This window comes from Bos javanicus, chromosome 23 (genome assembly GCF_032452875.1).
Source record: "Bos javanicus breed banteng chromosome 23, ARS-OSU_banteng_1.0, whole genome shotgun sequence".
NCBI classification, from domain to species: domain Eukaryota; kingdom Metazoa; phylum Chordata; class Mammalia; order Artiodactyla; family Bovidae; genus Bos; species Bos javanicus.
Genome location: NC_083890.1, coordinates 36,299,177 through 36,360,124, shown reverse-complemented (window position 1 = coordinate 36,360,124; position 60,948 = coordinate 36,299,177). Strand labels below are relative to the sequence as shown.

Here is a 60,948-nt window from a genome sequence, read left to right as displayed (position 1 = left end):
AGAAGAGAATGGCCACCCACTCTAGTATTCTTGCCTGGAGAATTCCATGGACAGAGGAACCTGATGGGCTACACGGGATCACGAAGAGTTGGATACAACTGAGTGACTTACACGTCACTTTACATGGTGAATGATATTGACCGATTTTCAGTGTGAAACCAGACTGGTATTCCTGGGATAAATCTCATTTGGTTATAATGCATTATATTTTTAAAATTATATATCACTGGATTTGATTTGCTAATTTTTTTTTTTTTTTGCACCTGTGTTCATGAGGGATGCTGCTCTGTAGTTATTTTTCTTGTGTTTGTAGAATGAACTGGGAAGTACTACCTTCTCTTCACCTACTGGTGGTGGCTCAAATGGTAAAGAATCCTGCTGCCAATGTAGAAGACGGAGGAGATGCAGATTCGATCCCTGGGTCAGGAATATCCCCTGGTAGAGGAAATGGCAACCTATTCCAGTATTCTTGGCTGAAAATGCCATGGACAGAGGAGCCTCGTGGGCTGTATAGTCCATGAAGTTGAGCACTTGATAAGAATAATACCTTCAAATTTCTAGAAGTTGTGTAGAATTTCTTTCTTTCTTCAGGGTTTGATTGAATTGACCAATAAAATGACAGGTGGTTACTAGGCTTATCATCATAATCATTTCATAATGTATGATAATATCAAATATAAAAAATAACTACTGTGTTGTATACCAAACATTAATATAATATTATATGTTAGTTATAAATTAGTAAAGAAAGAATTGACCAATAAAGCCATCTGTGTGCGGAGTCACTCAGTCATGCCTGACTCTTTGTGACCCCATGGACTATAGCCCACCAGGCTCCTCTGTCCATGGGGATTCTCCAGATAAGAATACTGGAGTGGTTTCCATGTCCTTCTCCGGGGGATATTCCCAACCCAGCGATCAAACCCAGGTCTCCCACACTGCAGGCGGATTCTTTACCATCTGAGCCACCAGGGAAGCCCCAAAAGCCATCTGTACATAGAGATTTTTTGGTGGGAAGATTTCAAATTACAAATGCAACTTCTTAACAAATAGTGTTAGATTATCTGTATCCTCTTGAGTAAGCTTTAGTAGTTTATGTCTTTGAAGGAATTCGTCATTTTCATCTAGTTGTCAGATTTATAGGCATAAAGTTTACAACATTCCTTTATTAGCTATTTTAGTTATAAGTTTATTACCTCTCAGCTCCAGATCCACTCTTTACCTGCTCTGTGATCTGTTGTCTAGTTGGTAAATCATTACCGACTCTTTTGCTACCCTGTGAACTGCAGTCCACCAGGCTCCTGTGTCCATGGGATTTTCCAGGCAAGAATACTGGAGTCAGTTGTCGTTTCCTTCTCTAAGGGATCTTCCTGACCCAGAGATCAAACCTGCGTCTCCTGAGATTCTCGACCCCTGAGCCCACCTGGGAAGCCCCTGCTCTGTTATAATGGAGCTTTAAGCATGTCTCCCTTGCAGCGAGCAGGATAATATGCTTTGTCAGTAGAAGGTACTAGAGAGCATTACAGAGGAGGGACTTGTCTTCCTTCTTTCTGGTGGGAGTCAGTGTTCTATGTATATTCTCAAGTTTTTGCAGTTAGGGCTTTTGAGCAAAAAACATTGCACCTGGGTTGAAGGATGACTGAATAGAACCATGAAGAAGATAAAGGCATCTGGAGAGAGACACATAATTGATCTCTGCAGACCCATTTGTTTATATTTGTTTGTGTTACAGGGTGGTAATGTCGAGGGGAGAGGATGGAATCCTTAGAGAGCATTTGCTTATATTCTGGAGCAAAGGTTTCTCTAAAGAGGAGCATGGCAGGTGTGCCAACAGTCCTCTGTAAGCTCTGAGTTTCATAATGTTGGAGTGCCCATCCCGTGGTGCAAAACCCATTTTAATGCCTAGGGTACATGGGCTCTGCCACATCACACCCTATTCTCATTGGCAACAATTCCCACATGTGGCAAGAGAATGTGCGACATTCTCCTGCATCCCCCTGTGGGAGAACTGAGTCGTGAGGAAGGGACACACACTGCTGTGTATGTGAAAGTACTGTTCCCTGAAAGAGCGATTTTATGTAAATGCATATGCATTTATGCATGCACATACACACATATCTACGTCTATACCTGTGACAAGCTTACTCGTTAGTTTATGGATCTCATTGCACATCTTTCCAGTTTCAGGCTTAGTTCCAGCCTTGCTGCTGTGCTGCCACTTCTTCGCCCCAGCTGCATGGCTGTCAGCAGGGCACTGACACATCCCGAGCGCTCAGTCCCTCCGTGAGCTCACCGCCCTGGCCACTGCACTCACTGTGGCCCCGCTGACTCGGACACCACGTGCTCCAGGTGTTGCTCTGTCCTTCTGGTCAACAGACTTCCCATACTCCAGTCCTCTGCACAATATCCCATGGCCCTGACCCATCTGCACCCTGTCGGACTGTTTCTCGCAGTCCTCCTGACACTGACACTGTTACTCCTGGCTGATACCACACCACAGCGAGTGTGCTCCAGTCACCTTGACTCCTTCTGTGCTGTGTGGTTTCACCTGCAGCTGGGAGAGGTTTTTAATTTACCTTTTTTTTTTTTTCCTGCACCTGTGGACCAGTTCAGGTTTAGCCAATGCAGTGAACTTCCCTGTTATGTGGTGGGCTGCAAGACCAACTTTTCTAATAAGGTCTTAATTCAACCTTGAGAAGGGCACCCCTTCCAATTGCATTCCTCTTTGAGTACTCTCCCTCAAGTTTATATTATTCTTTAGAGCTTTGTTTATATCTTTATTATTACTCTTCATTATAGTTCACTATTTTATGGGCTTTCCTGGTGGCTCAGACCGTAAAGAATAGGCCTTCAATGCAGGAGACCTGGGTTCAATCCCTCTGTTGGGAAGATCACCTGGAGAAGGGAACAGCTACCCACTCCAGTATTCTTGCCTGGAGAATTCCACGGACAGAGGAGCCTGGCAGGCTGCAGTCTGTGGGGTCACAAAGAGTCTGACAGGACTGACCAACACATACACACACACATTCCTTTTTACAGTTAATGCAGACTTTACTGACTGAAGACTCTTATGAAATCAGTTGTATCATGCCATGCATTCATACAACATAGAGTGACCTCTTGCACTATAAGGGGGAGAACTCACAAACTCACTAGTTAAGTATTCTTTATATCAAAACTTCTCTGCTCAAATCATCATGTATTTTATGTTGCCTGATAAGATTCTGACTGATACATTACTTAAGAGAACAAATTTGTATTCAGTATACAGTAAACTGCACATATTTAAACTGTACAATTTGCTGTTTGATATGTGTGTATACCTATAATATACTATCAGGATAATCAGCGTATATGTTACCTCTAGATGTTTCTTTATGTAAAATATTATTTTGGTACCTTGGGATCAGTTTATGGGATTCATGGTCACTTTCATGCATAGTTAAATCACTGCTGGTCATCCTGGTTTAGGAATGATTTCTGGAATGATTTCTGCTGACAGTTACTTTCACTAGCATCTGGATAGGAAGGATCAGGGTCAAATGAACATATCCTGAGGTGCTGAGGATGGTCTAGTGGAGAAGTATGGACTAATGGAGCATGTGGCTAATGGAGAAGAAATAAGGTTTACATTAAATAAATATTTAGATTTAGGACTTTGGCTGTTAACTCACATGAACAAGGCTTGAGAGAGTTTTTCCAAGTTATCAACAAAACTTCTGTTTCAGTTTGCTAATAATGCATCAAGAAGCTAAAAATCATTGAAAAACTATCAGTAGTGAAAGAAAATAAATTTTGGCTAACTATGCTCAAGGAGACTGAATTAGTTATTTAGCATCTTTGCAAAAGGGACAAAGAGGTTGAAGCTAAAAATGTAGGCATAACTTATTGTAGAGGTGGGTCTGTTAGGTTATGAATAGAAATGTTTGCTCTCCTTTGGTTTATAATGTTTGTGGTATGTCAGTTTTTCTATGTTGAAATCTGTTGCCATTTATTTTTATCCCAAATAAATATTCAATCTTATATCCATAATTTGGTTTTATCCTTATAGTGGAATCTCCCGAAAATGCTTGGAGTCCCACAACCTGGATTTGCCTATGTCTCCAGCACAGTTTTTCCTTAAACATGTGAAAATATACATAAAACACTGACTCTCACCAGGAAGTAGGAAAAGACAAGTCCCTCCTTTGTAATATCCTCCAGTACCTTCTGTTCACAAAGCTAATGATCGTGCTTGCTGCTAAGGAGAAATATTTAAAGCTCCATTCTCAGAGAGTGGGCAAAGAAGAGTGGATTTGGAATTGACAGCCAATAAATTGCCCAGTGTATGGAGGTTTTTTTATGGTAACAGAGACTCTGTAGGGATTTTGAAAATATTGATGATGATGATGGTGATGACAACAATGGCAGTGATTGATGGAGGTGGTAGTGATAATTAATGGCTATTTCATTTATTCTTACAGACTAAGCTAAACCCCCTAACTACTTTTCCAGATTTTTCCAGCATATCAGTATTTCTTTTTCATTCTCAAATTTGCACCACCTACGGTTTAAACTTCATCTTGGTCTATCCTACTAAAGATTGAGAACACTTGGTCAGCATTTATCACCTATTTCTTTAGGTGGTCAGTGTCTGTTGATAATTTGTCAACCCCAAATCAGAGCACACAGTTTTTTCTAGTTTATATATTTCTAATATGATATAACATGGTGTTTGATGCCTTATACAAGTATCCAGCTAATTTGTATTTATTTTTATACTTAAGTAATTGCTTTTATTGTAAAAAAAAAAAAAGACAATTGAGTGTATATTTTGAGTAAATAAATTTCACATGCAAATAGAAGTATATGAAAATTGTACTGGAAAATCAAGGACAGTTTAGAAATGCTCTTGTGTAACATGCCTTAAGAATGATTCAACGTAGCATAAAGAAAATTATAACTATTTTTTAATTATATTTTATTTACTTCTGTGGCAAACGTGTTGGTTTTCAGATGTATATATTTTGCTTTTATTCTTCATGTGTATCTTCCTAGTTTGAATCGATGGCTTTCCTTCCTTTCTTAGTTTGTCATTTTTTTCACACGTTGCTCAAGACAAAGAGCTCTTTGATAATGGGCGGGACAAAGGGTTAAAGGATGGTTTAGAACTAATTCAAGAAAGAACAATCCGATCCCACTTGGAGAAGGACAGAGACACTGAATCAGATGGGGCCGGGGAGCCTGGGGAGGAAATTGTGAGTACTTGCTCTTGATTGAGTATCATTATCCTCCTGTGGTCTAGGAAGATGATTGTTATAATTAGCAACAAATGTCTTGGGCAACTATAATTTACCTTTCCCTGTAACGACTGATGGTTTACCTTTTTCAGTGCTTTCTTTTGCCTACCCACCATGCCCTTCTCCCTACCCTTCCATAACAATCAAATGCAGAATATTATATATTTGTCTTATAGTGTTGGATCTCAGTGTATATTAACAGTGATAATGTGACTATTAATTGAATGAAAAAGCCATTCAATAACCAGTCACCCCACTTTGGGGCTCTCTTAAAATTTCTACAGGGGGAAACTAGAAACCACAGGATCACATAGTAAGCATGCCGGAGACACCTTACAGATATCTTAGGACTATTTCTTATTAATCCTTTTTCTAAGTGTAGTATTACATTTATTTTATTTTTTTTTGTTTGTTTTTTTATTTTTTTATTTTTTTATTTTTTTTTTTATTCTTCCAATTTTATTTTATTTTTAAACTTTACATAATTGTATTAGTTTGCCAAATATCAAAATGAATCCACCACAGGTATACATGTGTTCCCCATCCCGAACCCTCCTCCCTCCTCCCTCCCCATACCATCCCTCTGGGTCGTCCCAGTGCACCTGTAGTATTACATTTAGAAAGGAATATTATTTACTGTATTGCATAGTGTCTTTTAAGTGAATTTTCATATTCTTTAGATTTTATTTATAGTGTACTTTTTAATCTCATTTGAATTTATTGCAGTAATTCAGTAGAAGTACATGTAACTCAAGTTGAGTTTTAAAAATAGAATGTAAACACAATGCTTTATAAAACATCATAGAATTAATTGTGAAGAGTATTTAACTAGTATATACCTGTACTAGTTATTTGTTACATGATAATCACAATTGTTGACCTGCCTTTAAATGAAAGTAGCTCAAGTCCTCTTTTTAAAGTGTCCCATTATTTTGGAATTTGCACTAAATCTATATAAATAGGTCCCATTGCAGATTTTAAATAACATAGAATATCATATTAAGAATAGCAATTAAGTGAAAAAAAGTCATTGAAATAAATAACTGATAAATCATCTGGCAAAGATGAATATTCCTAAAACTGAGGAGAGTTGAGAATAATATAATGATATGTTTTTATCATTATCATATGTGTAGCTGCTGCTCTGACATTTCTGTCTTTTACTACCACAGTTTTAGAATGAATGGTCAGCATTTCTCATCTGCGAGTCTACTCTGTATCCTTATGACTTGAATTAATTCTGTGTCTTCCCTGAGACTGTTCTAGAATGCCATTGACACGTTCTTTTAACCATATATGCTGGCCTTTGCCCAGTGTTCATTCTCTATAGCATCTCTGTAGATGTTCATGTTGTAGATCACAGTGAGTTTTCCTGAAACAATGTCCTTTGTGGCTTTGATTCTGGGTTGTCTTCTGTCATCTGGGCTGCTCCTTTTTTCACTATTTTTGTCCACTCCCCTAAATGCACTTATTTTGCTCATTGCTAGAACACTTGCTCTTTTCCTCCTCCTTTGGGAAATATTTTCTTAAATCTCATTTCTCTGAGGACAAAACTTTGAAAACTAACATTTTTCTATCTCTGGACTTGTTTTCTTGAATATCCTAGAGTCAAGGAAAGTGAGAATAAGATAAAGTAAGTAATTTTTTTGGTTAAGATCATAAAACTATCTAGTTAGAGACCTAGAACTATGGAATTAATTTGAAAGATGAATCGTCTGTTAGTAAAACCAAAACAAAACTGGAGTTTGATTTTTTAGTTTTTGCTCTCTTTTGAAAGACAGCTTTTTTAATACTTATTTTATTTTTTTTACTCTTTGTTTATTTGTAAAGGTGGTCCTTGTGTTGTTGCATAGCTTTTTGCTAAAGGTTAATAACATATGTACTATATCCAACAGTCTTCAAGTAATTAATTCAGGTCCTAAGCAGAAGTTGCATAGTTTTTGAGACGATGGGAAAATTCAGTTGCTGTTTATACTCAGTTATATTAATGGCACTGGAGCAAGTCCATTATTTTAACACCATTTGCCAATTTTGCTGACAGTGATTACAGTAAAATATGACAGTAAATTTTATTTTTAAAGGGCTTTTAAACTGTATACTTAGAGTGCCTGTATCTCAAATGACATTCAAGGTGTCCTTTCCTTTGTATGTGGTTGATAATTTCACTTTCTCAGGCCTGTATTTGCATAAGGTTCATTCTACTGACTACTGGGATCACAAAGACCAAATTTACTGCTTGTGTTCAAGTTATCCTAGGACTACCCGAAAAAGTCTTCATTTTTTAAAACCAGGTTGTTCTTGTATAAGCTTAGGATTTAACACAAACAAACAGTGAGGAAAATGTAGAAAACTTCTGTGTCAACATCCTAAACTAGAGCACAAATTTTTGTGTACTAGATAAAATGTGATAGAAGGCAATGTACCTGATTTTTTATATACGATTGTGGAATTAGTCTCATCTTAAAATCATACCGAAGAATTGATGCTTTTGAACTGTGGTGTTGGAGAAGACTCTTGAGAGTCCCTTGGACTGCAAGGAGATCCAACCAGTCCATTCTGAAGGAGATCAGCCCTGGAATTTCTTTGGAAGGACTGATGCTAAAGCTGAAACTCCAGTACTTTGGCCACCTCATGTGAAGAGTTGACTCATTGGAAAAGACTCTGATGCTGGGAGGGATTGGGGGCAGGAGGAGAAGGGGACGACAGAGGATGAGATGGCTGGATGGCATCACTGACTCGATGGACGTGAGTCTGAGTGAACTCCGGAAGTTGGTGATGGACAGGGAGGCCTGGCGTGCTGCGATTCATGGGGTTGCAAAGAGTTGGACATGACTGAGCGACTGAACTGAACTGAAAATCATACCTGGCTGTTCTTGTTACCATGAAAAAAAGCAAAGAATATTTTGCTGCCTAAAGCTTGGTTTTACTAATGAAATTATTTCTATGCCACCTCTTATCTGTTAGAAGGCCTAAAGAGACCCCACAGTTGCTTCTTAGAAGTTCAAGCATATTTGGTTAAACAGGTTAATTTTCTCTCCCAATTTAATTCTGTTCATTTGCATTTGCTTTTTATTCTCTACCAATTTCTGTCTTTTCCAAAATGTTTGTATAGTGGTTGTTCAGCACATTTTTAATTTGAAGGACAGTTTCACCCAAATTTTTTTCTCTTGTTACCTCATCTTCTGAATTGAAAATATCTACATATCTGCATATGTCATTCAACATACTTGAAAACTGTATTTGACAGTAAAGAAAATGGTATACCAAGTGTTTGATGGAAGTAAAAAGTAAAATCTTAAAGTGATAGAGCATATGTAACGAGACAAAACCATTATATGTTATTCAATATTTGTTATAAAAACATTGAAATAGAAAATTGATGCTGCTATCAACACTTAAAAATATGGCTATATTGGAAATTTGGGGATTGAAATTTAAGGAATTTGTTTGAATATTTTTATTTAAACTATTCCTGTTAAATTTTTGTGAAATCTTCTATTCATACTCTTCCTATTCAAACTGTGAGTTAAATTGGAGTACTTGAGTTACAAAATATTGTAAGACTTTTAAAAAATCAGCATATTCATATTTTTGTTAAATTCATCCTACTGTGTTCTGGTGACTGCCAAAACATTTAATAAGATTATGACAAATCTATTGAACATTTTGAAATGTATGTAATAGTTGAATAAAATTACTTCTGCATGATATAGTGTAAAATAATGAAGATATTAAAAGTAAATACTTTCACAAATGATTCAAATTCTATAACAAATGATTTAGGAAGTCCCATAACATGAGACTAATTTATATACGTACTAACATTTTTGAATTTAGTTCCAATCACAATTAGACTTTTCACAAATAGTTTTAGATAAAACAACAGTAGCAGCAGCCCCCCTCCTTCTCCCTCAAAACTCTCAACACCTTAAGAGAAATCAATTTAATTTTACTTTTAAACTTCTAAGGATATTTGGGAATGATGCCCACATCACTAATTCTGTTCCAAACTAATAATAGAGAAGTCCATTTTGGAGCTTGTCTGGTAGCTCAGCTGGTAAAGAATCCACCTGCAATGCAGGAGACCCCGGTTTGATTCCTGGGTTGGAAAGATCCCTTGAGAAGTGATGGGCTCCCCATGCCAGTATTCTTGGGCTTCCCTGGTGGTTCAGACAGTGAATAATCTCCCTGCAATGCGGCACACCTGGGTTTGATCCTTGGGTTGGGAAGGTTCCCTGGAGGAGGGCATAGCAACCCACTTCAGTATTCTTGCCTGGAGAATCCCCATGGATAGAGGAGCCTGGTGGGCTGCAGTTCATGGGGTTGCAAACAGTCAGACATGACTGAGCAACTAAGCACATGGCTTATTTATTTTCTCCTCCTCCAAATGTTAGACTAATTATATGGTTAAATATGGTTTAGTCATCTGATTAAAAATGTACACCAGCTTTATTTTCTTTTTTTTTTTTCCCAATAAAATAGGTATTCAATCCCGTATTTTTCCTGAAGACGAAACAGGTTTTGACAAGTCCATTATACTACTGTAGACTTAAAGGAGACTTTAAACACAACAAGAAAATAAAACATAACACTCAGAATATAAAATGATTTAAACTTTAAAAGTTAAAGATAAACAATGATAAGGTTATTAAATGAGTGTTACAGAAATCTCTACACTGCCTTAAGTATTAATCGACTAAAAATCAGCACTAAACTTTTCAACAATTGAGTGAAAAATTGTAACCTGAAAAATTCCATAGTTCACAGATTTCATGCGTTTTAAAAATAGACCTCTTGTTTAAGAGGTACAATTATTTTATATACTAATCCCAGAAAGAAATTTCTTGCAAAGTTTCTCATTAAGAGGATAATGTAAGCAACATCCTGCATGAGATTCCTAGAGATGAGTTCAGAAGTTCTATTTTTTTAAGAATCATATGCTAAATATTGAATATTTATTATAATGTATTTAAGTAATCTAAGTTAATATATAAATATGATAATCAACCATGTAAATACATTAAATATATGTAATATTCTCTTAGAGTATTATACCAAAGCAGAAAGAGAACCTTATTTTCTGTAAGAGTGCATAGTGTGAGTGCCATGAACGCAGTGGCCTTAGGAGACACCTAGCCATGCTGTCTGTTGCCACAGAAGGTCTAGGTACACCACTCCAAAACAAAAGTCAATAACTTGGCAAGTTATCCACGTGTGTGCATACGTGCTCAGTCATTCAGTAGTGTCCCATGCTTTGTGACCCCATGGCCTGCAGCCTGCCAGGCTCCTCTGTCCACGAAATTTTCCAGGCAAGAATACTGGAATGGGTTGCAGTTCCTCCTCCAGTGGATCTTTGTGGCCCAGGGATGGAACCTACATTTCCTGTGGCTCCTGCACTGGCAGGCGGATTATTTATTGCTGAGCCACCTGGGAAGCCCAAGCTATCCATTCAACTGCCTTATAATTTATGATCTTATGTGGTAAGTTCGCTCATTTAGTTCTCCTGGCATGTATTTTGTAAGCAGTGCTCTACAGAGCAGCCTGCTATTCAAGATTATCTACTCTAAGGGTACTTTCCTGATACTTTAAAAAAAAAAAAAAAAAGACCAAGGAGTAGGTGTGATACTGGGAAAGATTGAAGGCAGAAGGAGAAGAGGGTAACAGAGGATGAGATGGTTGGATGGCATCACTGATTCAATGGACATGAACTTGGGCAAACTCCGGGAGATATTGAGGGACAGGGATGCCTGGCATGCTGCAGTCCATGGGCTGCAAAGAGTCAGACACGACTTATCAACTGAACAACAATGACCTTCATTTTCAGGCTCTTTTTGCAACCATCTACTCTTGCATTGTTGCCTGGGTAATCCCATGGACAGAGGGGCCTCGGAGGCTATAGTCCATGGGGTTGCAAAGAGTCGGACACTACTGAGCATACATGCACCACCTTGTGCTGCAGAACTTGGGGAACTTTTGGTTCCTTCATCTGCATATGCAAAATTAACATCCCTAGGAATGTCTTACATCTTCTTGGAGGAAGAGAAAGCCTTTCTGTGCACCCTCCATACTGTTGGGCAGGCACACAACTCTTCTAAAGTGAAAGTGAAAGTTGCTCAGTTGTGTTCGACTCTTTGCGACCCCATAGACTGTACAGTCCATGGAATTCTCCAGGCCAGAATACTGGAGTGGGTAGCCTTTGTCTTCTCCAGCAGATCTTCATGATCCAGGAATCGAACCAGGGTCTCCTGCATTGCAGGTGGATTCTTTACCAACTGAGCTATCAGGGAAGCCCAACTCTTCTAAAAGTCCATCCCAATTTAGGTTTAAGATTCCAAGCTAAGACAAAGCGTGGGACAGTTGTGCTTCAGGTCCATGTTAAGGAATATCACCTTAAGGTCCCCGCTGCACCAATTTTATGAAAAACTCACTTGAACAAAAGTATGTTTGTAAACACACACACATCACTGCAAGAGTATGTGGTCCAGCTGAGAACTGCATTAATTGACTTCTTAATTGCTGTTGTCCCGTCATATAATTGCTTTTATTGAGTTACTTCTTTAGTGTAATGCCCCAGCCTACAGTGAGTAATTTTATAAGGAAACAGTCTTATGAAACATAATGTTACATCTAGTGTAAGAATGTTGGGTTTGTTTCATCACCCAGCACCATCTTTATGAGGACCCATGGGAGAAGAGTTTCTTGGATTTCAAAACTAGAAATGCCTGCCCTGAGCCACATGTGCCCTCCTCATTCATGTTGTTAATAAGGTACTTGACAGGGCCACTTCTGAATCCTGAACTTCCTGGCTCTGTCCCCAAAGGCCTGCCCTGGCACTGGATTCTAGAAAAGCTAGGGTCAACATATGGCCTTCTTCTGGTGAAGATCCGGATCCACAGGAAGCTTATGTATTCGTTTCAGTCCTGGTGTCCACTAATTTCTTCTAGTATTGCTTTCTCTTGGTTTCATTTTTTTATCCTCTTAGTTGAGATTTTATTTTTTCTTAATATATAGATTTTGAAAGCTACCTTAAATTTATGGAAGTGAGGGTGAGAGTTTGCAGAACAGTTAAGGCCTTAACCTTTCATTCTTCTGTGTCCTTTGAGTCCAGCGATTCCTGTGTTCTTTAAGCTGACCCCCTGTGTAGTCAGACTGCACTCCAGATTTGCTCACTGTTCCCTCTATAGGGTTTTTCTCTATTGATAAAATATTATACCACCTTCCCCATGGAGGACATGAAGCATGGTTGGTGTGGCATGTCACTTGTGCTATGTTCTTTAAGCATATAAATTTTCATATAAAGTTTAATGCTTCTTGGAAGTATTGAATTTGGTGAGCTCAATGTTTTTGATGATTCATATTGTCACTCAGTTTCTTGGGTGATTTAATAAAAGATCTGAACTCTTCTCTGAAATGAACACGCTCAATTAAAAAAAAGAAATGTTTACATAATTATCTTGATAGGAGTTGATGGTAAAGCAGAAATTCTGAGAAATGCTAGTAAATATTGTCAGTAAACTCCTTCCTCCATTGTCTGAAAATACTTAAATGGCACAGCAGACATTCAGTATATCCTGTGATTCACTTTACCATTCACATTTTTTGAACAACTAAGAAGAATGTAGGAAAATTGTTTTTGATTATGTTATCATTTATTCACTCATCCACTTAATTCCTGTTATCAGTAACTACTCTGTACCCTACACTGTTCTCAGTATTGAAGATACAGTGAAGAAAATGAAAAATCTCTGCCCTTGTAGAACTTATATTCTGTTAATAGCTAGGGGAGACAGATAATAAACACACTAATAAATTCATAAATAACCAAAAGAGAACCTCAGATGGTTTTGGATACTATGAAAAAAAAGAAGTGGCTAAGTGTGGTGATGACTTTAGTTAGAGGAATCAGGACAGGATAATGACCTTTGATAGGAGACCCGAACATTGAGAGAGAATCAGCCACACAAAGATCAGGGAAAGAATCCTCCAAGCAAAGAGAACAGCTAGTGCAAAGGATCTGAGATGAGAAAAGGGCTGCATGCTCTGGGTCCAGGGAGAAGGCTGGCATGCTTTGAGCTGACTGTGGTAGACCAGGAGGATGAGGGGCCGGCAGGGAGTGGGTCACTTGGGGTTGTTAACTATTCATGTCTAGTTGTCCTTAGTCTCAGTTTCCAGAAGCAAATGGGGAGGATGAAGGCTCCTTCACAGGCTAGTTTGTGAAGATTTTGTGTGTTAATCGCTGGTAAATGCTCAGGAGAATGCCTGGCACTTGGTAAGAACTATATGTGTTGCTTACTATTCTTATGCATATGTGCATGGTACAGTTTTCCTCTAGCTAACAATTTATTGTCCTGATAGACTTTTAAAACAAGTATAGGTCTTAATAATCATATCCAGTCTTGATGTTTTACAGATCATACTTTAGCTCAAAGAGGTCAAATGGCCACGCAAACTCCCACAACTAGTGAGTAAATGTTTAGACGAGAATCTTGGTCTCTTGACTCTCAAGCCAAGAGCTTTCTCTGTTATATTGTGTTGGCCTTTAGTTATCAAACTAACGGGCATAGAATTGTTTTCCTTAGTATTTGCCTTATAGGATTATATTTAGAAATGTATAGTTAAACCTGACTTTCTTTGTATAGAGATCAAGATAGTTACATGAATTTATAAGTCAATGACTTACTGATAATTGAAAGATTTTTGGAAATAATTCAAATTTCAAATGATTCTAACAATTAGCTGCAGATTTAAATATCCCATTTGTAGCTTTAGCATTTACACTTTTTTGAGTAAGATGGATCTAGGAAAATAGTTTCATTTCATTCATTCATCTCAGCAGCTCCTCTGTGTCTGTACCCAATACAAAGTGCCTGCCCTCATGGAATCTGTACTTATAGAAGCAAATAATAAACACGTGAATAAACTAACACATGACTAAAAAGACAATTTCAGAGAAGTCCCCAAGATACTTTAAAATGAAATCAAGTAGTCAGTGATTTGTTATTATGATAGACAAGAGTTTTGTCACTAAAATTGGAAAACCTAATCACACTTTAAACCCATTAAAAACATTTTTTTGAGCACTGCTTACCAGTAAACATATTAATGGTTTACGTAAATTCAAATGCAGTTATGTACATGGTGTTATTGAACAGTGGCATTTAAATTAATATGTAGCATAGTCTTTGTTAACGCATCAATTTATAGGGCTACATTTATTTTACCCAAAACGTATGATTTGGTGGCTTGCAATAATTTTAAATTTTAACTTGTCTCTCTTTACAACTCTGTAAGTTTTCCTAGGCATAGGAGAATTAGTTTCGGGGACATTTTTTTCCCCCTTTGCTTGCCTTTTTATAGGAGATCCCTTACCTGGGAAAGGTTTTGTTCTGAAAGTTCATTTGTAAACCATTTTGAACTCATTTGTCATAGAAGCAGGCTTAACATGGTGGTTAGTTTCAAATGCCAGTTCACAGAAATTTATTCCCCATTTTTGAAGCTGAGTGGCTGTAGTTATGATGCTTCCGTGAGTTCTGACCCAGTTTGGTTTGGAAGTAAACAGGGGAGAGGCGTACTTTTCTCCTTCTCTGAGCTCGGACATTGGACCTAGTCCGTCCCTTAAAGCTGAGAAGCTCTCCTTTTTGCACTTACTCACTTCCTTTCTGTACTCCTGCCTCCTATGGCACCCTTCTCTTTAGGCTCTTGTAAAATTAAAAGGATTTTTTCCCAGTAAGAATACGTGTTCCTTACTCTGTTTTCCATTTCATTTGGAGTCATACAAAATTGATAATCAGGTACACAAAATGAATATTTGATTTTAAGATACCAAGCATATATTTCACACTGTTGAAATGATTTCTTTTAACGTTTGTTCAGATACCTGCTTTTAGGAGCTAAGAACTTATATTCTCAATGTTACCTCCTTTTGCTCCCTAACAGCACTCACCATTCAGTTAGAGCTGCAGTTCACTCATCCTCAGATGTTCACAGAATGTCCTTGTTTCTTGCTTTGAGATGGTGTGTTTGCTGTTTAGTTGCTAGGTTGTGTCCAACCAGCACTTGCAATGCCGTGGACTGTGGCCTGCCAGGCTCCTGTGTCCATGGAATTTCCCAGCAAGAATATCGGAGTGGATTGCCATTTTCTTGGGGATCCTCCTGACCCAGGGGATTGAACTTGCATCTCCTACATTGCGGGTGGATTCTTTACCGCTGAGCCACCGGGGAAGCCATGAGATGGTATATAGGATTTGAAAATTGAAGAGATTTCACTGAAGGCAAGCTTAGTCCTGTAAGGAAAGGCTGAAAAATTATAGCAGTATTATTCAATTAGTTTGGGTCCGCCCTGCTGTTGGCATCTGCTTTGTTTTCTATATTGTCTTTGTGCACTTTGCTGTCAATTTAGAGAAATAGGCTACATGGACTCCTAGCCAAAGCAGAAACCAAGTGGTGAGTGTTTCCTGCTCAACTCTGAAGACAGTGCATAGGTCTGTTGCCCGCCAAAAATAGATGTAGTTTATAGTATGTTCAACTCCATGGCTCATATTTTTTCATTTCCTCTTCCCAGATGAATAAATCGGGAGGAAAGAGAAAAAATTACCCCCATAAAAAGTACATTTCCCCCTCTATGTTCAATTATGGAGGGACATCTATAAACACAGGCATAGAGCCCAGAGGAAAGGAGATATTTTCGAAATGTTGTCTGAGAGTCACTTTAGCTTCCAAATAAAAATTGTTTGAAAATACATTTAGGACATCTAAGCAGAAATATTGACATATGGTATGTGATATTTGGCTGAGTTCGTGGATGATATATGGGCCTGCCTGAAGGAGCTTTGCTGGTAATTGTATAACCTAGGAAGAGACTGATCGTCAGAAACACAGACATTCGAGGATCTGTGGAAACTTAATGGTCATGTAGGAGAATTTATTTGGTGATTGAAGGAGTGTAACTTATACAGAATAGAAATAAAATTAATGAGGCTTTTTAGAAATAGCTGAAGTATTCAGTTTCTGTTTTTGCAAATTCCAAAAAGATTCTATTTGCTAGGTCTTCAGGAACCACAGCAGAAATGTGCCCTTTGTCAATATCTACTGTTGAAAACAGCCTTTCAGGCTGTTTAGGGTATGGCACTTATTTGTCCATTGCAGTTTTGCCTCTTAAAGCACAAGTCATATATGCTTGTAGCGTATTTAAAGTTATACAACCAATAGATTTATGAGAGACAGCAAGGATTGCAACAGTTCATGCTCAAACCTGTATGTACTTGAGAAGTAAAGTGTCAAAGAGATAGTACTGTTTATTGGAATGTACATTTAGTTAAACTTAGGAAACTTGGTTTCTACTTTTGCCATGGAGTTTTATGAGTTTAGATAAGTGACATAACCACTCTTGGATTTATTTATATATCTCTAAAATATTACATATATATATATATATATCTAAAATAGAAAGATATATATATATATATATATATATATATATATCTAAAATACTAAAAAGCAGAGACATTACTTTGCCAACAAAGGTCTGTCTACTCAAAGCTTTGGTTTTTCCAGTGGTCATGTATGGATGTCAGAGTTGAACTATAAAGAAAGCTGAGCACTGAAGAATTGATACTTTCGAACTGTGGTGTTGGAGAAGACTCTAGAGAGTCCCTTGGACTGCAAGGAGATCCAACCAGTCCATCCTAAAGGAAATCAGTCCTGGATATTCATTGGAAGGACTGATGCTAAAGCTGAAACTCCAATATTTTGGCCACCTAATGTGAAGAACTGACTCATTTGAAAAGACCCTGATGCTGGGAATGATTGAAGGTGGGAAGAGAAGGGGATGACAGAGGATGAGATGGTTGGATGGCATCACTGACTCAATGGACATGAGTTTGAGTAAGCTCTAGAAGTTGGTGATGGACAGGGATGCCTGGCGTGCTGCAGTCCATGGGGTCGCAAAGAGTCAGATATGACTGAACAACTGAACTGAACTAAAAATGTGAGGAGAGTCTAGTTGATTTCCAAGGTTTCTCCCTTTTCTATCAAATGAATCCCACTGGGATTAAAAAACCTGGAATAAAAAAACCCATTTTCCATGCCAAGAGTAATGGCTGAAATATCTATGACATTATATAAAAAGCATCTAAATCAATTATGTGTTTCTTTTTTTTCAGTTTTATGGAAATATAATTAGCAAATATAATTGCAAGATATTTAAAATGTACATGATGATTTAAATAGCTATACATTATGAAAGGATTCCTCCTATCAAGTTAGTTAAGACATTTATCACCTCACTTATTTACTACTTAAAAATCTTTTTTGGTGAGAACATTTGTTTTACACTCTTGACAAATGTCAATAATACATTACAAACCATCATCACTATGTTAAAAATTAGATCCTCAGACCTTATTCATCTTAGAGGTTAAAGTTTATTCTCTTTTACTAAATTCTTTCTTTTGTAAATGATTTTTTTGCATTTATTTTTATGCGATCTGAGACATATTCTTATATTTATGGTTTTGAATTCAGGAAAAAAGATGTCCTCCTCCTGTTGTAAACACTTTAGCGATAGGTCCTTGAGGAACCATCTTTATCTAGCAGCTCCATAACCACCTGTATCATTGTTCAAAAACAAGATGATTTACACAGGTAAGGGAAATAAAGAGAGCTTAATGAACTTAAGCAGTTATTGGAAGTTGTACTAGAGTAAAGGATGACTGAAAAGGAATAGCAAACCCTGTTGGAGACATGCAAGAACAGGGAGTGATGAACACATTGAGGTCCACAGGACAAAGGAAGAAAGAGGACATTGCAGTCTCTAGAGAGACTTGTATATAGCTGCAGCTGAAGGTGAGGGCCTCTGACCGGGGCTCTGGTCTTCAGTGAAGAAACTGGGCCACTTCCCAGCAGAAGAGAAGTCAGAGGAAAGAATCAAATCCACTAATCTCTTTCTCCACTGACTCCAGTCTCTTGGTAGTGTTTTCCATTGGCCAAACTCCAGTAGAAGTCAGAGGCCAAGGGAGCCAGAGGGATGCAGTCTGGTCTGGTCAATCTCCAAAGGTTCATAACATGAAAGAAAATGATCAAGAGTGGTTCTAGAGCCTCAAAAAAAGAATACCAGATAACCCGTCATTTCTACGTGATAGAAATGTTCTCTTTATCCTGTAAATGTAGTTATACTTGATTTTGATAGACCTTTAGAATGACCCTTGTCATGATTAACTTTAATGGGAAAGGTCAATTTCTGATTTGGCTTTCCTTGGGTATTTGTCACTATATCGCTGTTGTGATAATATTATTACTGGGACCCCAACTGACTGTATCGCTGATTTACTTACACCCTTTGAAGAGATAGGTATGTGACCAGACTTAGGAAGGAAGGGACTAGAAACGTATCACGATGTGTTTTTATATATTGTTGGATTCGGTTCAGGTCATATGCACATTCTGTTCTGAACGAGTATGCTTTCTGTTTCAACAAACTGTAAGTCTTGTATCTCTTCATTATTTCTCTTTACAAATGGATGTATATAATGATACTTATACTATATTTTACTTATTCTTATAGGCCATTGCTCTGCTTTTGTTAGGACCTGAGATTTAAACCCTTGAAAAAAAGAAATCTGTTGTAGAGTTTGAAGTATGTTGCAGTATCTGAATTGATGGAATAATAAAATGACTAATGATGATTACTTATTTGAACTTACAAAATTTTATATATGCATATGAAGAGAGATATTCACATATAATTTTATTCTCAGCCCCTTGTGGTATTCTGAGAGCTTTGGTTTAAATTATATGTAAAAGAAATTATTTTATTATGACAGTTAAACAACTGTGGTGATTATAATTATGTGTGGGCATACTGAATCCATTAGTCCAGGGGCCGTAAAATCGCATGTCCTCATCCCTTTGAGAAGAGAATAATAGCATTTCTATGACTCTTTATCTCACTCATTTAATTTATACTTTGTGTATATTTTTAAAATATCACAATATATTAGAATAGCAATGCATATATAATATTTTTGCATTATACAATTTGAATCACTGACAATGTGTTGAAAAATGAAAGTAATTTGGAAATTAATTCTTTTGAAAACAGAAAATTATCAAAATTTGCTGCATAAAATGTTACTTAATTTGGGAGTAGTGTAGTTTGGAAAGTAGTTTGTTAGTTGCTCAGTCATGTCTGTCTCTTTGCTATCTCATGGACTGTAGCCCCCCAGGCTCCTCTGTCCATGGAATTCTTCAGGCAAAAATACTGGAGTGGGTAGCCATTCCCTTCTCCAGGGGATCTTCCCAACCCAGGGATCAAACCTGGGTCTCCTGCATTGCAGGCAGACTCTGTATCATGTGAGCCACCAGTGAAGCCCAATTTACCCCCAAATTATTTATGAAATCATTTCAACTGAAGAGAGGGAAAAATGTTCAAAATAATCATGTTTGCATGAGTTTGCATAAAGCCTTAGAGATGGAAATATTTTTGAAGTTGGGCAGAAGAGCAAGAGATCGGATTATATAGGGTAAACCTTGAATCTGGAACGTAAGAGAGCAAGTTTGCTGCCCTCAATGGGTTCCTCCTCGTTTTTTAAAATCGCCTCCCTTTCTTACCTTTACTCCCTATATCACCTCCTCTGCTTTACTATTTCTTTTCCCATAGTACAGATACAGATCACCTGTTAACATACTATACAGTATACTGGATCCATGGTTTTTGTGGGTTATCTGTCTTCCTCAGCTGGAATATAAGTTCCATGAGGACCAATGTCTGCCTGCCATAAGCGTGCCTGAGTCAAGTGGGAATTAAGAAAACATTTGTTACATGACCAATGGCAGAGTACTTTGGGCTTCCCTGGTGACTCAAGACGGTAAAGAATCCACCTGCAATGTGGGAGACCTGGGTTCGATCCCTGGGTTGGGAAGTTCCCCTGGAGGAGGGCATGGCAACTACTCCAGTATTCTTGCCTGGAGAATCCCCAGGAACAGAGAAACCTGAAGAGCTACAGTCCATGGGGTTGCAAAGAGTTGGACATGACTGAGCAGCTAAGTACAACATAGCACAGCAGAGTACTTTAATGACTGAACAACAGTAGCAGTTTCAGAATTTAGTGGTTTTTATGAGCTATTGTGACTAAACTGTTCTGCAGTTAATGCTGCAAGGTTAAGGCACTTTTCTGTTTTCTTTATCAGCATAAACATAAAGTACATTTGGAGATAAGGTTTTAGTCACAGTATGCTAGCTAGAATGTAATTTTGGAAAAAAAAAAAAATGTTAGTTGAGTTGCTTTCTTTATCCCAAAATAAGTATATTCCTTTAAGAAAAGTTTCTGTATATAGGTGTGTGTACATTTGTTTATACATATGTGTATATAAACCACTACATGTTTTAGATATAAAACATAGTGCTTGTATGATCATCATACATCTATAACATATATAATGTTATATGGGTTTCAGGTGTACAGTGTAACTATTTGATATGTGTATATATTGCAGAATGATCACCACAGTAAGTCTGGTTAATATCTGTCACACTATAGTAACAAGATTTTTTCTTGTGATGAGAATTTTAAGATCTCTTAGCAACGTTCAAAAATGCAATAAGTATATTCATTTTTCAATTTAGTGCAGTTAACTGTGGGACAAGTCATTCTGAGTCTTAGCATCAAAGAATCATGTTTGAATAGTTGAATTGAATAAGATTTCTCAATTCTAATTCATAGAGAGCTTTCTTGAAAAATCCACCCCTGATTAGGCCCACCTGGCTCCCATCACACTTGGTATGGTGTGCAGGCAGAGATCTGTCTTTAAAGCATATGTTTCTTTTCCACTGTTCTGTGCATTTCTTCCTCAACATCTTTCATTGCCTCATCTGTCTTCCTTTTGTTTATTATCAAAATAGGTTATAATTATGCAGAAGACATCTAAGTAGCTAGAGTTTCATCTGCTGCCTACTGGGCATTTTGGAAAGAGGCTCGGAAGGAGTTCTTCCAATATTAGAGTTTTACTTTCAGGAGATTAGAAAGATTTTCAGTTTCAATAGTCCATCAATATGAATATTATCTTAGGACTGAACACTTTAAATTATTTGATTAGTGATTAGCTGACCTGCTGAGAGTAAAACAATGAAGGGATAGTAAACAAGGGTGGATTCAGGTGAAAGGAATGAGAAATTCTTGGAGGAAGTAGACACATATTTAAGGAGGGCATTACTTAACGTTTTGTTTAGGATTTGGGTCAGGCTGGCTCTGTAGAGGAATGGGTTGTTTTCATTTTATTTCCATTCATCCTGTATGCTTTACAATGTATGTCTTATTTAAGTGTTGAAAGGGACCAGTGACTTACTGCTTGTTATCACTGGGTAGTCGTGCTTTGGTTCTGGTACCTGATAGAGTCTAGCAGAGACTTGAGTGTACTTATTTCTGTGATTTGCTACAGTGACTTAACATTTTTTGATGATTTCTGGTACAAAGTGAATGAAATACAGGAAAATAAAGTTCAGATGCTTTTGGACAAAGCCTTAGTTTATCTCCTCCCTTGTCTCTGACTTTCCAGCCATTTATTTACTCATCTAGTCACATGTTCTTGGATGCCTTTTGACTCTTAATGTCTGCCTCATTCTGTCTGTGTGGTTAAGGCCTATTTCTTTTCCTGTGTCTTTCCTATCCTTTGCTTCTTTCAGCTTGGCAGAGCCCTCTTTGATTTTCCTTTAGTGTCATAATATTCCCAGCTGTTTCTGGGCTGCTGCTTTTTCTCTACCAGTCTCAACACCCACAACCTGTCAGTACTGGTTAATGTTTTCTTTTTGTCAATTCTGAACATACTGCTCTCTTGCACTAAAATGTCCTGGTTTCCTGCTGCCTTGCAAAATAATCACAAACTCTCCAATTTGGCATAAATGATCCTCCCTAATGCATAAACAATCCTTATGGGATTCTCTCCAGTGTAACCCTACAATAATGTATGTAGCACATCATGGCAGCATAATCATGAGAGATGTATGTGAGTTAAAAAAATGAATGTTTCTTGTATTTTTGTCAGAATTGATTATCACTGATACCTTATAATGCTATATGTATACTAATATCTCAGCTCCTTTGCTCCCTAATGTAGTAGATATGTAGTAGATGGACAGGTTTCTCTGTCCATCAGCAACTCCTGGAGCTTCCTCAAACTCATGTCCATCGAGTCGGTGATGCCATCCAACCATCCCATCCTCTGTCATCCCCTTCTCCTCCTGCTTGCAATCTTTCCCAGCATCAGGGTCTTTTCCAATGACTCAGTTCTTCGCATCAGGTGGCCAAAGTATTGGAGTTTCAGCTTCAGCATCAGTCCTTCCAATGAATATTCAGGACTGATTTCCTTTAGGATGGACTGGTTTGATTTCCTTGCTGTCCAGGGGACTCTCAAGAGTCTCCTCCAACACTACAGTTCAAAAGCATCGGTTCTTTGGTACTCAGCTTTCTTTATGGTCCAACTCTCACATCCATACATGACTACTGGAAAAACCATAGCTTTGACTAGACAGACCTTTGCTGGCAAAGTAATGTCTCTGCTTTTTAATATGCTGTGTAGGTTGGTCATAATTTTTCCTCCAAGGAGCAAGTGTCTTTTAATTTCATGGCTGCAGTCACCATCTGCAGTGATTTTGGAGCCCCCCCCAAAATAAAGTCTGCCACTTTTTCCATATCATGATCTTCGTTTTTTGAATGTTGAGTTTTAAGCTAGCTTTTTCACTCTCCTCTTTCACTTTCATCAGGAGGCTCTTTAGTTCCTCTTCACTTTCTGCCATAAGGGTGGTGTCATCTGCATATCTGAGGTTATTGATATTTCTCCCGACAGTCTTGATTCCAGCTTGTGATTCTTCCAGTCCAGCATTTTGTATGATGTACTCTGCATATAAGTTAAATAAGCAAGGTGACAATACAAAACCTTGATATACTCCTTTCCCAATTTGGAAAAAGTCCTTTGTTTGGTTTTAACTGTTGCTTCTTGACCTGTATAAGATTTCTCAGGAGGCAGATAAGATGGTCTGGTATTCCCATATCTTTAAGAATTTCCCACAGTTTGTTGTGGTCCACACAGTCAAAGGCTTTTAGCAGAGTCAGTGAAGCATAATTGATGGGTTTTTTTTTTTGGAATTTTCTTGCTTTTTCCATGATCCAGTGGATGTTGGCAATTTGATATCTGGGTTTCTCTGCCCTTTCTAAATCCAGCTTGAGCATCTGGAAGTTCTTGCTTCACGTACTGTTGAAGCCTGGCTTGGAGAATTTGGAGCATTACTTTGCTAGCGTGTGAGCTGAGTGCAATTGTGTGGTAGCTTGAGCATTCTTTGGCACCGCCTTTCTTTGGGATTGGAATAAAAACTGACCTTTTCCAGTCCTGTGGTCTGCCATATCATATAGTAATTTTTGTGTTTATGTCGTTCTTTCTTTTGCACAACGTGAGAGCCATCTTCTGGAAAATAGAGATTTTTTAAAAAGCTCAGTTAAGTCCTTGTTGTCTCCATGACACGTGATTTACTAATCTAATTGGTCACTGAACTTTAGGGTTTTTCATTTGTTTGTTTCTGTTCAATAACCACTGCTACTGTTCTTGCTATAGCAGGACAGTTTCTTCAAGTGCAATCTTGCTTTAAATCTGTAAAAGAGGGAAAAATCGATGCACTCTGGATAGCAGGGGAATGATTGTTAAATCCACCCCCAATATCCTCTTTTCAGCTACTCCTTGCTGTCTCTAAAAACACCTATGACTGTGCTCAGTATTGTCTGAGATCTCTAGTATTTCGTTTATATGTCATGGTCAAGCAGGGAGACACCTTTCAATATCACCACCTGTGTTGTTGATCCAGAGTCTTAAATTTATACTTGGAATAAGCTTTATAAGAGACAAATACATGAAGACGTGTGGGCTATTGGTGAGTGTATGTTTCCTACAATTGCTTTGTTCCCCTTTATTGCCAAATTTATCCTCTAATAAATACCACCTTCTTTGCTAGAAATACCTAGACATCGAAGGAAAGAAAGTTAAGAGGGTCACACAGTGAAATTAGATATTTTCAGCAATAAATGATTTGGAAAAAAAGTGCATACAGGTCTTTGCCATGATCTTCTGCCAGAAAGATGGCATTTTGCATGCATGCAGGAGCAAAAGGAGAGATTAATAGATTTTTTTGAGGCAGAGTATTCTGTCATGTTCTGAAAGGTTTGGGTCATCACAGCTAGAGGCAGGAGCAGGACTCAGACAAAGATAACCCTGGCTTTGAGGGAAGAGATTGGTTTTGCTGAACAGTGTTCCTGTATATGTGTGAAGGTTGTGTATTTATGACAGCAGAAAATTTCCCTAGATTCTGTGCTGAAGAGGTAACAGATTTTGTTCATCCCTAGAACTATGTCAACTCAATTAGTACCAACAAAAGAATACTCCTAATACAAAGGACAGTTTCAGAAAAAGAGGAGAAAAGAGAAAATGGAGGTAAAACAAGAATTTGAGATGATATTTGCTCTTAGGGTATAAAAGTTAAATCATATATATATGCTGCTGCTGCTAAGTCACTTCAGTCGTGTCCGACTCTGTGCGACCCCATAGATGGCAGCCCATCAGGCTCCTCCGTCCCTAGGATTCTCCAGGCAAGAGTCCTGGAGTGGGTTGCCATTTCCTTCTCCAGTGCCTGCACGCATGCATGCTAAGTCGCTTCACTTGTATTCGACTCTGTGCAACCATTCCTAGGATTCTTCAGGCAAGAATACTGGAGTGGGTTGCCATTTCCTTCTCCAATATATATATGGGACTTTCCTGGTGGCTCAGACAGTAAAGCGTCTGTCTACAATGCGAGAGACCTGGGTTCCATCCCTGGGTCGGGAAGATCCGCTGGAGAAGGAAATGGCAATCCACTCCAGTACTATTGCCTGGAAAATCCCATGGACAGAGGAGCCTGGTAGGCTACAGTCCATGGGGTCGCAAAGAGTCGGACATGACTGAACGACTTCACTTTCCTTTCCTTTACCATATACAGTATTCTAGTATTAATAGCATTTCAACCTTCAAAACCCAATTCTTTTATTCATTTTCCCTCTTCTCCTTTTCCTTCCTGTCTTTCTCTTTCCTTCCTCTTCATTCCCCTTTCCCTTCTACCTTTTTATTTCCCATTGTCTTGTTTACTAGAAATTCCTGCTAAAGCCATAAAGATACTGCAGAACCAGCCCAGCAACACTACGGACTTCTCAGGAGAGCTAGCCAAGAGATTGGCCTCATCACAGTTTGTCTGGAGGCAGTTGAATAAGGTGAGCAACCCTGATTTAGTCATGTCTTTGTAGCCTCTATTGAGACTTAGTATGTTTGGAGGGTTTTGTAATTCAGGGACCTATAGGGGATGTTTGTAAGGCCAAATAATTATCTACAAAGATAGTTACTATAAAAGAAGGAAAGAATGGTATCTCACTCCTCAGTTAAATGTATCTTTATGGATCCAACTTTCTGGTCTACTCTATGTCTATGTGAGCACAGAATTGTTCAGAGACCTCAGGAAGCGGGTCAGATACACACCAGTATTTCTACCATTCAGTTGTTTGGAGTGTTAATGATACATGGGTTTCCTGCGGGTCAGCTAGTGGGTAGCTGACTTCAGGCTAATTAATTTTCTCCAGAAGGTGCTTGCAGAGCGGGGGAAACAGGCTGTGGTGACTACTGCAGGTGGGGAGCTGTGGGGGCCAGAACATTTCCCCTGATTTAAAAAGAACATATGAAGTCGGATATCTCCAACTTGTGAATGTCCAGGAAAATCACAAGGGTGCCCCACAAGTGAGACAGTTGTCAGTCAGGGGGAATTCCAGGTCAGTCCTTCTTGACACCAAAGGGCTCCGACAGCACCGTGTAAGTCAGTGATGTCAGAACTTCCCCATCTTGTCACCCCCTACCCTCTTCCAACCTGGCCCGAGGAATGAAGATCCAGAGAGGGAGAGAGAAGGAACCTTGCAGAAATGGACACATCTGTACTTCCTGGTAGGTCCCCTGGGCCTCAGCAGGGGAGAGGGAGACATTGAATAGGCTGAATATGAGATGGAGCTGACACTTGACTGACCTGAACTTGTGAAACCCAGAGTGATAGAATGTATGGAATGGCTGCAAGGTGATGCAAGAAATGAGGATCAGTGGAGTGTGGGTGACGACAGCCACTGGAGGAGGATGAGCCGGTTCACGTTTGTATCTGCTATGGTCTCAACATTTATGTCCCTCAGAAACTTCATATGATGTAATTCTGATTCCCATGGTTATGGCATCCATAGGTGGTGCCTTTGTGAGGTGATGGAGTTGTAAGGATGAAGCCTCTTCAATGAGATGAGTGCTTGTATATATAAGAGATGCACAGAGCTCCCGAGCCCTCCCCCGTGTGAGGATACAGTACAAAGTGTGTGACCAGAAAGGACCCTGCATGACCCTGCTGTGGAAATCAATTTCCATTGTTTTTAAGCCTCTGATATTTTGTTATAGCAACTCAGAAGAACTAATACAGCATCCTAACAATCTTTAGACAGTTCAGTAAAGCTCGTGCTATTTATACAAAGGTGCAAAGCACTTATATTTTCTGGTGTAACACTGTGATAGTTGGCTCACAGTTTGTGGCTGGCTTTCATAAAGAATCCTGAGAATTCAGTCTTCTTGGTAGCATGACCAGAATGATGAACAATTATCTAATTTTTGATTCTAATAACTTGACCCAGAATAACTGTCTGTGATTCTTAAGTAATCTCTTAATGGTCTTCTTTGTAATGCCAGCTTCTGCTATTTGTGACTAATTTTAATAAGAGCTTCATTCTCTCAATTGTAGGAGTGAATTTTCTTTTGATTTTCTATTAAATGACGATAAGAAATGTTGACAAATTGCCTTCTTAGATTTTGACATCTCTAGAGAGTCTGTGTTTATTTTTTTAAGAGGAGACCCATTTCACAAAGCATGCATTAAAAAGCTGTAAAGCTCAAAGAAGCTTGCTATGGGATAGATCATTACAGCCATCTCAGAGCTGGATGGGATGGATGTGGATTTAGCACTTGTCATGGAGGAGTCGGCACGCCAGGAGTTTGGTGTAAATGTCAATTTTTCGTGAATTCCTGTGCAGGCAGTGGAACAGGTTAAAAAATGCAGAATGATGCCTATCTTCATTGCTCGATGGCAGGGATGGGAGTCCTCACCAGACAGTGTTAGCTCAGGCCATCTTCCTCTTGACTGTAAGAATAACCTGAATACCCAAAAGATAATGACTTCTTATGTGTTTTATTAGTATTTGCTTATCTTTGTTCCTTCTAATTATCAAAATAAGATTTGGGGAAGACACAACGAATATAAAACTCTCTAGATATGGATTTTGGAGCCAGCCTATAAGAAACCTATTAGGAATCTAAAAAGCAGAAACATAACTCAAGTTTAGTTTTAACTTTCTCTTTTCTTCCTTCCCACTCTCATCCTTTGATTTGAGGAGAGCAGAGAAAGAAGACAAGTGGAACTTCAATAGCAGATGTCCTGGGATACTTTGAAGAAAATGCTGATCTTAGAAATTCTGTTCTCCAGTTCTCTTACTCTTGAAAATATTTTAACCACCAGTGCCCAGGAAGAGGCAAGCTTTCAGTGGCATTGTGTGCAATGCAGGGAAGGCTGCACATGTCAAAAACTGCAGTGAAATTCTGATTCATTTACAGTAGAATCTATCACTATGAATGACTAGGCTCCTGCTTTATGTAATAGCAGTCTAGAATATAGAAGTCATGAACTTTTTCTTACAAAATGAGATATTTCAAAACTCCTTCTGCATTACAGAGGTCTTTCATTCATGAGCAAAGCAAGAAAGTCCTCTGCAGGATGCTCACCTGGCTGAACACCCTCTCTATGAATGTTTGAAGTTCTTTTACTTTTTTTCACATTCTCTCTGGCTCTTGATAGGATAGCATCCGAGACTTCTTTCATACTCCGCAGGTTCATGACTAGATGATACACAGATTCATTCCAGGAGTACAGTAACATGAGTAGCCACCTAATAAGGCCTTTGTTCTAAGCAACCATAAGAAACAGTCTCATTAAAATAATCATAATTCAGTGGTTTTGGTAACATGTTATGTTTGCTCAGAGCAGTTGACCTAAAGAACTCTTGGTTATTCCTATGTGTATGCAGAGATTTTTGAAGGTAGTAAAAGTTGTAGAAGTATAAAACATAACCTCTTAGTTCACACTTTGCTGAATTAGTGGAAACAGTGTCAGACTTTATTTTTGGGGGGCTCCAAAATCACTGCAGATGGTGACTGCAGCCATGAAATTAAAAGACGCTTACTACTTGGAAGAAAAGTTATGACCAACCCAGATAGCATATTCAAAAGCAGAGACATTACTTTGCCAACAAAGGTCCATCTAGTCAAGGCTATGGTTTTTCCAGTGGTCATGTGTGGGTGTGAGAGTTGGACTGTGAAGAAAGCTGAGAGCCGAAGAATTGATGCCTTTGAACTGTGGTGTTGGAGAAGACTGTTGGGAGTCCCTTGGACTGCAAGGAGATCCAACCAGTCCATTCTGAAGGAGATCAGCCCTGGGATTTCTTTGGAAGGAATGATGCTAAAGCTGAAACTCCAGTACTCTGGCCACCTCATGTGAAGGGTTGACTCATTGGAAAAGACTCTGATGCTGGGAGGGATTGGGGGCAGGAGGAGAAGGGGACGACAGAGGATGAGATGGCTAGATGGCATCACCGACTCAATGAACCTGAGTTTGAGTGAACTCCGGGAGTTGGTGATGGATAGGGAGGCCTGGCGTGCTGCGATTCATGGGGTCGCAAAGAGTCAGACACGACTGAGCGACTGAACTGAACTGAACTGAGGTTATTTTAGTAACTAATTCTTCTGATGCATTCTAATTTATAACATGAAGAATTTTCTTTTTTCCTCTGAAATTCTGTGACCACTCAGTGAGTTCTTTTATGTTGTCTATTTGCATGAGAGAATCTAAGTATTTTATGGCAAGTGAGTATGTGCTGCAGTGCCTGACCCAGGAAAGAGGGATTCCACCTGAGCCCACATCATTGTCACCCAGCGATTCATTCGTATTAATGAATCAGATGAGTCCTTCGTATTGATTTTTGATTGGTAATTTGTTTTATGATATTACAACAAAGAGACAAGGAAGAAGATACGACATTCTTAAACAGGCTTCTCTCCTCAGCTGATCCCACACCAGCACCCTGCTGACATCAGAAGAGTCTGTTTTGTTGACACGTGTCTGGGCAGAAAATGGCACAGCGTTGTCTTTAGTAACAGCATCAGTGGGATTCACAGTGGAGGGCCCCCCCTAGTTCACTACTCCTAGCAGAATTGAGCCTGAAAATCCCGGGGGCTGAAGATCTCTAGTTAATATTCTTGATTTCTTTACAGACGTGAATTGTTTTACTGGTAAAGAACAGAGAACTGAATAGGATTAAATATAGTAATGCACATGAAGTGCTGAGTAAAATGTAAGGCCATGTAGTAACTCTCAATAAACTTTAAATTTAAGCTTATTGAAAAATCCCTCCTCCTCTTTCTCTTTGACCTTTTTCCTTTACTTGATCACCCTCATTATTAATGAGCTTAACAGAGGAAAAGAATGCTGGTATCATTAAGAAAGTTGTAGAGAGAGAAGATAGTATTTTAAGGGGGGATGCATGTGAAAATATTTTAAATAATGTTAAGACAGAGGATAATGCAGGAAATCAGAAAGGAGAGATTATAACAGTGAAAATTTGGAGCTGCCATAAATGACTGAGGCTTGATGTGTAAACTGTGTTGTCCTCTGAACAGAGGCAATTGTTGCCGCCTTGAGAAGCAAAGCAATGTTTTATAGGCCATTGTGGGGGAGACTTACAAGTTAAGAATAAAAGGTGACAGAGGAGTCGTTGAAAATGATGAATGAAGAAGGTGTCAGAAAAGTAGAAGCAGAATCAGGAGAGCCTTGAAAGGCAGACGCGGTGGCTCGGGTGGTGCAGTATAGGACTCCCACGTAGGACTCACTAGTAACAGGGAGTACTCAAAACTGGGTGTGTTTCTTACATATTCACGAATTTTGCGATCTTATATTTTACACATGGAAGTTCCATTCATTTCATGTTTTGATACAGTGTAATAGCTGCAATCCTGTGTCTAATGCATGGGTTGAACTAAAGTTGTCTGCATGGACAATTTATGGATCTGTTATTTATTTTGCTACTACAGATCTTTAGTCATCCCTTGATTTCACTCATGCTTCAACAACTGCATAATATAATTTCTGTTCAATTGCTGACGGTTCTTCAACCTTTCTCTGCATGTACGATTACCATTACCTCTAATAATCTGATTCTTGGTAACACCAGTTAGTGTCTCATGTGATCCAGTGAAAAACCCAGGAGTAAAGACTCACGTGCCTGTGATGGACTTGTTCTTTTTCTTCAGGAGCATGGAGGGAAGTGGTGTGGCAGCTGTTGGTGGTGTTAATATAGTACTATCTGCCCTGGGCATACTGTTCATCCTGAAAGTGATCAGGATTAGTTAGGGTTGTTGGGCATTCATTATATGAACCAGAACGTTAACATGTTTGATAGATGTGTAATTTTTTTAATGGGGGGGGGGTCACAAAATTTGAAAGTCATTCTTTTCCTACTTTTTCTCTGCATTGTCTCTATAAAAAATGATTTTACATCTGACTTTTCTAAGTTCAACCTCTCTGTTTTATTATTATCTTTTTTTTAATTTAGTATTTGAACCAACTATAGTACATAAGTATCAATATTTGGTGCTTCCCAGGTGATGGTAGTGGTAAAGAACATTACTGCCAATGCAGGAGATATAAGAAGACTCAGGTTTGATCCCTAGGTGAGGAGCATCCCCTGCAAGAGGGTACAGCAGCCTACTCCAGTATTGTTGCCTGTCTGTGGACAGAGGAGCCTGTTGGGCTACAGTCAGTAGGGTTGCAAAGACTTGGACACAACTGAAGTGACTTAGAATGCATGCATGAACCTGTATTTAACCATTTAATCTCCTGTTTACTGTGGGTTAGAGCCAATATATTGCCTTATAAGGAGTTATACGTTATGACTCTGACTTATCTCTGATCCGCACACCAAAAAGCTTAGTGTTCTTCCCAGGTGCAAAATACAATATTGTTTATGGTGACAAAATGGTACGGCAGAAAAACATGGCATAAATTTGTAGGAAACACTAAGCATGGACTGAGAATAAGAGTAGAAAAATCTAGCTAACACATTGACAGAGAAAAACTAATAGCGAAAGTTATGAACATTTAAAAAGATTACTTGGAAGAGTTGGAAAAAACATGGACAGTCAAAAATGAAGGATGAGACAAAAACTAGTGAGTAAAGCAGCCATGAAATTAAAAGACGCTTACTCCTTGGAAGGAAAGTTATGACCAACCTAGATAGCATATTCAAAAGCAGAGACATTACTTTGCCAGCAAAGGTCCATCTAGTCAAGGCTATGGTTTTTCCACTGGTCATGTATGGATGTGAGAGTTGGACTATAAAGAAGGCTGAGCGCTGAAGAATTGATGCTTTTGAACTGTGGTGCTGGAGAAGACTGTTGGGAGTCCCTTGGACTGCAAGGAGATCCAACCAGTCCATCCTAAAGGAGATCAGTCCTGGGTATTCATTGGAAGGACTGATGCTGAAGCTGAAACTCCAGTACTTTGGCCACCTGATGTGAAGAGCTGACTCATTTGAAAAGACCCTGATGCTGGGAAAGATTGAGGGCAGGAGGAAAAGGGAAGAACAGATGATGAGATGGTTGGATGGAATCACCAACTCAATGGATATGAGTTTGAGTGAACTCTGGGAGTTGGTGATGGACAGGGAGGCCTGGCGTGCTGTGATTTATGGGGTCACAAAGAGTCAGACACGACGGAGTGAACTGAACTGAAAAAGAACTATATGAATTTAATAGAAACCTTTAGCACCGTTTTTTTATTAATTGTCTGCTCTACTGTGTGCTCCTTGATTGACCTTAAAGAATTAACGTATAACTTTCAAATACCTTCATCAGGAAGAGAATAATTGTTTACAGTTGTAGACCCCCCTTCTATTGTAGCTCTAAACCTATTCCCTGCAAATCTTAATTTCTGTTGTTTATTCCACTGAGTCTATTGTATTCTTTTATGGCATTCCTAGCTGACAAATATAAAATCATTTATTCTGGAAATTTAAAAAAGAAAATGAAAAAAAGGCAGTTGAAAAAGTTATTGCACTCCTTTGGAGTCTGAGATTTCACAAAACTGATTCTTTCTTCGATTTCCACATCTTATGAGCTGGCGGCTTCTTTGACCTAGAGAGTATGTTATTTGAAGTTTGGCTGATGCAGCCTTCTTGTTTAAAGGATAGTATAGTCCAGTCACTTATGTGAAGCTTCATTCTGGGAGTCTGGCAGGCTACAGTCCATGGGGTCACAAGAGTTGGACACAACTTAGCAACTAAACCACCACCACCACCACAGTACTTACAAACTCATTGAACATTTTCGAGGAGAGGTTATAGATGTAGTGGGACAGGTTGGTGGCACGGGTAAATAAGTCTTTAAGGGAGTTCAGGCAGAGGTCATCAACGTGAGGACAGAGGGATGTGCAGAAGTTGCCTTGGCACAAGAGCAGATTTGACATGACCAGCAGCAGGAGCAGGCGGGACCCTGCTTAAAACATGAGCCATTCTGAGATGATCTAGTCACTTGCGGTTATCAAATCCATCTTGTAGAGGGAAGCCTTCTCTTTCCCTGTTGCTCTGAGCAGGAGTTGGTGCTGTAGTAGCTGGGGTGGGGAAGAAGCAGCGCCTTCTGTGTAAATTTAGATGGATGATGATATTTGCACAGATAGATAGTTGGAGAATAGGTTACTCCCTGCATTTTCATATTGCTCCCAGAAGTGCTTCTGTGCTGTGCAAACATTTGGAACTTAATTTTGAGCCAGAATGTTTAGACCATTTTTTTAAGACAATTTAATGTTGGGACTCTGCAGACTCTGAGCAGCGAGGCCCTCTAGAAGTTTGTAATTTTTTCACTCTGCATTGACTAATGCTTGCATTTTAGACACTGAAATGACAAGAAAAGTCTAGTTGATCTGTGTGGTTTACTGTCACGCTGGTAAGAGTAAACACACGACTGACTGATCGCTGCTATTGAGTACAAAGAGAATACTAAGAGAAAAAGGATTCTGTACCTTGGATCTGCTAACTTACCTTAATAACCCCATGCATGTCTTTGATATTTTCCCAAAAGCTTTAAAACATTTTAAAATTTGTGTTTCACAGTAACCCTGTGAGATAGCCTTAATCTTCACTATTATCATCAAATTATATTAAGATATGATGATTTAGAGAAGGGCAAGTGATTTTCCCCAGGTCCCATTATTAGCAGATGCAGGCGACTGAGCATCAATACAGTCATCTGTCCACCTCCTGATGTCACATCACACATGCCTGTGGCCCTCGGTCTGCATGTGTGTAACCAGGACCACATCAGGAGCTGTGATGACTCTGCTTAAAGAGAAAAATATTTTGTCTTTGACTGCAAAACAGCAGTGACCCTAGAGCATTGGTTTTATCCACTCGTTCTGCTCTGTCTATAAAACACTCACTGTTACAGTCTTTGACAATTATTAGTGTGGGGGCCTGGTTCTCCTGGCTAGCCTTTCTTCTAGGCACCTTGGCAGCTCTTCTACTTTTATGCATCTTTAATCTTCTTGTTAAGTTTGTTTCTTTGAGAAAATAGCAAATAAATCTCCAGATGGTAATACAAGAATATTACCTGGTCAGCACCCAAGACAACGTCATCAGCTCTGCGAACATGGCCTGCCCTTTCCTGACTTTGACTTTTTAGGGACAAAATTTACCCGTTTGGTTGGGAGTACATCCTGACAACCCATGGGGCTTAGTTTTTGAACCATCTCCAAACATCTCCTCTTTGACAGTAGAACTAGACCTTCAGGCTTCCATGATGTATTGTAATATTTCAGAAACTATACGTGGCCCTACCTTTGACCAACAGAAGCATAAATCATAGACTCTTGCAAGCATGATTTTAATATTACTTTTCCTGTCTGTCCTTTGTAAGGAAGCAGAATTTAAGAATGAAGTATGCAAGAATTTAGTTTGGACAAGAGAACTGATAAAATAGAGATTTTACCCTCCTGAGTGAGATCTGAACATGATTCTTTTTCCAGTTTACTAGAAGAGTGGTAATTTAATTAAGGATAAGACATCAGCATTTACTAGATTTTCTCTGCTCTTAGTTCAGAGAGGCATGGTATCTAAGAATAAAATGGTTATTTAAAATTAGGTGATGAAAATAAGTGGTTCTCAAAAAGAAGACATATAAGTTGGAGAAATTTGGGACTATCTGTCTCATCAACTAAAGAGCTTATTGTGACAGGCAAGGAGAATAATAGCTTGTATAACATAGATGTATTTATGTGCATATATTTCTGTGCATACATGTGTTATGCATAAATATATGCTTAATTCCTACATGGAGATTTGGACCTTATCAAAATTAGATTTTATAAGAGGTAGTAAATATAGCAGAATACCCTACTTCCTAATGTAATCAATTATTTATTGGTAGATGACTATATGATTTTTTTTTCTATTGAAAGGTTATTTCTTTTCTGACACCATACACAAAAATAAACTCAAAATGGATTAAAGATCTCAACATAAGACCAGAAACTATAAAACTCCTAGAGGAGAACATAGGCAAAACACTCTCCGACATACATCACAGCAGGATCCTCTATGACCCACCTCCCAGAATATTGGAAATAAAAGCAAAAATAAACAAATGGGACCTAATTAAACTTAAAAGCTTCTGCACAACAAAGGAAACTATTAGCAAGGTGAAAAGGCAGCCTTCAGAATGGGAGAAAATAATAGCAAATGAAGCAACTGACAACTAATCTCAAAAATATACAAGCAACTCCTACAGCTCAACTCCAGAAAAATAAATGACCCAATCAAAAAATGGGCCAAAGAACTAAATAGACATTTCTCCAAAGAAGACATACAGATGGCTAACAAACACATGAAAAGATGCTCAACATCACTCATTATCAGAGAAATGCAAATCAAAACCACTATGAGGTACCATTTCACTCCAGTCAGAATGGCTGTGATCCATAAGTCTACAAGCAATAAATGCTGGAGAGGGTGTGGAGAAAAGGGAACTCTCTTACACTGTTGGTGGGAATGCAAACTAGTACAGCCACTATGGAGAACAGTGTGGAGATTCCTTAAAAAACTGGAAATAGAACTGCCTTATGATCCAGCAATCCCACTGCTGGGCATACACACTGAGGAAACCAGAATGGAAAGAGACACGTGTACCCCAATGTTCATCGCAGCACTGTTTATAATAGCCAGGACATGGAAGCAACCTAGATGCCCATCAGCAGATGAATGGATAAGAAAGCTGTGGTACATATACACAGTGGAGTATTACTCAGCCATTAAAAAGAATACCAAGTCTCTTTATGATTTATTTTCAGACCTATTTGTGCTTTGATCTTTCTGATGCTCATTAGTGTATTTGCTTCCATGTCTATCTCTCTGAGTAGTTTTCAGCATCTACATAAACCCTACCCTATTCTCTTACTGTCTGGATTTTGGCTTTTAGCATCGTCATATTTTTATGAACTTCATTTTCCTTCTGGTGTGGTTTCTGGTACACAGTTTAAGCTGGTTGGCTCACATCTGGCTTGTGTGTGTTGTCTCAAAAAAATTAGAGAACTCTGCTTTCTTTCTAGGCAATACTGCCCCTTGTTTTGATACCATTGCTAATTTTCTGTAATTTCAGTTCCTGCCTCATAAGCTTGTCTTTCTCAATCTACTGTAACTGGAGTACTGTATGTCTCTATGTTGGTATTACTATTCTAAATAAACATCAACCTAGTATAGCAGAGAATTAAAGGGAATAAAATTACAGTACTACTAGGAATAATACATTCCCCTGAATTATAATCCAGTGATGCTCCCAGTTTCAAATGACTTCTATCCATGTGTTATTGAGGTCCCCTAAGTCATTTTTCCTTACTAGATGTTTCAGTTTTGACATAGAATGTAGAAAACAATGGAGTGGAAAATTCTGAAAATCCCCTTGTATTTTAGATTCCTCAAGATTCAGTACGTAATGATTAGTTTTTTATAGTCAGTAGGGCTCTTCTTAGCACATATAGCTCAGTGTAGGGTGATTGTTATTGAGTGAAGGATGTGTACTGTGAACTGCGATCACTAAACAGGTGATTGGAAATAAAGAAAGCAATTCCAGGAAGACACAGGCATTTGTTCTGGAAGGAAAATCTTACAGTGTCTGTCATCTGCAGTGTACACTTCAGATTTTTCAAAATACTTACTCTTCCTTTGCTCATTTAATAATTTGGGTTATTTAATTTTTTATTCCTACTGAGTTGCATGAGTCTCTTATATATACATGGATATGAAGCCCTTACCAAATATGTGATTTGAACATTTTTTTTTTCATTCCATAGTTTGCCATTTCATTTTATTGATGGCTCCTTTTACTATGCAGAAGCTTTTGAGTTTGATGTGGTCCCACTAGTTTATTTTTGCAGCTCTCACCTTTGCTTTTGATGATTGAGTTGTATGAGCTGCTTGTATATTTTGGAAAGCAATCCTTTATCAGTTGTTTTACTTGATATTATCTTCCAGTTTTACCAAATGCACAGACTGGCTGAATGGATACAAAGACAAGACCCATATATATGCTGTCTACAAGAGACCCACTTCAGTCCTAGAGACACATACAGACTGAAAGTGAGAGGATGGAAAAAGATATTCCATGCAAAAGGAAATCAAAAGAAAGCCGGATTGGCAATTCTCGTATCAGAAAAAATAGACCTTAAAATCAAAAATATTATAAGAGATAAAGAAGGACACTACCAAATGATCAAGGGACCAGTCCAAGAAAAAGACATAGCAATTGTAAATATTTATGTACCCAACATAAGAGCACCTCAATACATAAGGTAAACGCTGACATAAAAGGGGAAATTGACAGTAACACAATAGTAGTAGGACAAGTTACCACCCCACCTACACCAATGAACAGATCATCAAAACAGAGAATTAATAAGGAAACATAAGCCTAAAAGGAAATATTAGAGCAAATGGACCTAATTGATATCTCAGCACATTGCATCCAAATGCAGAAGAGTACACTTTCTTCTCAAGTGCCCATGGAACATTTTCCTCATCTTGGGTCACAAATCAAACCTCAGTAAATTTAAGAAAATTGAAATCATATCAAGCATTTTCTCTGACCACAACTCTTTGAGACTAGATATCAATTAAAGGAAAAAAAAAAAAAACTTTAAAGTACACCAACACAAGGAGATTAAACAACACATTTCTAAATAATATACAGGTTACTGAAGAAATAAGGGAAATAAAAAAATTCCTAGAAACAAAGAACCTTGAAAACATGATGATCTAAAACCTATAGGATGCAACAAAAGCAGTTCTAAGAGGCAAGTTTATAGCAATACAAATCCTACTTCAAGAAACAAGAAACACATTGAATAGACAACCTAAATTTACATATGTTTATCTTTTTAAAAGTTTCTCTTATCAATGTCTTAAAGGTTTTGTATAAAATCTTTCAACACGTTGCTTAAGTTTATTTCTAAGTGTTTTATCTTTTTTTGATAGTAATAGTAAATGGGATTGTTCTCTTTATTCCATTTTCTGATAGTTCATTGTTGATATATAGGTAGGCACTGAGTTTCATATATTGGAATATAGTAAACAAAATGTATGCTACATCTTTAAAGAATAGACATTTTTCCACTAATAAGACATTTAGATGATCAAGAGGTATATGACAAGATGCTCAACATCACTAATAATCAAGGAAATGCAGAACAAAAGCAGAAGAGATATCAACTCATACCTGTTTGAACGGCTAGTACCAAAAATGTATGAAATGACAAATGTTATTGAGGATGTGGAGAAAAAGGAGTGTTTATGACTGTTGGTAGGGATGTATACCGGAGCAACTCCCATGGAAAAATACTGTGGAGGTTCCTCAAGAAATTTGAAAGAGAACTGTTATGTGATCCGTTATCCCACTTCTGGATATATAGTCAAAGGAAATGAAATCATTGTCTCAAAGAGAGATCTGTATTCCCATGTTCATTGCAGCATTATTCACAGTAGCCTTGGTATAGGCACAACCTGAATATCTTTCAACAGGTGAATGGATTAAAACAATGTGATGTGACATATATAGGTAAATATTATTTAGCCCTTAGAGAAAGAAAGAAATCCTTCCATTTGTGGCAACATGGATGAAACTGGAGGGCATTACGCTAAGTGAACTAAGTCAGAGAAAGACAAATACCATATGATCTCAATTATAAGGAATCTAAAGAAAAGAAAAAAAGGAACTCAGAGTAGAAAAATGATTGCCAAAGCCTGGAGGGTGGGGGAAATAAGGAGAGATTTTTAAAGGTTACACATTTTTGTGTATAAAAAATTAGTAAAGTCTGAGGATCTAATGTGTGAGCCTCGTGATCTAATCATGAGATCAGTCATGAGTTTGAGCAAGCTTTGGGAGTTGGTGATGGACAGGAAGCCTGTCTTGCTGCAGTCTGTGGGGTCACGAAGAGTTGGACATGACTGAGCAACTGAACTGAGGATCTAATGTATAGCACGGTTAGTGTAACTAATAAGATTGTGTTGTGTATTTGAAATTGTCTAAGAGAGAGGACATCATTGAATGGCACCACTGCACTTGATGGGCATGAGTTTGAGTAACTTCTGGGAATCACTGATGGACGGGGGGCCTGGCGTTCTGCAGTCCATGGCGTCGCAAAGAGTCGGACATGACTGAGCCACTGAACTGAACTGAAGAGCGAGGAACTTAGCTGTGTTCTCCTCAAAATGCAAAAGTTAAACGTGTGGTGATGGCGGTGTTACTTAACAGAAGGGAAACTCGTTTCTAATCCATGCACAAATGGGGGTGGACAAGATGAGGAGGGGTAGGTGGAAGTGGGGTACACCTCTCTCCACTGATGCATCAAGAACGTCTAAACGCAGCAGTTCTCACAGAAGACCAGGTGAATCCTGCAGGACTCCCTGACTACTGAGAAGGAACATCCGGATTCATACAGAACTCAGTAGGACAAAGGAAAGAAGGGACAAGGGAGAAGGGGAAAGAAGGAGGAGAGCAAGTGGGACCAGCCTGCACCTGGGGATGAGGGAGCTGAAGCGCAGGGGAGAGATCCCCGCGTCCATGCCCATCCACTGGGACGGGGGAGGCATTTGAAGCAGTTGGGGAGTGAACTCACTACTCTGTGACAGTCTGAACGGAGTGAGAACCACATAGACGAGCCATGCTGCAGCCTCTCATACCTCGGACAGGGTTGTAAGTCCACTGGTGTCCACGGAAGCTGGGAGCTGGAGCCATGCGGATTGTGGAATGATCCCAGGGTGAGGACTCCTGTTGACCATGGGGAGTCAGCCGGATGGGATGGGGTGGAGGAAATCTGCTGCATGGAATGCTTCTTAAGGAAAGCCATGAGGCCATAAAAGTAGGGTTCCACTGCCTGTGAAGTAGAGCTATCTTTCTCCATGCTGGTACCTGTAGGTTGAGCAATAGAGAAAGACTTCAGTGAGGGTGGTCCTTGAATGCCTGATGCACTAAGCAATGGAGAATTTTGAATGCCTATATACCCTACCCTACCCTATTCTCTGGCCAAATTTTGGTTTTTAGCATCATAATGTTTTTATGAACTTTAATTTCTTCAGGTAGAGTTTCTGGTATACAAATTAAGCTAATTCCTCACATCTGACTTGTTCTTGGTGTTTCAAGAAACTTTGAGAACCTTACTTTGTCTCAAGGCAATACTACCCTTTATTTTAATACCATTGTTGACTTCCCATACTTTCATTTCTTGCCTAATATAATCTATGTCTTTCTCTATTCACGATAACTTTAGTAGTATTTGTCCTTATGTTGGTATTAATATTTATAATAAATTACTAACCTGATGCAGCAGAGAATCAAAAGGAATACAGTTACAATAGTAATAATAAATTACCTGCAAATTATAATCCATTAATGCTCCCATTTAAAAATGATTTTCTATGTGTATATTATTGAGGTCTCTTAACTCATTTTTTTTACTAGATGGTTCAATTTTGAAATGAAATATAGAAAATAATGAAATGGTAAACTCTGAAAATTACCTTCCTTTTTATATGCCTAAATAGTAAGTATGCAAATATTAGTTTTTTTCCCCTAGTGGGACTATTCTTAGCACATATCATAGCTCACTGTGCAGTGATTGCTATGAGTTGAAGAATGTACACTGTGAACTGTAATTGTCAAACAAGTGAGTGGAGATGAAGAACGTAATGCCGGGAAGGCACAGGCTGTTGTTGTTCTGGAAGGAGAACCTTGCTGTGTCTTTCATCTCCAGTCTAATCTTCAGATTTATTGAAACTCTTACTTTTCTTATACTCCATTAAAAATTTGGATTATTTGTGTTTTTTTGCCCTTGAGTTGTATGAGTATCATGTGTTTTTGAATGTTAAGCCCTTACCAGATACGTGATTTGGAGATATTTTCTCCCAATCCATAGGTTGCCATTCGATTTTGCCGATGTTCCTTTGTTTGCAGTTGGATGTGGTCCCACTTGTTTATTTTTGCAGTTGTTGCCTTTGCTTTTGGTGTGAAACCCAAAAACTCATTGCAAAGACCGATGTCAAGGAAGATTACCTCGATGTTTTCTTCTGGGAGTTTAACCGCTTAAAGTCTTATGTTCCATTTTTAGTTGACTTTTGTGTATGGTAAAAGACAGAAGTACAGTTTCATTTTTTCACAGGACTCTCCAGTTTTCCCAGTGCCATTTTGAAAAGCTTGTCCTCTCCCCACTGGATCTTCTTGGCTCCGTTTTCATAAGCTAACCGACAATATACGGGTGTGCGTTTCTTTCCGGCTTCTCTGTTCTGCTCTGTTGATCTATGTGTCTGTTTTTGTGCCAGAAGCAAGTCATTCTGTTTTGATTACTACAGCTTTCTAATATATTTGAAATCAGCAATCATAGTCTCGAACTTTGTTCTTCTTTCTCAAGATCACCTTGACTCTTTGGTATTTTGTGATTTAATAAAGCAGAATAGACCAAGAAGAGATGGAAAAAGTACACAGGAGAACTATAAAAAAAATCTTAATGACCCAGATAATCACAATGGTGTAGTTTCTCACTCTGAGCCAGACATTCTAGAATGTGAAGTCAAGTGGGCCTTAGGAAGCCCTGCTTCCAATAAAGCTAGTGGAGGTGATGGAATGCCAGCAGAGCTATTTAAAATCCTAAAAGATGATGCTATTAAAGTACTCCACTCAATATGTCTGACAATTTGGAAAAGCCAGCAGTGGCCAGAGGACAGGAAGAGGCCAATCCTCATCCCAATTCCCAAGAAGGGCAGTACTAAAGAATGTTCAAGCCACTGAACAGTTGCACTCATCTCCCATCCTAGTAAGGTTATGCTCAAAATCCTCCATGCTAGGCTTCAGCATGATGTGAACCCAGAGCTTCCAGATGTTCAAGCTATGTTTAGAAAAGCACAGAAACCAGAGATCAAATTGCCAACATTTGCTGGAACATAGAAAAAGCAAGTGAATTCCAGAAAAACATCTGCTTCATTGATCTCACCAAACTGTGTGGATCACAACAAAGTGGAAAATTCTTAAGAAGCTGGGCATGCTAGACCACCCTTACCTGTCTTCTGAGAAACCTGTACACAGTTCAAAGAACAACAGTTAGAAGCAGACAAGGAACAATAAACTGGTTCAAAATTAGTGAAGAAGTCTGTCAAGGCTGAATATTATCACCCTGCTGATTTAACTTATATGCAGAGCATGTCATGCAAAATGCTGGACTGGATGAGTCCTAAAAGCTGAAATCAACATTGCTGGGAGAAATATCAACAACCTCAGATATGTGAATGATGCCACTCTAATGGCAGAAAGCAAAGAGGAACTAAAGAGCCTCTTGATGAGGGTGGAAGAGGAGAGTGAAAAAGCCGGCTTAAAACTCAATATCAAAAAAGCTAAGATCTGGAGAAGGAAATGGCAACCCACTCCAGTATTCTTGCCTGGAGAATCCCATGGACAGAGGAGCCTGGCAGGCTACAGTCCATGGGGTCGCAAGAGTAACAACTTAGTGACTAAACCACCAAGGGTTGTTTGTCAATAAATGATTAATCACACAATGGAATATAATTAAAAAAAAAAAAAAGCTAAGATCATGGCATCTGGTCCCATCTCTTACATGGCAAATAGAAGGGGAAAAGGTGGAAGCAGTGACAGATTTCCTCTTCCTGGGCTCTAAAATCACTGTGGATGGTGACTGCAGCCATGAAATTAAAGACGATTGCTTCTTGGCAGGAAAGCTCTGACAAACCTAGACAGTGTGTTAAAAGCAAAGACATCACGTTGCTGACAGAGGTCTGTATAGTCAAGGCTAGGCTCTTTCCAGTAGTCATGTACACATGCAAGAGCTGGACAGACAATAAAGAAGGCAGAGTGCTGAAGAAGTGATGTTTTTGAACTGTGGTGCTGTAGAAGAATCTTGAGAGTCCCTGGACACCAAGGAGATCAAAACCAGTCAACCTTAAATACTCTTCAGAAGGACTGATGCTGAAGCTGAAGCTCCAATACTTTGGCCACCTAATGTGAATAGCTGAGTCACTGGAAAAGACTCTGATGCTGGGAAAGATTGAAGACAGAAGAAGAAGGCTGACAGAGGATGAGACGTTTGGATGCCATCACCAATTCAATGGGCATGAACTTGGGCAAATTCTAGGAGATGGTAAGGGACAGGGAAAGCTGGAATGCTGCAGTCATGGGATCACAAAGAGTCAGACACGACTTGTCAACTGAACAAAGCAACAGTTTTATACAAGTTGTAGAATTTTTTTTCTGTTTTGTGAAAAACACCTTGGAATTTTGAAAGAGACTGCAGTGAATATGTAGATAGCTTTGGGTAGTATGGATGTATTAACAATATTAATTCTTCTAGTCAGTAAATATAAAATATGTTTCCTTTTGTGTCTTTCAAAAATTTCTTTCATGTTTGTCTTGAATGTTTTCACACATAGATATTTCAACACTTTGCTTAAACTTATTTCTAAGTATTTTATTTTTTTGATGCAGTTGTAAATGGGATTGTTTCTATTTCTATAATTTGTTGTTGGTGTATGGATAGGTAACTGAGTTTTATATATTCAAATACAGTGTACAAAATGCATGCTATTTTTTATAGAATAGACAACTTTTCCCCCAATAAGACATATAGAATGCCCGGGAAGTGTATGACAAGATGCTCAACATCACTATCAGGGAAGTGCAAATCAAAAGTACAACAAATATCACCTCGTTCCTGTTGAAATGGCTTTTACCAAAAAGTAAGAAGTAAATGTTGTTGAGGATGTGTAGAAAATGGAGGTATTAATGGATTATTGGTAGGCATGTATATTGGTGCAACTCCCATGGAATACCTTCTGGAAGTTTCTCATGAAATTTAAGAAAGAACTGTTATGTGACCATTAATTCCCACTTCTGGATATATATTCACTTCTGAATATGTGTTCAAAGGAAATGAAATAATTATCTCCAAGGAAATCTGTACTCTCATGTTCATTGCATCAATATTCACAGTAGCCTAGAAACAGCCTGTTATAGGAACAACCTAAGTATCTGTCAGCAGGTGAAGAGATTAAAACAATATGATATGACATATACATGTGAATTTTATTTAGCCATTACAAACAGAAAGAAATTCTTCCATTTGTGGCAGCATGGATGAAACTAGAGGGCCTTATGCTAAGTGAAATAAGTTAAAGAAAGATACTGTATGATCTCAATTGTAAGGAATCTAAAAAAAAATGTGGTACTCAGAAACAGATAGGAAAGTGATTGCCAAGGCCTGGAGGATGGGGAAAATAGGGAGAGGTTTATAAAAGGTTATACATTATAACATATGAAAATGTTAAGGTCTAAGGATCTAATGTGCAGCATGATGACTATAACTGATAAAACTGTGTTGTATAATTGATGCTAAGAGAGTGGCACTTACCTGTGTTCTCTTCAAAAAATAAAAGGTAAACATGTCAGATGATAGCTATGTTACTTAACTTAATGACAAGTGACAAGTGAAGTTGCTCAGTCGTGTCCAACTCTTTGCGACCCCATGGACTGTAGCCCACCACGCTTCTCCATCCATGGGATTTTCCAGGCAAGAGTATTGGAATGGGTTGTCATTTCCTTCTCCAACTTAAGTTAATAGAAAGGGAAAATCTTTTCTAATACATACGTAAATGAGGGTCAGCACTATGGCAGAGGGGTAGGTGGAAATGGCAAGTATACTGGAGTGGGTTGCCATGTCCTCCTCCAGAGGAGCTTCCCGACTCAGGGATTGAACCATCTCCTGTGTCTCCTGCATTGCAGGCAGAGTCTTTACCTGCTGAGCCATCAGGGAAGTCCTAACAAAACTACCATATGACCTAGAAGTTCTACTATTGGGCATCAGATCAGATCAGATCAGATCAGTCGCTCAGTCGTGTCCAACTCTTTGCAACCCCATGAATCACAGCACACGAGGCCTCCCTGTCCATCACCAACTCCCGGAGTTCACTCAGACTCACGTCCATCGAGTCAGTGATGCCATCCAGCCATCTCATCCTCTGTCATCCCCTTCTCCTCCTGCCCCCAATCCCTCCCATCATCAGAGTCTTTTCCAATGAGTCAACTCTTTGCATGAGGTGGCCAAAGTACTGGATTTTCAGCTTTAGCATCATTCCTTCCAAAGAAATCCCAGGGCTGATCTCCTTCAGAATGAACTGGTTGGATCTCCTTGCAGTCCAAGGGACTCTCAAGAGTCTTCTCCAACACCACAGTTCAAAAGCATCAATTCTTCGGTGCTCAGTCTTCTTCACAGTCCAACTCTCACATCCATACATGACGACAGGAAAAACCATAGCCTTGACTAGACGAACCTTTGTTGGCAAAGTAATGTCTCTGCTTTTGAATATGCTATCTAGGTTGGTCATAACTTTCCTTCCAAGGAGTAAGCGTCTTTTAATTTCATGGCTGCAGTCACCATCTGCAGTGATTTTGGAGCCCCCAAAAATAAAGTCTGACACTGTTTCCACTGTTTCCCCATCTATTTCCCATGAAGTAATGGGACTGGATGCCATGATCTTCATTTTCTGAATGTTGAGCTTTAAGCCAACTTTTTCACTCTCCTCTTTCACTTTCATCAAGAGGCTTTTTAGTTCCTCTTCACTTTCTGCCATAAGGGTGGTGTCATCTGCATATCTGAGGTTATTGATATTTCTCCCGGCAATCTTGATTCCAGCTTGTGTTTCTTCCAGTCCAGCGTTTCTCATGATGTACTCTGCATATAAGTTAAATAAACAGGGTGACGACATACAGCCTTGATGTACTCCTTTTCCTATTTGGAACCAGTCTGTTGTTCCATGTCCAGTTCTAACTGTTGTTTCCTAACCTGCATACAGATTTCTCAAGAGGCAGATCAGATGGTCTGGTATTCCCATCTCTTTCAGAATTTTCCACAGTTTATTGTGATCCACATAGTCAAAGGCTTTGGCATAGTCAATAAAGCAGAAATAGATGTTTTTCTGGAACTCTCTTTTTTGATGATCCAGCAGATGTTGGCAATTTGATCTCTGGTTCCTCTGCCTTTTCTAAAACCAGCTTGAACATCTTGAAGTTCAGTATTCACATATTGTTGAAGCCTTATACCCTGAGAAAACCATAATTCAAAAAGACTTGTGTACCCCAAAGATCATTGCAACAGTGTTTACAATAGTCAGGACATGGAAGCAATCTAGATGTGCATTGAGAGAGGAATGGATAAAGAAGTTGTACATCTATACAAGGGAATTCTAATTAACGTTAAAAGGAGCGAATTTGGGTCACTTGAGCTGAGGTGGATGAACCTACAGCCTGTTATACAGAGTGAAGTAAGTCAGAAAGAGAAAACCAAATATTGTATATTAATGCGTGCATATGGAATCTAGAAAAATGGCACTGGTTAACCTATTTTCAGGGCAGGAAGAGAGACACAGACAGAGAACATGTTTGTGGACACAACAGGGGAAGGAGGGGGCAAGTTGAATTGAGAGAGTAGCGTTGACACGTAGTACATTACCATATGTAAAACGTTAATAGATGCCAGTGGGAAGTGGCTGTGACACAGGAAGCTTACCCAGAGCTCTGTGACAACCTGGAGAAGTGGGATGGGGTGCAGGTGGGAGGACTCAAGAGGGAGGGGATACATGTATACTTATGGCTGATTCACATCGTTGTGCAGCAGAAACCAACACATTGCAAAGAAATTATACTCCAATTAAAAGTAAATTAAAATAATATATACATATGTAAAATTATCATGTTATATACTTTAAATATCTTACAGTTTTATTTGCCAATTATGTCTCAAAAAATACTCTGCTTGCTAGTCACTATTCATGACATTTGATTTATATATGTTGGTGTCTACATAGGAAAAAGAAAAACTTTGCAGTATTTACTGAGAAAGGCAAAATGGAGACGTTTTTTGATTGCTTAAATACCACTTGAGCAAAAAGATTAATAATTAAGTAGTTATCAGTGGAAGAATAGCCCCTCAGCCTCTGGCCTCACTTTTATTAAGTGAGGACCCTGCTTCTCCTTTTTCTAGTGCTTTGGTGGGTTCCTTATCTTTGAGGGCAAATTTAACAAGTCAGCTTCCATACAAATGTTATAACTGGGTGCTTAGTCCCCAGAGGTGACAAAGTCCCTTATCACTTGAACCTGCTTGTGTGAAATAAAGCCTCCCCCGTATCATTTGTGTTTTGAAGGAGATCCAAGAGGCTGAGGGTAGCACTGAGGGGGAGGTTCTGTTTCCCAAGCTGGATCCTCTTGTCAGGACTAGATCGGTGGTGTATGAAATTTTTCAGCAGTGGCTGTCTTATGCTTGCATACATATGCCCATCGCACACACACACACACACACACACACTCCCCACATAATAAAAGACTGGTGTGCAAAGGAAACTCAGGTTCCCATTTTCCAGTGACTGAAGATAAAAAATTTAGACTGATCTTGTTGCCCTAATTCTCTTCTTTTCAGAGTAAAATGTGAATGAAAAAAGTGAAAATCCCACACAAAACCTTTAAATCAGAAGAGAATTTTAACTTTCCTCCTTCATTTTCTTAAAATAAAAATATTCAACAAATATAAATACATAGACATCAATATGTTCATACAGATATACATAAAGGGTAGCTGAAGAATCTTCTAACAAGGATGTCATTAACGTTGGTGTGGAAGGTCTGTGACAGTGTTATGATGACCAGTCACTGAGAGGTTTGACATTTTTCATGGGGCTGAAGTGTATTTTTCCTTCTGGATACTTCAGATCATAAAGCCTTTGTGGGGCTACATGAAAAAACCAAGAAACTTGTTCTTGTTTAAATATCACCACCTCTGATTTTTGAATCTCTGTGGTTGTCTTATAAACAGAAATCTCATCTGAAATGGCTGCTGTTAAAATGTCCATGTGTTGTATACTGCATGTTTTATTTGAAAAGATATTTTTATTATTTGTTACCGTAATAGCTGGAATTTTCAACTACTTTCCCATTCTGTAGAAGTTTTACATTTTAAAATGTGGGTGTTTGTATTAAAGTTATAGGGACTTTGCATAAGAGTTTTTAAAAATTAATGCTTTGATCAAATTTTGTAACTGGAAAATAGGATTGGGGTGACCTGATTTCTCTCATTTCTTTTGCTTGGTTACAGAGTGTGAACCACATCAGACAGTGACCATTCTGCTCCTTATACAATTCCTGGGAAGTCAGTCCACAGTCTCCTTTAATGATTCATCCACCCCAGGACTCAACAACCCAGATTGTTGAAATTTCTTATTGTATATATCTTGAAGCTTGAAAACATTCCATGTTTTTTTCTTTTTTTTCCATTTTACGTGGAATTTGAAACCTCTTTAGTCTAATAATTCCTAATACACTTTAATGTGATTATTAAATGATATTAAACATAATTTTTTAAAGGTAAGCCATCTTAAGCATTTAGCATTTCTCGTGTCTTCCTTTCCACTCTCTCTTTTGTATATTTCAGCATATGAATAAATAATCATGATTGAAATTGTTTCAAAGCTTCTTAATTTATAAAGCAATTTTTATATCCATGCTGGTCTTAGTCTCATTGTGATAAACAAGGAGACAAGGGTTTCATGCACTTAAGGAAGAAAGAAACCTGGGAAGGAAGGAAGGAAGTTAAGGTGATGTGTAATGAAGGGTTGAATAGAGCAGGAAGTGGACGTAAGAACATGAAATAATGGGATGCTTACGTATTTCAGTGGCCAAACTATGTAAGATAGATGGGTCTGCCAAGAACAGTTGCCCTTTTGTGATTCACTAATTTTTGTAGCAAAATCAAAGCCTCATATTTTTTGCAGACTCTTGCCTGATTGAATCCCATCCTGACAAAGTTGGCACACAGATGCTCCACACACACGTGTGTACACAGACCTTGACAAGTGAAATGAGCCGATTTGCATTGTGGCTACCGATCGCTCTTTGGTCTGCCCCTCTTTCCCTCCAATTTTCTGTACTCTTCCTGCATGTTCTACCGGGTAAGATGTGGGAAATGGATAGCTCAAACACACACATTAAAAGTTGTAGGGATAAAGTTGACTCCATTACAAATTAAAGTTACACCGCTGGTTCAGCAGTAAAGAACCCACCTGCCAACGCAGGGGACCCAGGTTCGATTTCCTGAGTGGTGAAGATCCCCTGGACAAGGAAATTGCAACCCATTCCGTATTCATGCCAGGGAAATCCCATGGAAACAGGAGCCTGGTTGGTTATGGTCTATGGGGTTGCAAAAGAATCAGACAAAAATTAGTGACTAAATAACAAAATCAGGGAAGTCTTTTCCCCATCATTTCCTCCTTCTGACCACTGCCGAATATGATTTAAAAACTGGAGATTTGGAGTTGTAATTGAAAATCAGAAATATATATTACTTTTCCAATTGAAGGACGAATCCGTTAACTCAGTCCATGAATGTTTAAAATCTCAGAACTTCATTAAGTTGTGATGACTACACTGAGACAGTCAAGGTTGAGAAATAGAAGCTCGGCCTTTTCTCCCCAGCAAGACAGCTGCCAGATGACGCTGTGCTCTGAGTTTGCTCTCTTGGCTTCTGTTCTGCTTGTCTCCTGCATGTAGAGCAAGAAAACTTAAAAAGCCATTAGGGTTTGAGAGGGTCAGATACCCAATGGCAAAAATTTTCCCCAATCCCACAAAGAAAACAACCTTTTTTTTTTTTTTTTGAAATTGGAAACTTTAAGGAAAGATTTATAGACCTTCAAGTTTATAAAACCATCTGGTCCTTTGTAGTTTGCAGGCTGGTTGCTTTGAGAGTTCAAAGTTTGGGCTGACCACACCACTATTGTTACCACTCCCTCCTTGAATAGTTCAATTTAGTTTCTACATTGATACCTAAGAAGCTGGTCTTTTAAACTTAGTGGACAACTTGTAAAAATCAGTAGGATTTAGGAGAATGTACCTGTTGCTTTTTAAGGGCATTTTTACTGTTTGTCCCTTGCTGCATTAAAGGAGTCCAGTTGGTGAACTCTGAGTTTCCACTTAGCTTAGCCTCCTTGTGGGAGCACTGCGTAATTTGGGTTTTGTTTTGGCAGTTGATGACCTTTGACCCCTCTCAGTAAAGTGTTTAGGCTGAGGAGGACTGAAAAGAGCTTTCAGATGGGATATTTCCAACCTCTTCCAAGCTAGAGAAGTCTTCCCCTCAGCATAGCAAACCCTTATATAGAAATGGTTTCCAGCCTCTATAGAGTGTTCTGGTGGAGCAACTCAGATCAAAGGCTTGATATTTGAAAAATGCACGTTCACATTGCAGAGCAAAAAAAAAAAATGTTATGCAAGTCAAAATATCACTTCAAAGTGACTCAAGTATGTTCTCAATTTCAAAAGAAAACGGAGAAAATGAGAACAGGGTGTATAAATATTCTCTGCCTAATTCTATTTGTAACTGAGCTGAAGTCTCAACTATCCCTTTACTGCTAGTGATGGGTCCCCAAAGACTCTGGGTGTAGGGCAATCTGCTTATTAATTGCCTGTACCTGTGATTATCTTGTACACTTAGAATACAAGAGTGACAAACTTTGATCCACCTCACATTTTTGGAATGCAAATTAGTTACACTTTATTAAAGAAATAGCATTTTAGGGAAGAATATAAAATGAGAAACAGAGATAATGTGGATTAGCCCTTTAAATACCTTTAGTCCCAGAAAATTAGTTGTATTCATAGGATTTTTTTTCTTTTGTTGTTACAGCATTTGTTGAGTACCCATTTTATGGGTGTCTGTCATTCTTCTAGGTACAATATAATTGTATCTTTAGATTACACAACATTTTAAGGATAGGACTGCTTTTTTTTTTCTTTGCATGTTCAACATGCTTTATGATAACATTAGAAAAAGTCTTCTGTGTGCATCTATGCATGCAAATGATTTAGCGATTATATTGGTACTTACTTGACATATGTATCTTACATACACTATCTAATTTGCTAGAAACTAAATATTAACCATATTGTGATGAAAATTAACTCTCCTGAAAACTCTTTCTTTCCCCATATTCTTTCCTGAAATCATGATGGTGAGCTATAATATTGTGGAAGTCTATGTTCAGAATGTAAAGCTCAAAACGTGAGACTCAGAGATTGAATGTTGAGGTCTGATCTGTTCCTTAACTTTGCCTTAAGCCGTTAGATGCTAGGTCAGCAGTTAGGCAAGGCAATAGTTTTCCTTCCACAACTGTAGCTCTTATTTTGCTTCTCAACCTCTGATAAATCTACTTGTTTGCATCCTCTTTCCAACACAGTCCTAACATGTCAAAGTTCATATGTAGACTGAGATGAAACTGAATTGTGGATCTTAAATGATACTACACAGTCATTTGTTTGGAAAATGGGGAGACTCCAGATTGAGCAGATTCGATACACAGATATTTGTCTAAACTGGTTCCGGATCTGACTCATCTGTGACTGAATCTTGGTTACCAGACCTGCATTTCATTTCTACTTAAACTCCAAAAGTGCCTCGGAGATTTTGATTAGGTTCTTTTGAATTTGCTTTTAGTTAATCCCCTTAGACACAGTTTATAGACTAAGGGGAACCTCCCAACACTTTGCAGAATGAAATTGCATCCCCTAAAATGCTTACTTCTTGTATTGCTCAGTGACTGATTGGTGCAAGAAAGCAGCTGACTTCGGCTGTTTTCTTTCCTACTGTTTTGTAGTCAGTGGAAAAGCAAAGGGCTCTGTAAGCATAGTTGAGTGAATACACAGCTAGAGGCTCAAGATTTTAGAGTCACCTTTTGCTTACTGACTTCTCCCTTCCTGTCCTCATATCACATCTGTCACCAGTTTTCTGAGACAGTTTCTCCAGAGAGTGGGCGTTTCCACCTGCCTCTGATGTGAAATGCACTGAAAATAGTTTTGAGCTTTGACAGACATATCAACTTCAGTTTTTCTAACTAGCAGCACTGAATAAATTCTGACCTGGAGATTACTAACCTCATGTTTGCCAACTGGGGTTGATCCATGGTTGCCATCACCATTTAGAAAAGTACATTTGAATATATCACATAATGTGAGTTTCAACTGCAAACTTTTGTGAATCTTCAGAATCCATCTGTTGTCATGACTGAGAAATTTAGAAAATATCTGAAACTGTATATATGCAATTTTATGTACTGTTTTACATATAGATATAATTTATAAATATAAACTTAAACATGTATGGATGTGAGAGTTGGACTATAAAGAAAGCTGATTGCTGAAGAATTGATGCTTTTGAACTGTGGTGTTGAGAGTCCCTTGGACTGCAAGGAGACCCAACCAGTCCATCCTAAAGGAGATCAGTCCTGAGTGTTCATTGGAAGGACTGATGTTGAAGCTGAAACTCCAATACTTTGGCCACCTGACGCGAAGAGCTGACTCATTTGAAAAGACCCTGATGCTGGGAAAGATTGAGGGCAGGAGGAGAAGGGGATGATGACACAGGATGAGATGGTTGGATGGCATCACTGACTCAATGGACATGAGTTTGGATAAACTCGGGAGTTGTTGATGGACAGGGAGGCCTGGCATGCTGCAGTCCATGGGGTTGCAAAGAGTCAGACCCGACTGAGCAACTAAACTGAACTGATGCTTATATATATATATATATAAATTCCAAAGGTTATTTGTACTAAATACTTTTTACCTTTATCAAGAAAGGGCAGAACAAATTCAGTCTTTTATGTTATTGTATTTGGTCTTTCCTCTTAACCTTCTGAATCAAGTTCTAGTTTTCAGTCTAAATTGAGTGGAATCCACACCAAGTTTGTTTTCTCCCCAAGCTTATTAAATACTTCATCATGGGGTCATTTTCATGTATTTTCTGACCTCTAAATTTCACCAGAGCAAACCCACAGTTTGCCTCAAAACCATCATGAGAGTCTGCCAGCCTAGGCCTCTTGATCATTTGTTTGAGATTTTTATACTAACCATGCATTTCTGGGTAAGTAGGCACACATATCCATGCTTTTCTGCAATATTATGGCAAAAGCCTTGGTCTGTGGTTTTCACAGGGAGTGGGGAAGCTATATTTTTAGTATTAGAGTGACCCCTGGGGCCTGGGTAAAATGCAGATTGCAGAAAAGAAGACATGACCATTCCAAGAACTTTGGCCTTTGACCCAGAAATATATCCTAATGGGTCTCTGGCTGAATTTCCACAGTGATTCTTAGCACAATGAAACTGACAACCATGAGTTTTTCTGAAATGTTTATACTGTAGTTTCTTAGCCACATGTGAACACCATTGAAGAATTTATAAATAATCTTTGGATTCTCAAAGTTCACAAACATTTGTCTGACCTTGAAAAAGGCCACAGGCAAAGTATATGGAATTCGGAATCCGGAATAACTGAATTAAATGAGATAATGTATGTGATAATTCTCTGTGACTTGTAACTACCAGACTGATGTTGATCATTGGTATGTACAGTTTGATTATTTTCTTTAGGTTCCATGGAATAAGATTTAGGTTAGGTCAGATTATTTGGTTGCTGTATGTGTCATAGTGAAACATAAATTGAAAATAAATTAGGTTCAGATAACTGATTCCGGTCTTGTGTTGGTGTACCAGTTGTCTGTTGGTTCTACACTCCTTCTACCCCTATTTCTTGGCAATGTTTCTTTCCTCTGCTTTCTGTCTGTCTTTTTCTCTTAGAAATCATCTATTCCCCACCCGAGTCTATGTTTTGGGGGTGGGACTGACCCTATTTCCTCACTCCAGGGATGGCCAGCTGTCTTGATCTGAGCACTCAGGATTCACCTAATTTGTTCATGGTGGACTTGTGAGTAGTGCTAACTTGATTATACTTGCCTCTGGGACTTTGCTAGAACTTTTGGGATGAGTAAGATACAGCTTCTAGTAGTTGCATTTTCTGTTCTGTGGGGACAGCCTTTATTATCAGAAATGTGATAATAAAGGCTAATTCCTGATAATAAAGGTTGGACTCTGCCTCCTCCCATTCTCCAAGTCAGTCCCACTGAACTTCCCTGCTCTGTGGTCCAAAGCACGTCTTTATCCTTTTGTCTGTTTAATTTGCTTCAAGCTTCTGTTCCTGACAGTGGAATGTTCTGGTTTCTTCCCACCGTCATTCACTGGCTGGCTAGTGGTTGTGTTACCTTGAACTTGACAGCCATATTTTCTCAGGTTCAGTGTTTTCATGTGTAAAATTTAATTGTAGCATTTAGAAATCAAACAAATTAAACAGTATACTGAAATGACAATATTTCGGGAGTGTTATCAAGTTATGGAATTTGGGTGCTATTAAATGAGTTATTATCAGCCTAGATCCAAAGAAATAGGAGAAGGGGGCATCTCTGGAACTTAGAGTCTTGCAGAGGAGGACACCTTGAAGAAACTGTGATTGTATCTGGGAAAATTTAAGAGGAGGGAGCCAGGGGAATAAGTTCACGAATCTCAATCTGTTTCCTTCCATCCATCTCCTGCCAGGGCTTCCCATTTGTTGACCCCAACAGGAAGACAGAAAGTAAGGGGCCCTGTTGATGTGGTCCCTAGGCCATCCCACAGAGGCCATAAACATGGTGGAGAAGGAAAAAGTATATCCAGAAGGGCAAAGAGAAGGTATCTGGCATGGCAGATAACCTTGGACTTGTCTTTCAGTTCTAAAATTAAATGAGAATGAATAAAAGTCTAGAAGGATGTGACATTGGGATTCGTTTGGATTAATGTACACATGTGAGTGAGAAAAGAGGAGGGAAATCTTACACACACCCCCCCCTTTTTTCCTGCACATTTATTATTCCAGTTCATTAAAAGCATGACTAATTAGGCCAATGATGTTTTACTGTTTCAATGACATGGCAAAACAGCTAGGTAATTTTTTAGTTAAATTAGACAATAAACAAATTCAAATTATTCTTGAAAGTTGATTTTAAAAATTAGAATAGGACTTTGTTGATTTTGAAAATAGATTTAGAAAAGTACTTTTCTTTTGTATGTAGTACAGTTGTATATCTTTAACATGTGCTTGAAAAAAAATCAGAAAAAGTAGACTCACAGATGTGGAGAACAGACTAGTGGTTAGTAGTGGGTGGGTGGGTTTAGGGATGGGGGGTTACAAACTATTGGATATAAGAAAGGCTGAAGGATGTTTTGTACAACATGGGTAATGTAGCCAACGTTTTGTAGTAAATATAAATAGAAAGCAACCTTTAAACATTGTATATATTTTTTTAAAAAAGCAGAAGACAGACAAAAATTTATTTTTAAAAAATCACCACTAAATGGAGGCCTAGTGTTTCATCTGTTTTCTCCACTAAAGAGGTAGAATTTTGTCTAAATGCTTGAGAAAGCCTGACCATGTTAGGTTTATTGCAAGACCACAAAGTATGTATAAAACCACATATACCATTCTTTGTGTGTGATTTAAAGAATGTTCAAGGGTAAGTTTTTCTCCATACAAATTTTCCCCACTTATTTAATTCCTGAATAACATAGAGCTCCATTGTAATGGCACAAAAGAATACTTAGAGTTGTTGTTCAGTCCTAAATCGTGTCCAACTATTTGCGACTCTACAGAGTGTAGCACGCAGACTTCCCTGTCTTTCAGAATATTCAGAGAGAGTAATTCTGTATAAAGATATGGAGGTCTTACAATTTAGAAAAAAGCCCGTTCAACTCCCATTCTTTTGTTAGAACTGCATCCTTGTAGATACGAAGTCTAAATGTATGCGTGTTAACCTATAATACAGAAACACCACCCTCCTCCTTGGTGATAGTGATGGTCGGTGTCTATAGCTAGGGAAGTAAAACAGGCTTCTTCTGTTGTGGGATGGTTCTCCTGTGCCCTGCCCACCAGAGAGGTCTCTGTGTGGCCATCTCCATCTATGTGTACCTTATGTGTGGGTAAACCGCAGTTCTATGGCACCCCGCCAAGAACTTTGTCTTGGCTACTGGAGGTGCCAATGCAGAGTCTCAAGATTTTATTCCATCCCAAAAGATTTCATCAGAAAAGTATAACCCATAGGAGTAAAAACAGACTCCCTGGGAAAGAACACAAACTGTGATCAAGATCATGCTCTTGATCATCTTCATAAATTTAAGAGAAAAATCTCACCAAACTGATTGATATATATTCTCAAATAACATTTTTTATTGGCTGCCAGCATGTAAAGGTGGAGCATTCATAATCTGGAGGTCACAGTGTAGACACTTACCACACACAGCCTCCTGCCACATTCCTTTCCATTTGCATTGGTGAACTGCAGCCTTTGCACCCAATGGTAGACTGCAAAATAAGGGATTTGACCTAGAAAAAAATTCAGCCTCACATCACTTATAAGAAGTGTGAATTGTTATTTCACACTAAAGGTAGCCGTTTTCATTTTTTTGAGTTTCTTGTATGCACTAGGCGGTATAAGAGATGCTTAATGTAGTCTACATTGTCACATTTATATTTTTATTCACACGAGCACACATGGCAGGGATGACTCTCTAGTTATTTTATAGCCAGAGAACTTCTTTCTCTCTTGCTTTCCTTATCCCTCATACATATTAGACTTTGTTGTAAGTTCTAAGCATTCTTTTTCTTAAATCTTTTAAAGATTTCTTCCTGTTCTTTCCAGACCTTCTACCACAAACTGCTCCATCAATCTCCTGAGTGATCCTCAGTCCCCAAATTAATATCCCTGGAATCCCCTTCTGCTCCCTCTAATACTGGCTCCGTTCTTCAGTGGGGCTTTGTTTTAAAAATACAAGTATAATCGTGTCTCTACTCCCTAAACCCTTGGATGGCTACCCTTTTCCCTAGAGAGAGCCTCCTTTTCTTCCCGCTGTTCCTGGGTCTCTCCTAGATCTGGCCCTTGCCTGGGCTTCAGTTCCACTCCTGCCCCGTCCTCTCCTCTCTCCAGTCCAGCTACACCAGACCTGACCAGTTCCCTGAACGTACCATGGTCCTGCATTATCTTCTTTGCCTTGTTTTGCTCTGCTGAGAACATTTTTTCCTATAGTTTGTTCAGCTTCCTCCCATGTATCATTTAGACTTATAGCTTCTGCATCAGTTCCTTGGACAGTGACTCCTAACCCTTTAGACTAGGAGCCGAGTTCCCTTGCTCTCTGCTCCCACAGTGTGAATCCTTCCTGTTGCCCCATCTCTTCATGTTTGCGATTACTTGTTCAAATACCTGTCTTTTCCGCTAGAATATAATCTTAATGAAATCAGTGACCTCACCTGCCCATTTATCAAAGTATTTTCTTTCAGTAATGTAGAATCTGGTGCTGGGAAGGCATTCAGTAAACAGTTGTCAAATACATTAAGATTTTTAAGAAAACAGAAAACTGGAGAGGTTGAATCTCCTGCCCTGAGTCATACAAGTTATACCTCTGGCCACACCTGGATTAGAACCCACATGTGTTTATCAAGAGCGTCCAGCTTTCCTCCATTTGACTGCTACCTCGGGGAAGGGCTGGTGTGACTGGAAAGGTTCACTTATACTGTTTCCTGTTTTCTGTCCTTGGAACAGTATTTTGAATCCAGTTTTATATGATGGAAGGTTCTAAGATCTTTGTGATAATAGAATGTATACTTTAAAATAGTATTTTGAAAATTATAGATGCCTGCTTAATGATATTTCTACATGTTTTATAAAGTTATATAATCTAAAACCTTCTTGTGAAATCTATCATTAACTACTTTTAATTTTCATCTTGAATTTTATGTTAAAATTTAAAGTAAGTTTTTTTTTTTTTTTTTTTTTTTATCATCTTCTCAGGGCTTCCTTGGTGGCTCAGATGAATCCACCTGCAGTGAAGGAGACCTGAGTTCGATCCCTGGGTTGGGAAGATCTCCTGCAGGAGAGCATGCAACCCACTCCAGTATTCTTGCCTGGAGAATCCTGATGGACAGAGGAGCCTGGTGGGCTACAGTCCATGGGGTCGCAGAGTCACACATGACTGAGCAACTCAATACAGCACAGAACAATCTTTCTTAAGTACAGTTTTCCCTGAAAGATTGCTTATAAATCACAGTATTACTTGGGTATTTCCTTTTGCATGTGGAATACCAAGTGGAGAGAGGTAAATTGCTGCCATATAACAGTATTTGTTTTTGTGGATGAGGGGAGAAATTCATTTGTTGACAAGCCTTTGGCATGTGGCAGGTGAGTCTGGTTCCTGATTTGAGTGGTTAATCTGTGAAATTTATGAATTCCCAGTCCAAACAGTGGTGAGTAATAGCAGTGCAAACCTTGGCTCTGGTTTTGTTTAGCTTATTTCTGCTGATATTTATAAATACCTCTTTGAAAGTGAAAGTGAAAGTCACTCAGTCGTGTTTGACTCTTTGTGACCCTATGGACTATATAGTCCATGGAATTCTCTGGGCCAGAATACTGGAGTGGGTAGCCTATCCCTTCTCTAGCGGGATCTTCCCGACCCAGGAATCAAACTGGGGTCTCCTGCATTGCAGGCAGATTCTTTACCAACTGAGCTATGAGGGAAGATCAAGTCGTTAGCAATTTACAAAGATTACAGATTTCTTAAAACTGAAGAATGTGAGGGATGTGCACACATCCCTTCATTTCTCCTCCAGGCTTTATTTTTTCAGGCATCTCTAATAAGATGAGAATTTCCTGAAGACATAGAAGCAAACATCTATGGCTGGCTCATGGTGGGAGAGGAGGTATTTGTTTGCTTTAAATTTTCAGGAGTCATTCATTTTTGATATGTGCTGCCTGACGTTTGCCTGCTTCTCTTTGGTGCCACTTCTACTCTGGAGGGAGGTTTGGGGACAGAGTGGCTTTTTGAAATCCCATGAACCTAGCTTTCTCATCAGTGAAAGTTTGAAAAACAGCAGCTGTGGAGATCTTCTTTCGAATACAACTGGAACATTAGTGGAATTGTTTTTTCCTGCTACGTGCATACATTTTGTAATTTTCCATCGGACACTGTATGACTTCCAAATTAATTTCGTCATCCTCAATGTAGAATTTGTGGTGTTTATTGTGCAACAGTAGCAGTGACAGTCTTTGCGTTGTTTGATTTTTGATAGTGAAAACATGCATCCCAGTGCTACTGCTCTTTGCTCATAAAACTGACCAGTTATGATTGCGTTTATAACCATGAGTGAGCTTGGAGCTTTCTTCAATCTCTCGCTAACTCCTAAGAAAAAATTTCTTAGGTAAAGACTGCAGAACTAGACATTTGAGAAATGCTTCAATGTTTCAAATGACTCCATGAATGCAGAAGAAAATTTTCTGTTGTAGTTCAGTTGAAAGATGAACTTGGTTTTGAGTATCAGAGTACATCATGAGAAATGCTGGGCTGGAAGAAGCACAAGCTGGAATCAAGATTGCCAGGAGAAAAATCAATAACCTCAGATATGCAGATGACACCACCCTTAATGGCAGAAAGTGAAGAGGAACTAAAAAGCCTCTTGATGAAGGTGAAAGAGGAGAGTGAAAAAGTTGGCTTAAAGCTCAACATTCATAAAACGAAGATCATGGCATCTGGTCCCATGGCATCTATCCCCAAATAGATGGGGAAACAGTGGAAACAGTGTCAGACTTTATTTTTGGGGGCTCCAAAATCACTGCATATGGTGACTGCAGCCGTGAAATTAAAAGACACTTACTCCTTGGAAGAAAAGTTATGACCAACCTAGATAGCATATTGAAAAGCAGAGACATTACTTTGCCAACAAAGGTCCATCTAGTCAAGGCTATGGTTTTTCCTGTGGTCATGTATGGATGTGAGAGTTGGACTGTGAAGAAAGCTGAGCACTGAAGAATTGATGCTTTTGAACTGTGGTGTTGGAGAAGACTCTTGAGAGTCCCTTGGACTGCAAGGAGATCCAACCAGTCCATTCTAAAGGATATCAGCCCTGGGATTTCTTTGGAAGGAATGATGCTAAAGCTGAAACTCCAGTACTTTGGCCACCTCGTGCGAAGAGTTGACTCATTGGAAAAGACTCTGATGCTGGGAGGGATTGGGGGCAGGAGGAAAAGGGGACGACAAAGGATGAGATGGCTGGATGGCATCACCGACTTGATGGACGTGAGTTTGAGTGAACTCTGGGAAGATGGTGATGGACAGGGAGGCCTGCCATGCTGCCATTCATGGGGTCGCAAAGAGTCGGACACGACTGAGTGACTGAACTGAACTGAATGGAATTTTAAACCTTTGAGGTACTCAATGAGATTCTGTAATTTCTTTCATTAATTCATGTCTTTTGCAGTTTTAGATCTAAGAGGAATATTCTTCAGAGGGAAAAACCCACCGGAAGTGGCAATTTCACTAAGTAGTGAAGAGTTAGTTAATTTTCAAATAAGTAAAGATGTTGGATGGGATACTCTTTAAAAAGACTTTTAGTATATTTCACAAATCAGTTCTCAAAAATGTGAGATATATATATGAGATATATATATATGTATATATATGTATACATATGAGATATGTATATATATATATATATATATATATGAGATATATATATATATATGTTTTTTTTCTTTTTGGAAAAGGTGAAAATTCTAAGTTGTGGATTCCAATTACCTGGAGCAAACTCCCACTGTGTTTCTACTGCAGTGGCCTTCTTAGTATTCTTAATTTGTCTGGTGGACAAATGATGTTACTCATAGGGATAGTCACATCAGTGCTCCCTGTAATAGACAGCTTTGTTTTTGAAGCAAATATGCACTTTGTGGAAATCTGACAATGAAGAGACAGAACAAAGCAGACGTGTGAATTGATCATGAAACGGATAGATAACTAGAACAATGGAGTTATTCACTTATTGTTATTTTTATGACAGCCACTGTAGACAGGTTTTCTCAGCATACTTCCCCATGGATATAGAAATGAGTGATTTTCATGCTGCTACATATGGGGCAACTCTATTGCTTCCTACCACCATTCGAAACAGAAGATCCACAATTCTTGGGCGGGAGACAAGAAAAGTCATGACTAGACTCACAATTATTAT

The 60,948-nt window shown here is 38.7% G+C and overlaps 1 long non-coding RNA gene across 1 annotated transcript; it reads left to right on the top strand.

Annotated features, from left to right (window-relative positions):
* Window positions 1–5,069: 5,069 nt before the first annotated feature.
* On the top strand, window positions 5,070–30,823 carry LOC133236616 (uncharacterized). The gene is made up of 3 exons (XR_009732939.1): window positions 5,070–5,237; window positions 25,440–25,558; window positions 30,717–30,823. It is a non-coding gene; the product is annotated as an uncharacterized LOC133236616 (long non-coding RNA).
* The last annotated feature ends 30,125 nt before the right edge of the window (window positions 30,824–60,948 follow it).